We start from the raw sequence: 72089 nt of genomic DNA, 5'->3' as shown, positions 1-72089 counted from the left end.
AAGAACTCCTAGAAGTAAATTGTGCTTCCCCTTGTTGTGTCAATATGGTGATAAATGTTCCAAAGTGGTAAGACCATAGTGAAAATCTGATCCCCATTCTTTCTCTTCTGGGGTGCACTCACTTTTAGGACCTCCACCTTGAAAGAGGGACTTACTGAAGTCTTCAAGAAAGGTTGCAGTTCAAAAGGCACAGCCCACCCACGCCCACCAACAAAGTAGTATTTAGTGACAAGTGTGCAAAAACAAAGTGAAATCAATACAATTTGTTTTAAAAAGTGAGCATGTGGTTGAAAAAGAGATATACCCATACCAAGCAAACCTTGTAAGAACAAAAAGACATCACAGGAAGAAAGAGGGACAGAGGTATTGGGCCTCATGGTGCTTGTAGGACTCTTTCTTTTCGAAAGCACCTAGTCAACTTTATAGTGCTTACAAACTAAAGGCATATGTGTCTGATAATAATGTGAAGGCATCATTTAAATAGACGATTCTGGTTGATGATTTAGATGAATGAACCTTTAATTTTGTATTTTTATTTTGCTGTAACTGTCTTCTCCCACTTGTGACATGTAGCTCCTTTTTCTGCCAAGTCGATTCAATGGCACAAAAAACTCATCCATCGCTTTACTTACATCTCTCCCCTCTGTCAGTCTCTTCACTGACTGTCTGTACACATTTCAAATCCTGGCTCTTACTTTCAAAGCTCTTCATAGTGGTTTTAGTTACACCTCCTCACTCCCCCTCTTCAACTCTTGTTTCTGTAAGTCTGTTTACCCATTATACAGTGCTGTGAAATATGATGCCACTGTATTAACCCCTTAACGACCTTTGGAGTTTTTTATTCAAAAAATCAAATAAGCTTAGAAAGTGATCAACGATCGCTTTCTTCGCTTAAACGGTGTTACTGTAATGCCTCGATGTCGAGGCATTCAGCAAGGCCGAGATCGGCATCGGGGGCCATATCTGGCCCCTCCCCGGGGAGTCAACAGCCGCCATACATTGGACGCCCGTTTTAAAAGCGTTTAGGAGGCGATCAACGACCCTCTAGAGAACTCTGGCTCCACTTGCAGGTTGAATACAGGTACTGCACTCAACCATGCAAGTCAATGGAGCCCAGCTTTCTAATCACAATGTGATTAGTAAAATATTCAAAAAATAATAAAAAAAATAATGTGCTAACATTTAAAAATAATTATGCAGTGATGTCACTAGATGAACCATCCAGTACCAGCAAAATGTGTAAAAAAATATAAAAAAAATAAAGTTTATTATTTTGAGCAAGTGCTAAAATTTCTCAAAAATCTCAACAAAGAGTTAAAATAAAGGCACTTCAAATACCCAAGGGGTGTCTAATATAAAAAAAAAATGGCCGATGGGGTAAATTGGAGTGGCCGAGCTCAAAGAGCTAAAAAATTACTATTACAAAGTTTGACAAAGTGTAGTTGTATAATTGGTGCATGGAAAGGGTTAAAATAACAGCATTTGGAATACCCTGGGGTGTCTAGTTTTCAAAAATATATGGTTTGACGGGGTTAAATTGAGTTAACCGGCTTCAAAGATATTCCAAAGAGGAGATGGAGGCAGAATGACCAAATGACCACCTGAATTACGTATGCCCCAAAAGTAGCCTTTTACCAGCCAAACAATCTGACAAACCCATGCATGTGGGGTATCGCTGTACTCAGGAGATGTTCCTGAACACACATTGGGGTGTTTGTTTGACAGTGACATATACCAGAACCTGTATATCTATAACTAAAGTACAATTTGTGTGAAAAAAAAAATAAAAAAAAATTACTATTACAAAGTTTGACAAAGTGTGGTTGTATAACTGTTGCATGGAAAGGGTTAAAATAACAGCATTTGAAATACCCTGGGGTGTCTAGTTTTCAAAAATAGATGGTTTGACGGGGTTAAATTGAGTTAACCGGCTTCAAAGATGTTCCAAAGAGGAGATGGAGGCAGACTGACCAGATTTGTTAAAGGTTTGGAAATCATAAAACGCTGCTTGTACTTACAAAAAACAGCAAAAAAACATAAAAACATTGGGTATTTCTAAACTCAGGACAAGTAGTAGAATCTATTTAGCTAGTTTTTTTTACTTGCTTTTTTAGGTGAGTAAAAGATTTTTCAAATAAAAGTCATAAAATGTGTTTTTTTTCAATTTTTCACCATGTTTTTTTTATTTTTTTTATAGTAAATAAGATGATACGATCAAAATAATGGTATCTGAAGAAAGCCCATCTTGTCCTGAAAAAACAATATATAACTTATGTGGGTACACTAAATGGGTGAGGAGAAAATTACAGCTGAACACAAGCACCACAAAAGTATTAAAACAGCCTCAGTCCCACAGGGTACAAAAAGAAAAAACGAGCCCGGTCCTTAAGGGGTTAAACAATAAATAATAACAATGTACCCCTGCCCCACCTACACTTATTGTTTACTCCTCCTCTTAGCTTTCTCTCCCTTCCTCACTTAATCCATGGGGGGAAACTTTAGGGGCTACAGAGAGCAGTGGCTCTCACATTGATTTTCCATGTGGCAGGATCATACCTCTTGTTTAGACTCCAGAGTAAAAAAAGGTCAGGGGTACAAATGGGTAGGCACCAACATTGCTCATGGTGGACATCGACTGCTGCCTGTGCTGTCTGTTAATGATGTTCTATGGACCTTCACAAACCTTCCCACGGACACTGGTGTCCTTGTACGGACACTGGTGTCCTTGTACGGACACTGCCTATCCCTGGGTACAAATGGTCACCTGAAACATCTGATCTCCCATTGCAACTAGAAGTTCATTCAACCCCCAGAGTAATGCCTCCAGGACAGTGTCAGTATCTCTATCTTCTGTCTGTGTACCTATGTTGAGTGCCATAATCTCGTTAATAGCATTTCCAATACTATTTTGCATTCTGAGGGAAATACTTAATTACCCTGTTTTTTCATGTATTGTCAATATAGGAGGCCCTGTTAAATCTTGAAAGTTAATTATTAAAGTTGTTTCTGTGACCTCTGTCCCCTCAAGCTAATTACCACTATAAATATGCCGAGCTGGCCTCCTTTAGCATCACTGGCTTTCCTGCAGCCATGCCGAGCAAAACTGTTCTTCCCACAGAGCATGAAGCTCTACCAGGGCGGTCTGAAGCTCTTCAGGTAGCAGGTAATTACCAAACTCGCTCTTTTTCTTGAGTCATAATTTATAATATATCTCAAACAAATGATTCATTATGTTGTGTGATGGAAGATTGTGCAATTACCTTACAAACAGCAATTTCATTACCTTCATTTTACCAACGTCATCTTTACACCCAGGATAAAGTTCACTGAGCTGAGCAAGCAAAAACCCATTGACCCTGCAAGAGTTATTATTATTTTTATCTGCAGCAAAACATACTGTGAATGGGAATTCAGTTCTGGAACCATTCCCAGCGGGCACGGAGCTGGCATTATTTGGTGAGCGTGAACCCAAGTTAAGATGGGAATGAAAATTGTTTTTCCTTTAATAGATCCAATATAAACCTTTTACACAGTAATGCTTACTCTAAATTGGTTCATACCTTACAAAACATGGGATCTGTTTGTGGATCCACAGTCATATTAAAATACAGAGCCATTTGTGGGGTACAGATTGCCCTTTTCTCTCTGTATTCGCTCCCCTTCAGCCTTACAGGACAATGGCTCTTCTGGGTGAAAGTCATGGAAGATGTGGGCTTAGTTTGTAATGGTTTATATTGGCATTTTTGGATTATAATTCCATGCTCTGTCTGTGAATTCTGACACAGTCTTAATGGCATTTTACTATGTATGTCTATATTATATCTTTTTGTAATATGATGTTTTTCTCCTGTTATGTCTGTCTGGGATGTTCTGCTTTATGTGATTTTTAGCCTTGTGTATAATTATAGTAAATAGAAAATGTAATAAAAATTGATCTTAAAATATACAGAGCCGCTGTAGTGCTTCTTAAAGGTAAAAATACATCTCCTGGCTTTGCTTTTCTGCACCACTCCAGGGGCAATACATAACCTAGTATAAAGGGAACCACAAAAAACATGGGATGTGCTCTTGTCACCCCTCTAGGGGCCATCTCCAGAAACTCAATACAACCACCTTGTTGAAAAATCCTGACTTGTATTTATTAATTTGCAGGTATGGGCTGTTTCTGGGGTGTAGAGCGACTGTTTTGGAAACAGAATGGTGTCTTCTCCACTCAGGTGGGATATGCAGGAGGTTACACTCCCAATCCCACTTATAAAGAAGTATGTACAGGTAAAAACTGTCCCCAGCTGAAATTCATTTTTTTAAGGATCTGCCTCTTCTACACTGCAACGTTGCTTCTTTCCTCTGTAACTACAGGGGTCGCAACGGGGCCCATCTCTCTAGGGGCCTGGACGACCCCTGTGACCACTTATTTCAGTCTCCTCGAGCCAGTTCAAAAATGAAACTGAGGTGAAACCGAGGCTGCTTGCACAATGCGTGAGCACAGGACCGAAAGCTGCAGGACAGGTAAAGGGGGTATGTATATGAGCATACATAAGGAGTGCATGTGAGAATTAATGCCTATGTAAAAGTGCATGTGAGCATGAATGTGTATGTGTGTGAGATGGAGTGTGCGTTAGAATGAGTGTAAAAGTGTGTGTAAGTGACTATGAATAAGTGTATGTGTGTTAGCAGTTTGTGTGTGTGTATACATATGTGCCAGAGTGTATATTTGAAAGGGGCAAGTTGCAAAGAAGGCACAGGCAACTGTTTGGGGACAATGATGGCACATATAAGCTGTTTGGGGCACTGGGAAGCTGGGGGCCAAGATGGCACATGTAGGCTGTTTCGGGGGTTATGATGACACTGATAAGCGGCTTTGGGCAAAGGTGGTACTCACAAGCTGTTTAGGGGCAAGGGAGACACTGTCGTACATGTTGCTTGGTGAACCTGGAGGGCCCCGGGGGACAGTATTTCGCACCATGGCCCTGTGGTTTCTACAGTAGCTGTGCCCCTGTCTGTACATACACTGCAAGGACAACACTGCTTCATGAAACTGTTCTTACTGTGAAGATCACAGTGAGGCCAGAGATACGTGGTCATTTTGGATAGTGATGCCTAATCTTGAAAAACAGATTTCAAGTAGATATAAAGTCACATAGAAAAGCTTCTTTAAAACAATTCCTTTATAGATTTATTTGGCTACATAACATTCAATTTGTAGAGGGCCATCAGATTCCATGCCGCTATTACAATAGGAGGATGGCAAAAATTAACAATAACATTAAAACTGATAATATACATTAACACACATTAAGACATAGGGGCACAGATGGAGGTGTGGGCCTTGTTCTTGCGAGCTTACAATATATTACCTAGTGTCTTCTATTGCACTCAATGCCCTGGACTATGATTTGCACAGGGTAGGAAAACTGAGTTGAAATAAACAACTTTAGGACCACAGGCAATATACACCTGACATTGGATTGAAGACCTTAAAATGAAGCCTTGCAGCCGGAAAAGTGCTAGGTGAATTATTATTATTATTTATTGTTTTATATAGTGCCATATAAGTGCTGTACAATGGGTAAACATGACATAACAAGTAGTAACACTTGAACTTACAGAAACAAGAGGTAAGGAGGTAAATGAATGCAAGTGGAATTGTCAGAATGGCTACTAATTCACATACCTGGGGACTTCTTTACTTTAGCTACCCGGAGCCTTCCCTTGCGAGATGCGGCCAGGACTGTCCACTGACGTCAGCGGGTGGTCCCGTGATGTCGGTGGGAAACACCCCCATTTAAAGGGAAAATGGGCGACTCGGAGGATTCAGGTCTTGACCCGGAGAAGCGGTGCTTTACCAAGAGATCTCCGGGTCAAACCCGGAGAGTTCCCAGGTATGCTAATTCAGCGATACGGAATATGATGGCGCTATATAAAACAATAAATAATAATTCATCTATTTATGATGATGTGAAATGACCCTGTTTCGCTGTGGTCCAAAATAAATTGACAGAAATGGCACTTAATGTTTGAGGCTGTATGAATAATAAATTATGGAAATGCAGTTTTAAGAATAACAGAGTGCACAATTGGGCCCTTTGTAGCTGGCACTAAAGGCAAAAGCTGCTAATGATTTTTCTAATTATTATTACTAGAAAGGCAGAACAATTTACATTATTGGATGATTTTTGTGCTAAATTGGTACCTTTTATTTAATTGATCCATCACTTAACCTCATATAATTGAGTACCAATCTCATAGACATGTGCAGTAGTGTCAAGAAAGCTATTTAGATCCAAACACCACACATTAATGCAAGTTAATGCCCCTTGCAGGGGTGTCCTCAGAATTCTTTCACATCATGGCGTGGGTAACCATAATTATTGGAAATTGTGACAAATATATATATATATATATATATATATATATAAATACACACACACCTTATTACATGGCTCATTGACATGTGAACAATCCATTGGCAATGTAGCATATCACCCAGTGTGATACTTGTAGAGAAGGGTGCATAGCAAAATATTAGAGCGCACTGACATTAGTGCAAGGCCACACAGGTCTCTACTTATCTTCATTACTTCTGTACTTGGTTCCTATGCATTTGTCTTACCTTGACACTGCATAAAGGCAGTGTTCTGTCTCAGCATCTTACTAAGAATTTGAGGCCCACCTCAACTGTTTCTACTCTTTCTCCAATCACAGGTCTTACTGCACATGCTGAAGTTGTCCGGATTGTGTTCGACCCAAAAGTGATAAGTTATGTAACATTACTGAAGTTATTTTGGGAGAACCATGACCCAACAGAAGGTGAGCATTGATCCCATGAGTTCCTCCTATGACAGAAGCCAACCTTGGCCATGAGTGAATAGTTAGAACAGTGAGGCCCCGTGTCTCACCCATCTTCACTTCACTTTTTTGGACAACAACAACCTACCAGAGGCTGACACTGCATAACAAGAGTATAGTTCAACAAAATACTACAGGGTGGCATATTACTAGTTACCGGTGGAACATCATTTTTGCAGGATATACCAGTTTAAACCTTCTCTGGATGTAGTAGGGGGTACCAAAATTACAACCACTTACGCGAAAGACTACAAGCACAATTCCTTACCCAGATAAGGGAAGCATCAGAGTGCCAGTGTAAGAGCTATGCCACAGGGAAAATCTTTAGATAAGTACCAGGGAGCAATATCCCCTACCACTGGGAGAACCTGTGTGCGTGATAACAACTTACAATGGTCATGACTCAAAATCACTAGTAATGAGCTAAAACAACTTTCTTCACTCTGTAGTTTATGCATTTCTAATAGAATTGAAAGTTCTGAAATATGCCAGTGAATATCAAGACGTGGATTACCTTTATAGGCATTGTTAATTTCTGCATTGACAGGAATGAAGCAGGGACATGATGTTGGTTCTCAGTATCGTTCTGTCATATACACCTATGGTGACCAGCAGATGGAAGCAGCTCTGTTTTCAAGAGATGCATTTCAAAAGGTAGGTTGTTCTTTATTTTCTGCATCTTGGAAGTCCATCTCTTTTCTTCAGACGATACATTTTATTTATAGAGGACCTATGATCCTCTTAAGAGTTGAAAGTTCTCTATATTTAAAATATAGTTAACATATTGGATGCCTAAGAACTCTATTATTTCCTTTGAAACATATAAAGACAGGAGTCAAGTATCCTATAAGCAATAATAGGTCTGTGTGTGATTTGTGTCTTTTCCAGTTGCTAGAAAGACTAGCAGATATAGGCCCAGTTTGCTGCATGACCAGTAGGGGGTGGGCTTGGCTAGCAATCCCATCAGAGCACATCTACTGTCTTAATCTACAGGCAGTCCACACACAACACTGAGTTACTTTAGAGGAAAGATGATCTTGATTCAGATTTTTCAGTGGAGTTTAATTGCTTTAAAAGTGAAAGTACAGCCTAATGGCAGCCAAGACTACATTTGTACTCTAAGTGTACTAGATAGAAAGTCATCTTTATGGTGGTCATACCCGGCTGAAACTTTTTATGGTCACCAACATTTTTCAGCTTTAGCTTTATTTGAATAGTGTGTCGCTACATTGATTTGATATTTCTGTTATATAATGTTCTAATGATGCAATGCCTTGGGTTGTTTTTTGTGTGTGTATTTAATATATTTTATCCTTTTATATTTTCAAAATCAACAACCTATACTGCATTCGAGTATCTTTTTGTAGAATACTATGTACAATGGAGATCACTGACATCACAAAGATCCTCTTAAATCTATGATTCTCAATCTTGTTCCAACCACCGACCACTAGAAACAGATTGTTCCAAGTGATACCTCCAATATCAGAAGACGCCAACCGTATAATCTGAGCAATGCTATATTGTCCTAATTATTGTTATTTTAATGGGGTTTTTTTGGAGGGAGGGTGCTTTCATGTTCTACGCTTGGTTGTGGAGATTATTTGAAACCAGGCCCGGACTGGCCATCGGGCCAGGCCGCAGCAGGGCCGAATTGACTTAGGGGCTGATGGAGCTGCAGCTCCAGGCCCCTACCTTAAAATAGGCCCAGTCAGGCCGCATTAACGCAGTGCCCCTTAAGCCCGCCGCAACTGCGACCGGGTCCGCCACTCTAAGGGGCCGGGAAGCCCCCACCAGGGCCGGCCTTACGGGTGTGCGGCCGCATAGGGTTTAAGTTAGAGGCCGCATAGGCCCAGTCAGTCCGGTCCTGACTGGTCCTATTTTAAGGTAGGGGCCTGGAACTGCAGCTCCATCAGCCCCTACGTCAATCCGGCCCTGCCGCGGCCCCGGTCGCAGTTGCTACTTGCTCCGGCAACAAGGTAAGTAGGGTGAGGGAGGGGGGTGCAGTGAGAAGGGGCAGAGGGGGGTTAGATAGTGAGAAAGGGGGAGAGGGGATAGATAGTGAGAGGGGGTACATATTGAGAAGTGGGGAAGGGTACATAGTGAAAAGGGGGAACATAGTGAGAAGGGGCAGATAAGATGGGTAGAGGGGGTAGTGTGAATGCGTATGAGAATGAATGAATAAATGTGTGGATGAATTGTGTAAATGCGTATGACAATTAATGAATTCATGTGTGGATGAATTGCTTGAATGATTTGTGAGACTGCATTAATGAATGTGTTAATGATTTGTGTGAATGAGTAAATGCAAAGATGGTACATGAAGGGTGGGCTTTAACAAAAAATAAATAAATAAAAATGGGCTGCTCAGACTTAAATGCCCGGGCCTATTTTTTGTCCCAGTCCGGGCCTGCTTGAAACTATTTATTTCCCTGCATCCTCTGATGGGGAACTGATTGATCACCTTTGTAGCGCCTCATTTTGGAGCACCACATATGAATGAATGTAAATATATTTGCTAAACTATGATCAGTTCATCTGTATTGTTTAATGTTACCACTTGGTTTCCTCCGACCCCACTAAGAACAGTTTCAATGTCTATTTAGATGTAATATTAGCTGTTTTATTCGTGATCTGTTTGTATTGCAAAACTTAAAATAATTACATATTATATTAATACAGGAACTCAGCAGCTCTAACCGTGGCACTGTCACCACAGAAATCAGACCTGCTCCAGTCTTCTACTATGCAGAGGACTATCACCAACAATATTTACACAAAAACCCAGATGGATATTGCGGTCTCAAGGGAACTGGAATAACTTGTCCCATAGGGAAGTGATTGTTCGTCGAATATTCTCTCTGAGTAACGTGCCACCAGCTTCATTTTAATTTAGTCTGGAAACTCTGTGAAGAATGTGCATCTACTCCTCATGCATGCATACCCATTGCACCTAACCTTTATTATGCCGTAACTATAAAGTGTGGCAAATAAATACATTCATAACTAAATGGAACTTGATAATGGTGTATTTTTCCTTGCATCATTTTAGTATTGAGCAACAGGTGTTGCGCATGATTTATTTATGGGAAATCTCTGGGTGATATATTCCCTTGGCTGATCGGCACATTATGAGGGCGGGTTAAATAAAAGTTCTGGAATCTGTATAGAGGGTGGCCACCTGAGTGCAGATAGCTGATGACATGTTCAGTGTTCTAGATCCAGGAAGCACACATGCTGTGTGAGGACTTATCTCTGACACCCACACACTTCCTGCTGCACACCTGTAGAGTGGCTGTGCAGGTGTCTTCAAGTTTTGGTGATCTGTGTGGGAGTTTCAGCTCTGACGGGGGAACTATGTTGTGCAACCACTAAACAACGAATGCTATTGAGGTGTTATCAGTGCGAACACAAGAATGTGAAGATGCACATTCAGCGTATTAATGCTGGATCTAGAGAAGAACATACACAGATCCTGCAGTGTTTTGTTAGTGGTACAAACTCATCTCTTACTATTGTAGACCTTTGATGATGTTTGCCAAGTATGGAACAGTAATAAAGTGAATTATCACTGGTGCTATGGTAAAATGAATGCACCTTACACGCATCACAAACCTGTTAACATTGACATGCCATCACTAGTGTATGTGGTATTTGGAGGAACCGTGTGCACTGGTTCGTACTAACAGTATGATCATATAATGTGTCGGGTGTCTGCATTCACTCAAAGCAGAGTAACTTACCATGGTGAGCTGTGTACATAGATATTGCACACTGTATTCCAGCTGCTGAGTGCACACATCTTTTAATGCATTCATGAGAAACATGGGTAATGTTGTAATCACATTATGAATGTTCAAAGACACATATATAAATGTTCTGTATTGCAGACCAGCACATGTAAAATGGTACCCTATAGTATATATTAAGGGACTGAATTACTTAGTGTATACTCAATGTAATCACACTAATAGTGAGAATGAACTAATGATGCCTTATAGTATCCATATAGTCTAAACAAATGCAACTTCTTCCTCTTATTCGATATTTTATTCTCAAGTACTTGTGCAAGAAGAAAAAAAAAGAATACACTTGACAAGTTCACCAGACAACAGACAAAAAGCTATGGAACGCATTTATCATACCAACACTTTCATACATCGAGTGTCTCACACCAACGTTTGGAAATCATCAGTCGTACCTTTTTTTTGGTATGTGCATTATGTATGTTCTTTGTCATTCCTTATGGGGAACATATGAGAACACACTATTTCCCATCTGGTTCATTTATTTGAGATCTGTTTGTGTAGAAGATAAAGACATTAATTCTTATGAATCTGGACACACAAGACTACTAGCATTTCCTGTTCTTGTGTGATGCCGGGTGTGTCTTATTGACACAAAGCAGGTGACAGGTGTGAAGTGCAATATCAATATATTTGCCAACAAAGCAACATACCCAGCAAATATATACAAACAAAAGTATATAGCCAAACGAAAAGATAAACAACATGAACCTCCACTCGTGCTGTAACACGCTACTGTTCAGACCTACAAGCACACACATGAAAAGACCCAAAAATTCACACATGTGTATAAATTCACAAATACAATAACATGTTCACACATTTATGGACACTTAGAAAACAGTCTGTCTCCATATGTCTGTGGGAATGTGCATTCCAGATGAAGCCCAGAGACAGACTGGAGACAGGAGCCGGAGGATGAGGATGTATGTGAGGAGGGGGGAATTACTGGAAAAAATAAATGGTGTGCGTATGTGAATGAATGGGCATGAACACACAAGAACACTAACATATGTATTTGAATACAGCGTGGTTCTCGGTTCTTTGAGTCTATTGCTAACAAGCAATTTAGTTAATAATGCCCAAAAATATTTATATGTCCAAAATACACACTTTATATGTTTGTCCGAAACGACAAACTTAAGTAGCCTGTTTTGAGGCTCCCAAAAATTAATAAGAACCCAAAATCTAGGTTCCCCACGCAAAAAGTGATGAGGTGGCCCCATCCATCTGTTTCTTAGCCCCCTAAACATTGACTATGCTGAAAAAAATCTTGTATATATCTGGTACACAGTTCTAGCATTGGGCCTACTTTGGACACAGAATACGAGGGGGGTCTATGTGAAGCCATTTATCAGGGCCCTTATGATAGTTCCAAATGAGCATGAACATCCCACGTAGAAAGACAAGTATCATTTCAAAGCGTAACCGGCAGCTCATCAGGCTTTTTCTCTCTTCTTTTTTTTGTCGCCACTGGATAGGGACCATGAAGGAACTACTAGGTGGTATCAGTGAAGATATGTTGTATGATTAGAAAGGGGTTTCATAGTACTAGAGAGATGTCACTAGCAATCCACCGCGCCCCCCCCTTTCCTCCTTCCAGGAAGAATTGGGCGGGATCAGGACGCAGACTCTCTCCCTGGCGTCTGCTGTGTCCGGCTCAGACACCATGGCGTCTCACTGCCCTGTTCCCACTAAGAACATTATAAAGGATTTTCCAGAATACAGAAGCACTCAGCCATGCAACAAATTGGAAGGGGGGGGGGGGGGACTCACACAGTTGAAAACTAAAACACATTAAAAAACTATCTCAATAGGGTTTCCATGTTGCCTGGATCAAGAGAACAGCAGCAGGCCCTTTAAAAAAAAATTGTATTTATTTAGTGCGTTCATTTAATTCAACAGTTTGAAATACCAGTAGTTTAGGCTATGTTTAAGGCTTACGTGCTTGCGCTATTTAAGGCACTATTTGAGTGCCTGCAGGACTGGGTAGAGAAACGCACAATATTTTAAGGAACATTCGTAATGGTTTTTAATGGGGTAGAAGTAATATTTGTTTTTTGCCCATATCCCTCTCTCCTGTTGCCTCCTTCCTCTCCCCACCTCACAGGATGCGGTGTTATCCGCAGATGGAAAAATCAAAGCCCAAGATGAGAGATAGCTGTGTGCCTGCCTCTGACACTGCGAGCTAAAAATGTATGAAATGAGATAAAAACAGTGCTTTTAAGGCACAAAATGTGTTTGTGGTGTCAGTGGTGTGGGTGGGAGAGGAAATTGCAGATAATGGGTTAAGAATGGTATACCATTCCTACCCTGCAATGTAAACTTGCGAAAGGAATCGAATATATATATATATAATAATTATCCTTTATTTATTAAACTTTAACATAAAACACAGCCTTGTGGAATATAAAATACAATATTAATACTATGTATATTACTGTATATATACACATACATACATTGATACTACTATATTTATTTAGTAATACCATTACCATAAGTCTAACATTACTTTATAAAGTCCTGCCAGTAATCACTGTTTACTTTTCGATTAGCACAATATCACACCAAACAAAATCAAAATACTTTCTGCCTATCTCAGCAATATATAATCATATGATTGCAACTGGATAAGCCAAAGACAAAGGTGGCACTTGGTTAATGGAATTTAAGTAGTACTTGTTTTAAGGAATAGATTCCCTTTCTTGTCTTAGTTGCTTCCCCATTGAGTCAACATTTTCAAATGACTGTTTAGGTTTTCTGGTAGCATTGTAATAATATAGATCGGTCAGACGTCCTATGCATTGAGATCTATTCCCTAATGGCTGTGCTTGCCACAGAAGAGGTTTGAAAAGCCAACTTGGTTTTTCTGCATGGGAGCAAAAAAAAACCCAAGAGACCCACTGAGTCCCATAGGACAATGTATTTCTATGAGTTGCCCACATGTAGAAAACCTACTGGAACTGGAGCTCCATAAGTTGAGCGCCTGCGTTTAGTCTACTTAGTCAACAGCAAGTTTGCTGAGTTATCCCTAAAATTACAGATTAGTGGAAGCCAACCCACACTCAAGTGGTGAATCAATTCTGTTTGATAGAATTTGTTGGCAAGTGTTGTTCACCTGTATCAAATGATGGCTAAAAACCAAAGAATGGTTGGTAGTCACTAACAGTTGCATAGGTTTGACTTCTGAAGTGGTGGATATCTTCTGCTAGTTGTGGCAAGTTTTCCTACAACTCCGAGAAGAGTCCAATTTATTGGGGATGGGATAACTCAGTATAGCGGAAAGCTGTCCAGTAATCAGTGAATCCACCAAATGCTCACATCTGGATAGATCCTGCATGCCTTTGAGTTTCATTTGAGTTCAACAGAGGTTAAGCTTCAGAGTTCACTAAACTCGTTATTGAATAAACTACTTTATATACCACTCACCAGTGTTCTGTCTCAGAATTACAAGGTTAAAGGGGGACTGACATCATACTTGTACACATGCTTTTGTTACTTGTTCTATGGTTGTCAGGAATATGTATGTTATATTTGTTGCAATTAGTTGCATAAAGGGTAATAGTAATCATTTCTTCCTCGTGTACCCAAAAACCTTTGCTATATAGGATACTAGTTCTGGAAGCCTTTTAGAGATCGACTGTTACACATGCGACATGCCGCAACGTAATAATGTAAATATGTATCAAATTTACATATGCAAGCCACCTATTGTCTCAATATATAGAAAAAAAATGTACTGCGTGTAGGCCCCAATGAGAAACCCAGAAACTAAAGACTAAGGACAAAACTTCATATAGGTTTTCCTACTCTTAAGTACTCTCCTACTTACCGCACAATGCTATATGTACCCTACTGATAATTTAAATATTCCACTTACAAAAAAAGAAGAGTGGTGTTCTCCTTTATTCTACTGCTCAGACTGTCTCTCAGTATGTGTGAAGATGACTATATGTAAGAGTTTTATCGGTAGAGACTCTCTGACCCACAGAGCTTGCATCCCTTAAAGAAGCTACACCGATATAGCAAATGTGTGATCTGATGTGTCTGACCTGCGCCAGCTGTGGTCCCCCATGGCCTCTTACAAATGCAGTGTGAACTGGTGTCATTGTCATGCAGATTGTCCTATTATCACCTCATTTACAGACAATTTTGAAACTGCCCCTTCAGACAATGTATGGTGACACAAAGACACAGGCCATACAGGCTGTTGCTCATGGAATAATATGGTGAGTAATATGGAAGAATTAAACCCCCACCGGACAGTGACACACCAAGCAAAGGCCCCTAGGACATGGAAACAACCCCTTTCTAAAAACTGTGACCGAACACGACTATAGTTCTTGGCATGACAGTGGCACTTAAGTTATCTTCTGTGTCCCTATGTCCCCAGATGGTGACCAGCTGCCCATCTTGGGGCGTGAGAAAGATCACTCAACTCACAAAGTTTCTCTACAGGATGCATGGTGCTCCATGTCCCTCAAGGTGACATCAGATAGCAGGAAACAGCTGTCACCAAACAGCAGCCTGAGAAGCTGACCCCAAGTGATGCTCAGTATCTGTGTACAGTGCAGCTTGCTCTTTTTTTCATTCAAGGATCTGAGTTTCTCTAGTGTTTTAGGACCATTTACAGCAGAGGACTTCCAGATAACCTTACCTGAGAACAGGTGGATCAAATAAGAGGTTTGGTCTGTGACCTACCTATGATCAGGCAGGGTTTTCCGGAATCACCTGTTAATGGTTAATAGGTATCCTTATCACCTGTTAATGGCCTTTGCACTGGAAAGGAAAACAATTATCTACCCACAAGGATAGAAGCTTGTGATGTATACACATACTCCATAGCAACTTATAGTATACACAGCATCAATGTAGTATGTTGCACGCTCGTGGCTCAAGCAAAGATATTTAATATAAGGATAACTTAATAAATTCATATCGTTCTCAGCTTACTTATATGTTTGTATGTCTCATCATTTATTAGACAGAGGAGCATGTTTAATGCATAGATACTCTATAACACTATAGAGCACTGCCTGCGTGTACAGACAGCTTCTATGTCTATGCCATGGAGCATACAGGGGCATAGTGGTATTAATACTGCAGGTTCTTTAGTTTGTAAGATTGTTTGAGCAGGGACCGACAAGCCATTATGTTATAGATATATATATATATATATATATATATATATCTGAACTGTTATGTTATATATATATACTACTTGTTAAGTGCTGTTTACCCATTGTACAGCGCTGCGGAATATGACGGCGCTATATAAAACAATGAATAATTCAACTTGTTGACTACCAGTGGGTACTTTCCACTCCATTCACGATCCATCTAAGCACACCGTGCTGATATCGGGAAGCATATTCAAAACCGAGTGCCCAGATACTCAACACTATTCTACTCTGCCGCCTTTTCATTGTCGGGGCATAGATACTCAATAGCATCATTGAGTGGTAACATGTTAGCTCTCAGTGTACAGATACTCCGTCCCACTCTCACAAACCTTTCAATGCCCTGTATAAAGATCTCTTTGTGGGGTCTGAAGCAAGCTGGGGGGCGGGGTCCCAGTGCAGCTGCAGCCGAGGAGGGAGGGGGGGTGTCAGGGCAGCAGACAGACTGACGCCGGCCTCTGCATTGTTCACTGTCCCTCCCAGCACCTGGGCTCAGCAGGGAGGGGAGAGCCATGAGCTGGGAGGAAGAAGCTTACTAGCATTAACTCTTCACGGCTCTCCCATTACTGAGCGTTAAGCTTAGCATTTGTACTGTAATGATGTAGAGATACTTTATTGCCGGCCGCGGCCTGTTTAGCTAGCGCAACTCAAAAGTATCACAATAACTTTATTAATCACTGAAACAAAACACTAATCACTCTTTACGCTTGACCTTTTCAATGCCAGCTCTGTGGTAAGGAGAGCGTTACATTTAGAGATGCACACACCTTGTATTCCAATAACTTTATCAATCACTGAAACTTAGCAATAATCACTCTACGCTTAACCTTTTCAATGCCAGCTAGCTCTGTGGTAAGGAGAGCGTTACATTTAGAGATATACACACCTTATCTCTACAACCTGTCTATCACTACAAGGTTGTTCAGTCAGCCCAATCAGTACTTCTTTTATGCCACTTATTTAGCATTCAGTAACTCAGTGCACACTAAAGAATCCTAATATGTCCCCATATGAGACATATGGCTGCATTGAAATCTCTTCTAGATTGTAAGCTCTTGGAGCAAGGCCCTCCTTACCTCTTGTTTCTGTAAGTAAAATTGTTATTTACCACTTATGTCATGTTTACCTGTTGTAGAGCACTGCCGAATATGGTGGTGCTATTTAAAACAATAAGCCTATTCCTTCATGTTTTACAGCATTATACATATCTTCTAAAGTCACAAATACCATATAAACTATAATTTTATACTTAAGGCCGGCGATGATGCCTAAACCACATTGGGCATCCATATCTCATACCTTTTACTGCTGCCACTATGGTAAAAGTACTTGGCAGGGGGGCAATCAAATCATTAGAGAACGCCAAGAGAAGTGTTTTATAGGTGTTCAAAATTAAGAGATATGTATGGTACCTCCTGTACATGTCTATTTATAGGCTCACTTGTGACACAGTTGCACCCTACATGGATGTTTCTTTATTATTTGGTGGATCTGTAATATTTTTTTCTGTTAAAACAATGATGTCATGTAATGATGCCTATGAAATTCATGCAGGCTGGAGGGGGGTCACACAGAAGTCTTTGTGACTAGCATTCAGCCCCAAGGCTTCCAGCTGGACAATCCTGCAGTAATATATATCATGTGTCTATTGTCGGATCAGTGATACCTTTATAGTCAGCAGAAGCCTGTAAAAAAAAAAAGAAGAAAAAAAAAAAGGAGTCATCAAGTTCCAGAGGAGCATCGACAGGTCAAGTTTTAAGACAATAAGAATCACATCACTTTACTTATTTTTGCAAAGAGATAAGTCCATTTATAAGTCCTGGAACCTTTGCTCATCTTAATAGCCTACTAAGTAATGTGAATCTCTGTTAAGTATTTATAGCCATATTAAAAAAACCTCAAGATCTATGCTCCGTGTGGTATCTCGCATGCAGGAAATTGCAATAAGATTTAATTGATTGGTTAATTATCTGATCAGACGTTCCCAAATAGTGGTATGTGTAGGCCCTGGGGGACACTTCTTGATGGGTACAGACGTTGCTTTTGGGGGTCATTGGTTTAAAAAGGTTTGTGAAATTGTAGTTCTATTAAATCATTGTTATTATTTATTGCGTTATATAGCGCCATCATATTCTGCAGCGCTGTACAAAGTGTAAATATGATATAACAATTAGTGAATAACAAATAGACTTATATAAACAAAAAGGGGTGTCATTGATTTCCAACTCCATGCATCAATATGATTAACATACGCTTTTAATTAGGCATGTTCAAGAAACAAGATTGTTACCCCCTGGGGCTTTATGTTGATTTTTTAAATTAACGTCTATATAAAAATGCCTGCAGTGGACAAATATATTTGAAGTCATGACACTCTAAACTGATCCGTGGCAAACGCAGGAGTATTATAGTACAAACCTTGCTCTACGGTGTATGGTAATGTAGAACAGAGCAGAGTAATTCATTAGGGGAGAAAGTGATTCTGGTGCAAAGTTTGAAAAAGTTCTCTTTATCACCATAACAACCAACGGTTCCGCTGACTGGACCTTTGCGTTGGTTGTTATGGTGATAAACACATATACAAAATTGGATATGGCGGAATACAGAGATTATACATAAACCAGAAATTATTCTAAAGAAACACAACTCTTTGAATACAAACTCCTTAGAGATTGAATTACATTATTGAATCGTCACAAAATATCACTCTATAGCGCATACAACACAATTTATGGTCACGTTTACATTTCTGGAAGAATTGTTGTCATACCTATTAACTTTCTAGAAGAGGCCCTTCAAAATAGCAAATTCTAAAGATTCTTTATGATCTCTCTCTAAATGTGCTAGTTAATCATTTGACTGTCATTTGAGGCCTGAGGCACTACAGATGATCTTGTGGCATTGAATTGGTTAAAAGGTGGATCACAGTAACCCTTTCCTGCCATGGCTTCATAGTATCTTGAACAGAGTCATCTCTATTTAAAGTGCGACTTTGCCATCCTCCAGTAAGAAAAAGCCACAGAACCCAGCGTCGGGCTTAAATGCTCTTACAAGCAAACATCACCACCTCAGCACCATCTTGCTACGGTGGAGAATGCCCAAGTTGCGCCTTTGCGGGATCCTGAAACACCTTGGGCTTCAAGCTGCCTTGACCTTAAGGCCGGAGGACAAAGTTTTTCCCATTTTAGATACTTACTCGTTCTCTTAGCCAATAGGCTAACAAGTTATCAGGATAGAAGATATGCATCAGGATCTTTACAGTCCAAAGACATGGAGATTTCTATAGCCATCACTACCTGTCAAGCCAAATGGATTTTTATATATATATATATATATATTGGAAACTTAATATTCTTTTTTTGCAGATGTTGTTGAAAGAGAGCTACCAAGCCCTGTTGTGAAGCTGTAATGTTTGTGTAAAATATATTTGTATACTTGAATGAAAAGATGCGACATTATACATCAGAATCCACATGTATGTTCAGGTATTTCATGTGATTGGTGGAAACTGGAACATGTTAAGACATACTACTCTCAGGTTAAAACATTCCTTGCTCTTTGAGCATGTTGTATGGCAAATGGTGGTGTAATTTATGTTTGTATGTTTTTTACCTAAGGGGGGATTTTTCATGTAAGCTACCAATGTGTATATAAAGCAGGATAAGGAATTAATACACAGCTGTATTGACATTCTATCAACTTAAGTTGTATATGCAGCTGAGTATGTATGCAAAGGTGTGTACACTAACTAGCTGCAACCGCTTTCAACGAGGAAGAAGGCTTCAATTGCCTGGGAACTGTTAGCACTGTTGCCCCTTTAAGCCTAGTTACACAGCTGCAGCTGTTTGACAGAAGCCCAACCCCGATCTCGCTTCTTGTTGTCTGTTCTGCAGTGGAACGGTTGCCAGGGGAGACGCGTCCCTGGGAAGGAGGGGGAGCAGCCGTGTGACGTCACGGACTGGCGCCAGGCTGTCTGTGAAGGGAATGAAGGGGGGTTGAAGTGCAGTCTGAATATACAATCATGGACACATATGGAGATGTATATACAGAATACATTGTTATCAAACTATTTGTCTCAGCATATGTACGCTAATATAATATCCTTACGCCTGAACGGATTTCTGGTTATTTTCCGTAGCCAATTAGTAACTACTATATAAAGGCAAGTAGTAAATAACATTCCATCACACACCGATATTATCATATAGTGTATGCATTATATATGAGCCTCCATTATCTTTACATAATACCCAAAAACCTAGCTTTCTAATCTTGACACATAAATACAAACATAATACGAGTTAGGGAATACACTTAAACCCATCATCTATACTAATTAGTCAAAACACTTAACTTTATCATCGATCGATCATCTATCGATCGATCGATCTCTCTCTAGTCTTCAGTTAGTTAAATGTGTATATTGTGTGATATAGATTCAGATCTAGACACGTATTTAACCCTGAATCTGTTTTGCTCATTCAGTTCCCATCCTTTTCCCCTCCCAGCTCTCAGGATAATATTCCTGACGCCAGAAAGTCTGGAGGTCAGAGAGGGAGAGGAAAGGGGGGGGGGGGGTTGGTAAAGAATAATGAATTTTACACTATAGAACACAGATTAAAAGCAGGAGAGGTGGTGAAAACAACAAGATACACACTAACAGATACAAATAAATGCACACATAGCTAAATATTATGATTTACATGGAGTTTTATGTATATATATATATATATATATAATGGGTAATAGACATGTGGGGTTTCATATATATATATATATATATATATATATATATATATATATATATATATATATATATAAATCAAGTCATTTCATTTGTATGGCATTATAAGCAATCTCATAATTTCTGTACTTCAGTTTCTTATGACTTTAAACGAGTTTCTCTGCACCACAGTGATCGTTTTGGTTGTTTATTTGCAATGCGTATATTTTCCACGTACATCCCACTTTGGCATCTATTTACGATGAAATAAACGTATTTTTAGAAGACGCTAATTACTCTGCACACTATTTACATTCTCACGTGCTATGGTTGCCCTAAATGAGCATTGCATTAAATGGTGCCAGGGGATCAATCTCCTCCCACCTCCCTGTTCCTCTCACTGTGACATTAATGATACTGTCTCCAGCCCCCAGGATAAGCTGTTTGAAAGTGTTCAACCAGCTGTTATCTCAATATTATGAACCGGTGGGGTGAAGAGGGAGGGGGAGAGGAGGAGGGCTTGGGTGTTAGGGGGAGGGAGTGATGGACTGTGGCTATAAATAGGAAAGTGAGTCGGTAGTAGTGACAGGCACACACAAGAGCTTAGCGGTTGAAAGCGCATCGAGAACCTTGTTTGGAGTTCCAGAGCCTTTCGCGATAACAAGATCTGTCCGCATTTTGGAAACTTTCTGCTTCGCTTAGGATCCAGCAGCGAGTCCTCTGAACCCACGTGGTCACTGAAGATCCACACACTTTGTTGATACCAGCAACCATGAAAGCCATCAGCCCAGTGAGATCCATGGCCAGCTGTTACCAGGCTGTCTGCTGCTTGTCTGAGCAGAGTCTGGCCATCGCAAGAGGCAGTAGCCACAAAGGTCCAGGAATGGACGAACCTGTAGGTCTTCTGTATGACATGAACGACTGCTACTCCAAACTACGAGAGCTGGTGCCGGGGATCCCCCAGGGGAGCAAACTAAGCCAAGTAGAGATCCTCCAGCATGTCATCGACTACATTTTCGATCTGCAAATAGTCTTGGGTGAAGAACCAGAACATAGCGTGGGCAACAGCATCCTGAGCCTACAGGTAGGCATCAGCCACATTCTTTAATAACTCTCAGCCAAGCAACTTTGTGAAGTCGTAACCCTGATCCTATATTTAGATTACAATAGTTTTATATTGTCGACCAGCAGAAATTAACGACACCTTCTCTTCCTTTGCAGAAATCTGAATTCTCAGAACTAGCAAACAAAGGGGACGCCAGCGTCTGTCACTGAAAAAAGCTGTCAAATCTAATTCACAGGTAAGAACGCGTTTACAATCTTTTTGTACCCTTTGGGCTCCTGTCACTGTAGGCTAGAGTTTTAAAACATTGTTCTCGGTAGAGAAAAAAAATCACACGTAGATTAGGAAAATGTCTCCAGTTTTTTTTTTTTTTTTTTATATTGTTGTTAATGTTTCTGTAGATTGCAAGTGGGGAAATTAAGTAGTTGGGCAGAAGGAAGCTGGCTTTCACTTCACACTATTAGCAGAGCCAAGATGTTATCAACCCTTGAGGGCAATAGCTGACTTCCTCCCAGGCGCCACTCAGTCTGGGCCCTCCTCCCTTGGTGTGACTCATATTGATCCATTGCATATTTCTTCTTCTGCAGGTGCGTGGAAACGTTGGAGAAGAGAGAAAAAAAATGCTACTTTTCCATGATGCAGACTCAATCAACACACAAGATATTTTAACCCTACAAGATCCAGAAAACAACAACAAAAAAAGACTAATTTCAAAATACAAGGAGATTTAATTTTACCCCTCACATTTGTTCAGTTGAGGGGAGGCTTCCATATAGTCATATATGTTCATATCTATTACATATGTGTAATCCTGTGGTTTTTTTTTTTTTTTTTTGGTTTTTTTTCACGTTCTATAATGTTTGAAAGATTTTGATTTCATTCTTTTCATTATTTCCCTTTTCAATAACTTTTAGACCCCACAATTCTAAATGAATGGCAGAATTACTATTTTGACATTCCTCCTTTAACATTGTGGACCAAAACTAAAAACTTGTTAACTATTTCATGCCTATTACCAAATGTCTGCAGTTAGGTTGAACAAGTTCTGAATTAACCCTCTGAGCCCCAGTGGGCTGAGACTGCATCAAAGAGCATTTCCCTCTGGCTCTTTTTATTTTTTTATTTTTTTTTTATAGCTGTATGTATATATATATATATCTATTTTTGTACACAACATTTTTAAAGAGGGTGACGTTCTATATTTTTTATGGGCATAAAGAGCCTAGTGTCTGTGGTACTATCCTCAGAGTAATCCCTTCTCTCTAAAATAGAGAAAATTAGTATTGGAACTACATAGTTTCTGCATTTTTCATAAGTTTGAGACTTTTTATAAAAGTTTAATATGATGTTTATGTGTAAATAATAAAAACCTATTTTTAAATAATTTGGTTGATTCTATAAATTATGTTTTATATAATGATGCTGCGGTCGTTCTCTTGTAATCAATGAGTATGAGCGATAAACGCATGATTTTGCTTACGCCTGTTTGATGAAATAAAAAAAGAAAATGAAACTTGTTATCCAAGGAAGGAGTGGGAGCCGTAATGGTTGAAATACACACATATTGATTGAGTATGTAAAATGCATGTGTGTACACGCAGCCTTGTCCACATGTGCACAAGACTACATCACTAGTTTGTTATTTCTATATCACCAATTTACACAGCGCTTAATACAATACATATATACAAGGGGTATGGAAAGAAGAATTGACAGACTAAGAGAAACTGATACATTAGGTGGAGAGAGGCCTGCTTGCAAGCTTACAATCATGAGATTGCTTACTCTCATGACACTGGAAGAAGTAGTCATAATTAAAATCTTCTCTAATGCCTTGCGTAGATAACTAGTCGTGCTTGTGGTACCTGTTACCACATGTACACAAGGTGTTTATTCAGGTGGGGATTTCCACTTACCGTGCGTTTTTAATAATTATCACGCTGTTAAATAGTATTTTTAATCAAATCATTCTAGTTGGTTATCCGTTCAGAGGGATAATTGCAGAATGTGTATATATATATATATATATATATTGAGAAAACCTACCTCTCCTAGCATTAATAGCAAATTAATACTAATTTTTTTTAATCATTTAAAGAATATGTTTTCTAACCCATTTCTTACAGTTAATTAGATTGTTGACTCCCCATAGAGAGCGTCAATCTAAGAAGCATTGGCTGTGCATACGGAATTAGGCAGTCGTGAGATTTTGCTGTATGTGCGGTAACAGAAGACCGTGCTTGGCATAAGAGCTTACTATTCATCGTCAACAAGTAAATCTTCGTTACCTCCTGTATTTCGCTTCTTTCCATCCACGTCCACCAGATCGGCTGATATATATATTATTTTAATGACAAAATCTCCGCTCTTCGCGCATTAAAAAAAGTGCTGTTTTTACTCCACTATATGGTTAATTATGGAGAGAGTAAATATGGCGTTTTAGGGAATTTCTGCTATCTGCATTTAATCTGGACTCCCATCACATTCCAGGCATTTTTTAAGGCAGAAACTGTTTATTCTGTATATAGTTCACACACACACACACACACACATATATATATATATTTATTAAAATGATTTATGATAAAGTCTTCTCACCCAATGGGGAATCAATGAAATGTACAGTTTGGGTTTTCGAGTATGAAGATATCGTGACTCAAGAAATGTTCCTTTCTTCTTCTGTAACTTATTTCAGTGAGTCAAATGTTACAAACTCCGGTCCAAAACAAACATACAGTGGGCTCCTCAAACATATGCAAGTTCTATATCACATACAGATTCCCATATACATGCTAAGGGGATTTCAGGTCACATCTTTCCACCATATATGGTTTTGCTGATCCAAGCATATGCTCGCTGCCCGGATTCCGGGACCCTGTATTTCCATATTAATATCTGATGCTTTGTATGTAACTCGTTAAAAAGCCCCTCTTGTGTGCTCTGGTATTTCGAGCCTTAAGGGGTTAAGTGTATGTTTTGGCTTCTCTAGGTTAAAGGGGGCTTGTGATCCTATTACTCGGAATACAGCAGTTGCAGGTTCTTTTTTTTGGGGGGGGGGGGATAATAGGATTCCCTGGCTCTTTGTGAAGAGGGGGTAAAGGAGAAAGCAGCACGGGAGGGGGGTCTGTGCAGCTGTAATCAGCTGTGATTAGTAGAGGGAGGCAGGGGGGGATGTGTTAGGAATTCCTCACCTGGCATTGTCATTGTTTCGGCACCCGCAGGTGTCTCCTGGCGCCAGCCTGTCTGACTGCCGGCCGCGGCCCCCTCCCTTTCCCCCGTTCATCTGTCTCCATTTGCATCCATTCAGTGCTTCTTACACTCCCTCACTTCCTAAATACAACCCCCACCCGTGTGCTCTACTACTTCACAGGACAAACGACTGCACCCATCCGAGTGTGTGTGTGTGTGTGTGTGTGTGTGTGTGTGCGCGGATTACAATCCCATGCGGACACATGTGGCTATGTACATTCATTGTATGCTATGGAAAGATAAGGGCGCCTCTGAGGCATTGCTAAATATGGAGAAATCAGCAGCATTCCTTTGGTTTTTCATGGGATTCGCTCCACATTTAGAACTTTCCCCCAGAACTCCTCTTTTATGTGCCTCCCATCGCATTAAAGAATGCTTTATTGTGTACATAGCATATAATTACACTTTTTTCGAGAAACCCAATGTATTTCATCACATGCAGATGTTTCCTAACAAGCTCCACTTCCTCTCTCTCTCTCTCTCTCTCTCCTTCCATTTCTTTTCTCCCCTCTTTCTCTCTCTCTTATATGTAGCCTCCCATTGAATGGAAATAATGTCTATTGTAAAAGGACAGTAGTCTAATCCTAAAGATGCCTGGAGGGTGACATATCAATTTGGGTGACAAAAATGTCCCAGGACAATTAATAAAAACCCATGTTTTCCCTCATAGAAGAGGTATGAGGTAAATATGTATTTATATATATATATATATATATATATATATATATATATATATATATATATATACCATTGTGTTGTTCGAGTCTCATGTCTCCAAGAGTCACGTGCTTCTATTTCTATGTGCCCATATACCCAAATACAGAACATCAGCTAGTTATAGCTAAATATAAGCATAGATACATCTTCCTGTATAGCTTGTATAGGATGTAGGTGACAGATACCGGTCCCATATTTGAGTCCCATGGCTCGAACCATGCCTTCTAGTGTGGACGTCAGGCCAGAACCAGACAAATGCCAGGCAGATGAGTCCATGATAATGGCTGCTCAGACAGTACCAGGGTCCATTTTTATGTCCCATTCTGTTTCTGCAGAATTTCATGGGGGATGAGAAGTATCAAGATGTATCGGGCTACAAAAAGTGTGCAGTGATATAATTTACATATTGGCTCCATCATCTACATGCTAATGCTACCAGATGGAGTCAAGAAGAACTCTGGCTCCATGTTAAATTGTAACATGGACCGAAGGCAAGCAATAATTGGAATAAGAATACCACGCTTCTGAGATATTTTTATTTTATTGTTAGAGTCACAATTTTCATGCATATTTAAGAACACTCCTGAAGAAGTCGGTACAAATATTCTTCATCTTTAAAAAAAGTACCTTCATTTCCATCCCTACGTTCCGTGTGTAATTTATACAGCCAAAAAAGTGATATATTACATGTATCTCAGTTGGGTGTTTTTCTGGATTTCTGACTCACTACTTCAACCCTCCTCAATAAAAAATCCTCTATATAGCGCCATCATATTCTATAGAGCTGTCCTTCCCTAGCCTGAAAATAATTATTCTAGTGCTACTTTAATCTGCCCCTTTGGTAATCACCTTCATGACGTAGATTAAATCCATCTTTACTTCGGTCTCTCTACCGCAAGCATGAAGTAAGCGTAAATTAGTGTGAAGTACTTCCATCAATTAAGACCATTACAATGCATGCGCAATTCGACTTGGAACTCTGTATGCAGATACACAGATACTCTATGAATGCAAAAGTCAATTCATCTTCGCTATTATTCATTTATTAATGTAATAATAATGGGAAATTTGGTAATGTTATTGTTTGACACAACATTTACAGCCATTTAATTTTTAAACAGCTGACCTTGACCCAGTAGTTGGAGAATGACAGTAGGAGTGGATTTGTGCTTTAATAAATTGAGAGGTTAACAGAGGTCTCACTGAAATTTGGAGAAGTTAGAGTATTTATTGTCAGGGTTTGGCAAACTAATTACCAGGACACTGTTGTCCATTACAAGTCTTGCAGAAGTCTTTGGAGCCTGTGGAGAATTTATTTAAATGTCTACCACAAACCTGTTGCTGCCTCCTGCTTTGACACTAATGAATTACTGTTGTGAGGATAGATAGATAGATAGATAGATAGATAGATAGATAGATAGATAGACAGGTAGATACATTGGCCTCCCTTGTAGCCCTCAGAGACTAATATCCATGAGGTAGACACTAAAACATCACTCCACTTCTCAGCCTTTTGGCTAACATCTAGTGACTACCTTTAAGAGAGGGAAATGTTGGTTCTCTCGCATTAAGGTTGTTTGCATTATGAAACCTGAGGGATGCAATGGAGCCCCCATGTTTGGTCCGCCAGGGCGCTCGGTACATTTTGTTCCCCTTACGAGAATGGACTGTAATGTATTTCCTACTTCTCACCTAAACAGCCCTGGCCTATGGCTGGTGGTGGAGGGGTCATTTTTTTTACTTATCAACCATGGGCTGAGGCCAGAAGGGCTTGCATTTGTTTGTTTTATTGATATGGATTTTTGCAAGTCATATAGTTTACGGAAAATGGCACGGTGGAGCACATGAGGGGGCAAACATCATGTGTGGGGGGTCATAGCCCCCCGGGTGTCTAGAGATGCCGCTGGGTTGAAGTTATTTTGTATAAGCTTGTTACTTTCGCTCTGCCTTTAGGGTAGAGAATGCGAGAAAGAAGTCCTCTGCTAATTTTTTGTTAGTGCACCAGACCCTTACAAAAGAATTGCTATACAATACCGCCATCTGGTGGTTATATATTAGTGGTGCAAAAATTGAGTATAAATAACTAGCTTTCAAGAACTTTTGCTCTGGATCCAGTATGGTAATACTGTAATTCTTAAACAGAGCATGATATCCCTAATCACTTCTGCTGCTATTTGTCTGTATTGCAGCATCTGTCTCAACAGCTGAAAACAGCTTCTGTGGTGTCTTTAAAGGAACAGTCATGACCTGAAAAATATATTTTTCTTTTTCACACATGCTGTGATGCCAATGCATTTTACTTATATCTCATTAAACTCTTCCTCAGCTGCCTCCACTGAGACCAGAGGACGTGTAAGGAGGAAGCATACACTTTCGCCTCTTGTGTAATATACTCGCAACTACGTATTTCTAGATAACAAGCTGGTTTGAGCAGGGCCCTCCTCACCGTTTGCTCCTGTAAATCTGTACTATGAATGAGGATGCACTATTTGTTATGGGTGTTTACGCATTACAACAGTGTTGCGGAATATGACGGCTCAGTAGAAACCTCAATGTATCCAATCGTATGCATGCTTTCAAAACACTGAAAGTGATTCATATACATCCAACGGGAACTTTACTGCAGGATGCATGCTCATATGTTTCATCCTTTCAGCAGAGGTAGCTGAAGTTAGTTAAATGAGTCAGAGCAACTGAATGCATGCACTGATTTGCTTACAATAGAAGCCATTGGACTCCATGCAATAGACTTCCTTATGCATATAACTGGGGCGGACTTAAGGCTAGAGGATGTAATATTATGTCCCTGCAAAACTATCCTTTTAAGGCCAAGGATGTAATATCACGTCCTTCGCTATTTATTCTTTTTACTTGCTTGGTCACTCTTTGTATAGCTATTCAGTTTTTTTACTTCTAAAGAGTGTTTTTTTTATATATAAAAAAACATTTCTGTACTAAATCATGCTATCTCTAACCCTGCTTGTCCTGACTTTTTTTTATAGAATTTGTGGGGTTAAACTAAATGAGAGGAGGAAGGATCAAGCTTGTCAGCAGTAATTCAGTGTAGGGTACTACTCAGTCAGTAGCCAAGATGTATGCAGTATTCCTGTGCATCCATAACATATTCTTGATTATTATAAATATTATTATTAATTGTTTTATATAACACCATCAGATTCGACAGCGCTGTACAATGGGTAAAAAGGACATAACAAGTAATATATAACATAACAATTTGATTTACAGAAACAACAGGTGAGTAGTGCCCTGCTCAAATCTTACAATCTAGAGGGAATAAAAGCGCCACTGTTAGGGATGAACCAGCCACGCAAGTGTATGTATTGTGAGAGATGTACTAAGGAATATGGGAGGAAGGATGTTAACGTGTAAGTTCGTAGGCATCCTTAAAGAAGTGGGTCTTGAGGGATTTTGTGAAGTACCAGGGGAAAGGCAAGGCATGGGGAAATGTGGATAAACCGGGAGAGGATCTTCTTAAGGATTGGGGTAGCACTTGAGAAATCTTGCAAGAGTGCATGAGAACAAGAAATCAGAGGAGAGAGCAAACATCGGTCATTGGATGAGCAGAGAGGTAGGTTAGGAGCATAAGTGAGAGAGCAGGATAGCAAGTGGCAGTCAGAGAGGGGGAAAGGGGAATTGGAGAAGACAGTGAGAGAGCACACACTAAAAAAAACATGGTCCAGAGTGTGACTATCATTATGAGTAGGGGAGTTAGTGTGCTGTGTGGGATCAAACAGAAACACATTTTGAAAACACAGGACCCAACGTGGTGTCTACTGGGATCTTGACATCTCCAAGGATGAAAGAAGGGGCATCAGAGGAGCAGAAGTAGAGACATCATGATGAGCAGTAATGTGTAAAGAGATGGAATTAAATAGACAGACACCATGGACCTCAGATGAGGAGAAAGAAAGTGCAAGTTGGGGAGAGCAGGAACCCTACCACACCACCCTTCCTGTCATCAGTTTTAGGAGTGTGAGTGATGTGAAGGTGGTTGATGAAGATAAAAAGTGCCTGGGATGTGAGAAAGAGAGCATAAAGTAATGAGAGAGAAAAACAGATACATAGCCTTGCAAAAGTATTCACCCTCTTGGCATTTTTCTATTTTGTTCCATTACAACCTAGAAATAAAATGGCTTTTTATTTGAATTTTGTTACGCCGGATCAGGCACCACAAGTGATGGACCCACGATGCAGAAATGGCGAGAATATCCGATAGACAAGCCGGGATCAAGACAGGCAGCACAGGAGCGTGGTCAATACAATAGCCGGGGTCGGGGCAGGCAGCACAGGATCAAGGTCAAAGAACAAAGCCGAGGTCGGGACGGGCAGCGCAGGATCGAGGTCAAATAACAAAGCCGAGGTCTGGTACACGTGGAGATCAATCAATACGCAAGAGCACCCAGAGAACATTAACATGGACTCGTTGAACGTACGGGCAAGGAAACAAGGAACCAGGAAGGTTTAAATAGAGCCAATGGCGGGAGAGCAGGTAAGATGACGTCATCGCGACCGGCGCAATTAGCGTCGCCGCGATGGCAACAACAAAACATAACTTCCTGCCTGTGTTACCTCCGTGAAAGACGCGGAGGAGCCACACAGGCAGGGGAGGTAAAACAACCTCCGTGGACATGCAGCGGCGATCAAACACTTGATCGCCGCCGGCATGCCCGCGGCGGTAAACTACGAGGTCCTCTCTGCCTGTGTTGCCGCCGTGAGCGACGCGGCAGTGCCACACAGGCAGAAGAGGTACTGGTTGGGTGCCGCGAGCATGTAGCGGCGGATCGTGTCTCCGATCGCTGCTGATATGCTGCGGCAGCCCGAACAGAACTGTCCGTGACCGGGAGGCCTGCCTGCTCTATACGCACGCCCCCTCGTGTGCGTGTAGAGCGCACGTCAGTACACGAGGGGGACGTGCGCGAGGAACGCCGTGGGACCCCGGCCGGACAGGTAGGTGTAACAAATTTAATGTAATGGACATATACAAAATAGTCCAAATTAGTGAAGTGAAATGAAGAAAATAACTGTTGTGTGCATATGTATTCACCCCCTTTGCGACAAAGCCCCTAAATAACATCTGGTGCATCCAAATACCCCCAAACAGATAGATGGAGAAGTACATATCAGGGTTGGGTTAGGAAAAAATATCCAAAACTTTGAACATCTCAAGGAGCACCATTAAATCCATCATTAACAACTAGAAAGAATATGGCACCACAAACCTGCCAATTGTGCAACTTAAAGTGTACAGCTTAAAGTGGTCCTATCTGTCCATAAGACCACTTTAAGCTGTACACTGCAAAGAGCTGGGCTTTATGAAAGAGTGGCCAGAAAAAAAAGCTTGAAAAAAATAATTAGGAAATGTGTTTTCTGTTTGCCAAAAGGCATGTGGGAGACTCCCCAAACATATGGAAGAGGGTACTCTGGTTAGATTAGACTAAAATTGAAGAAAACACTATGTCTCATCAGCCCGAGAACTCCATAGCCACAGTGAAGCATGGTGGTAGCAGCATCATGCTGTGGGGATGTTTTTCATTGGCAGGGTCAGGGTGAAGGAATGATGGATGGAGGAATACAGGGAAATACTTAAGAGAAACCTGTGTCAATTTTCCAGAGATTTGAGACTGGGACGGAGGTTCACCTTCCAGCAGGACAATGACCCTAGGCATACTGCTAAAGCAACACTTGAGTGGTTTAAGGGGAAACATTTAAATGTCTTGGAATGGACTGGGTAAAGTGCAGACATCTATCCAAATCTGTGGTATGACTTAAAGGTGGCTTTACAAAGTATTGACTGGGGGGGGGGGGGGGGTTGGTAGCTAGGAAAACAAAATAGGAAAATGCCAAGGGGGTGAATAATACTTTTGCAAGGCACTGTATAATGTGGTGGTGCTGGTGGCTGGAAAGAGATAAAAGTTCTATTGACAATAGAGGCAACTGAGAAGATTGACAAGAGGATTGTGGACATGGTATTTGGAGAAAGGTGGTGATAGTAGTGAAACAAACAGAATAAACCAGTATGGTAGCAGTTAATGACGAATCAGAGAAGTTTGGATTGGGAGGTGCTTACAAGTTTTTTGTTCTTGTAATTTCTTGCTGCCTCATTGGTGAACTCCATTGGTAAACTCCTAATTATTGGCACTTAAACTGGCACTAAGATGGAAAGTGACACACAGATGGAAAGTGGCCTGTGCCTCCAAAGTCAGTTCTGATATAAGGGATGGCTGCTTGTTAGTTATGAATTAATTGATAAATTAGCCAAATAAAATCACATGGGAGAGATGGGAGGATAGTTTATAGGGTACAAGTAATATAGACAAATCAAAGGAAAAACAAACGAATAATGCTGATGCAAAAAGTGGAATACCTACATAATTAATTAATAAAGAAGAACAGCCATCAATGATGAACATTACAAATAGATGGACATGCAAAAAGTGGAATACCTAATTAATTAATTAAACAGAACAGCCAGCAATAATGCAGATTTCTAACATGGGTAAATTAAAGAAGTGGAATACCCGAAGATAAGAGAAGAGATATGACTAATTAGTTCCTAATGGTTACTTTGGGTTGAGTATCAGCAGGATATGCATTGGAATGAATCCCTTGGTAAGTATTGGCATTTAGGGAACTGGCACTTATATGGAAAATAGCCTGCATCCCCAAGAGGGTTGTGCCTCCAAAGTCAGTTAATATATAGAAATGATGTTAAAAGTATTGTCCGGGTAACAGCCTCAAGACTATAAATGCTCAGACATATCTGGGCAAGTAGCAGGGTAAAAGGGTGAGATACCCATATTATCCAAAATATCTTGGTATGTTTCAGTTGGAGTCTGCTAGGGATTGTTGACCCATTCATAAAGGTCAATCTAAAACCTAATATTCATTACCTTTGCACCTGTATGATTGGGAGAGTGTTTCAAGGTTGGCATCAGGCGGCCATATGCAATAAATATAAAGCCGGGCGGCCTGTGCCAACCACCATAGGTTCACTCATTGTTCGCCCTTATTTACATTGAAATACTGTAGGTGGTAGATGCCGCTCTCATAGGTAGGCTCTTTTCCCATTGGCTGCTTTCTCTCTGCACCAGGGGGCATTGTGTTAACCTTTCCCTTGCCGATTATTGGTTCTGGTGTGAAGATTAGTTTTTACCGGTTAGTTTGTCTTAATGCTTAATTTAACTCCTCTTCTGTTTGTTGTTTCATTTCCCTCTAATGTGTACCAAATAAAAAGTCTGTGTTTTCTTCTAATAAATAAAAAAATCTCCCTTAAGCAAGTTTTATTTAGTTCTTGATGGAATACACAACTTCAAAAGAGGTTATAAAATGACTTCTATACAGCAGCTGAGCTCTTCAGGTACCCTGGAATAGACATGACAGCAGCTAGGGTTTAATACTTGCAACCCTTGTTCTTATTACACAAGGTTACCCTCTCCAACTTCCACACATATTGGTATACAAGTATAGTCTGGTAACACTTAACGTTATGTGTAAAATTCTCACCAGGGGAACTCTGGATAAGATGTTCTTGTGAACTTGCTGTTAAGTAGGGATCCATCTGCATACTTTGTTTTGTTCGGTCTTAGAAAGGAACTGCGGTATTCAGAGTAATTACTGCCATTCTGTGAGTTTATACTTCCCACATACTACAGGGTAGCACTAGTACATGGACTAGTCAGCAACATGTAAAGCGTATATGTATCCTGGAAAAATGGATGAATGTGATCAACTTAGATAGAGATTGAGGCAACACAGGGATGGAGATGAAGAAGAGGCAGATAAGAGTGTGGAGGAGAGGAGAAGAGCGAATGGTAGTCAGATAAGCCACACTGCAGAATTTTAGAAGAATCTTAATATGCATTAAGCCGTAAAGTGCTAGTATATATTCAAGCACAGAAAGAATCTGGTTATTTTAGAAATTATGTCTAATGTATTTTATATCCCCACTTTGTGGGCAAATTTGGAATTACAAGTATAAAGCTGATGACCCAAAACACATAGAGGGCAAGTGGGCAAATTGTTCTCTTACCTCCAAATCCCCCTTCCAACGTTAATATTCTTTTTCCACAGTAGTCTTTAAACAGTTGTTGTTCCACTTAGAGAATTAATTAATAGTATTGCCTACAGTGTTAAGCAAACAAATTCTTGCATTTGTGTCATTTTATTCTTCTGCCTGAAGGTTTAATCCCATGAAAGCAACAAAAAACATCTAGGACGGTTTTTTTTCTTTTTTTACATTACAATAGTGGTACCTTCAAAAATTATAAATGAGGCCAGAATCCTAAGAAAATAAATAATTATTACTGGGCAGTGTTTGCTTCTAATGCTACATACAGTTGCAACAAATGTTAAATAGATGGATCAACACCTTAAATCTGTGCAAAAATATGACCTAGAAGGTGCTAAGTGAATGACATACAACAACTTAAAAAAATCAAATTTAATTAGTGTTGGGTCATTTGCATTCATGTAAGCTATATAAACATAAGACATTTTCTGCAGCAAGCTGCAGTTTTAAAACGCTTAAAACATTTAATTCTTTTGGAATCCTATATAGTCTTTGTTTCACAAGGAGAACTGTTTCTCGTACCAATACAAACCATCCCCCCCCCCTGCTCCTTTAAGCACATGATCTAAGGATGTCAATGTAGACCTTTTTTTCTTTCATTCAGGGTGTCTGCAGCCAGGTTTCCTTGGAAACCTGTTCTCTTTGCCTAGTTGAAAACTATCACTGTCCAACAGAATTGCTTATAGCTTAGTTGCAAGTAAGATGTATAGTTAAAAAGGTATAAAAAAATATGTCATTTTACGATTATTGCTAACAATAAATATCTAAAAAATAATTAAATTAAGCAATCATGGGATTCAACTTTCAATGTCTCCAGAAACACCATCTGGCCCAGTGAGCTACAGGAAGCAGGAAGCGTTGTTTAACTGTTCACTGCAAACTTTCAAACCGTTCTTCAATCTCAGAACTTTCTCCTACAACTTTGTTCTCCGTAAGTCACTGTCACATTATCAGTTATTCTCTGGAAGTAAGAAGCTCTAATCACCCACTGACTGCATGAAACTGTCCACTGGACTGTCAAACTTGTTATTCGGAGGGAGAACCGTGGTGGAACCCAGAGAGAAGACGTCTCCAAGGCAACAACGGGCAAAATAAATGTCTTTGTTTCAGGATTCCTTCTTTAGATGATTATAGTTCCGGTCACACTCTGGTTTAGTGAATCCTTCAACTTTACTGTGAAATGTCTTGTTTTTTGGGAGAATTAGAAGCACCAGAATTGGGAGGATGTGGAAAGAAAATCGTACAGACCTAGAAGAACAATTTGAAAAGGGATTAACAGCCACCATCTAGTACTCATCCACTAGACAGTAATCATCCAGTACTCTGGTTAGGTCTGGTGTTTTTTTCTGCTTTTTTTTTTTTTAATTACCGTTCTTGCTGAACATTCTCTTTTTTTTTTTTAATTTATTTCGAATGTCCCCTGACCCCAGTCTTACCTGTATAGCTGCAGTGATTGTCCAAGCTCCAGCAATAGGAAGGGTGCCACAGTGTAACTCATCGCTACCTGTGTACACAGCCAGGTCCCAAAACCATACACCGCCCTGCTTAATGCTGTTGCTTGAAACCATGGTCGTATATTGCTCCTCACCTGGGACAGGATCATAAAGGGTTACCAACATAAAAGTTATCCTTCCCTCACACGCCTGCTGTAATGGAAATAAAACCTGTATGGCACCCCCAACCACCCCCCAACCTTTCCTCTCCCAGTTTACTAAAACAGGTTTCATCCTCTTTACTACATCAGAAGTCTATTTTCCACCTAATGAGCCATAAAATGTCTGCCTAATTTCTCTCCAAGTATCACGAAAGCAGGATGTGTGTATCAAGTTGACTGTCTTCATGAAAGACATTTTCAGAACAGGTCAGCTAACTTTTTTTCCTGTTGCTTGGGAGGTGTTTTTTTTAAGTGATGTTTCATGCAGGTCATTGTTTGGAAGTCACTAAGGCTGAAGAGTTAGGGGGAGAGGACACAAAGGACATACTATATTGTGAAAGCAATGTTTATGCCCATGTCTCTTGCTTATGTGACTAAGCAAAAATAGAATAATGAACATTGTCCATTGCTTCTGCCAACAAGCCTGTTTCACTCCCTCTAACTGCTTATTCTAAGCCCGGCTCACCCTGCGAGCAGCTAAAGTAATGGGAACAGCTGTGAGGAAAGTGAGGTAGTATCCTGGATGTACTCCATGCCAGACTGCCGACAATGCGAAAGTGGTCAGTAGTGGGTTATATGGGCTTCGGTCATAGCAAACCCTATGAAAGAAAGATGTGTTAAAAGGGCATTTCAGGAAAGAAACACAACATGGTAGCACCATACCGAATAGAGGTGTTTTCAATCTGCTTTGGTCACACACCCCAGACATTCCTATGGGATATTGAAAGGTTAAATCTGCTCTACAGTTGGGTATAAATTATGGCCTGATTTTCCATAAGGAGGACTCTAGAGGTCACATAGGAGGACCATCTGTTGGTATTTTACCGCATCCATTGGCAATTATTTTTGGTTTCCTTTTGCTCATACACCTTTTCCCTGAATACAAAGCCTTCAGAAATGTTACTTTCTCTGCCTAGGGTTGTCAGAAACTTAAATATGTGGCATAGCACAATCATTAGGTAAAGCAAATGGTCATCTGAAAAATGAACAAACATATATTGACACATAAGACAAAGTGTATTCCATTTCAAGTACCGTGAACATGTCCCCGTAATTTATACTTAACTCTTTTAACCAGACTGCAGTTTGTATGTTCCAATTGTCAATAAATGTCTTGAAACTGGAAGCTGTCTGTAAAAGCGAGTAAGGAGAAAAAAAGTGTTAAAAATTAAGGAATATTTCCATTTCATGTTTAAATATGGATACCTCACCTCAATTTTCATTATATCAAGATTGGACAAGCGGTCCCATTTTTCTGTTCCATCTTCAGAAAACCCATTAAATCCAAAGCCAGCAGCATTGTTTATGGCATCTGCTGCTCACAAAAAGAGAATCAACATATAAATATGTATTTTACTGTCAAAACCCATACTATATAATTATAAGAGATATTTATAATTTCTTTTTGCCTTTAACACTGATCCCCAAGTATCCCCAATATTTTTTACATGGGTACCTGTCAGGAACTGATGTATCTACTTGTGAAGAACTGCTAGCACCCTACTCTTCCTGAGACATTGAAAGACCAATACTGGAAAAGCTCAGTCCCAGAGCATCACTACTTTCCTTGCAGGCTACTTTGAAAATCATTATCATGTAAAACTAATTTCCTTCCTCTTCAGTGTCACATTTATCAGTATTCTGATGATCACATTTATTTATTTTTTACAAATTGCTAGTGCAGAAGTTCTAGGGAGCTCAGACTCAATAGTCTTGGTACTTGAGTTCCAAGATTCTATGTCTGAGCAATTGATCAAGAAGACTAATCTGTAGCTCTCCTATTATTGCTTTGGAGATTTAACTCATCCAGTTTTTCAAAATTTTAATTATTATACTAACAGTGAATAACACAATTCAAATTTTAAGGATTTTGTTTATGATTCTTTTTAAAACTTTTTCCATTCTGTAGAAAACTTTAGTCAACAGTTCATGAAATCTCACCTAGAGTCCAGGCAAAATAGTACTTGGGTCTCCTGGAAAATGCAGCCAGATACAGATAGAAATAGTGATCAATCAGAGAGTGGTGTGGGTCATCTGATAGTATGAAGCGTTTTGACAGCATTAGATGAGCTGCCAGGAGGAAAGAGCAGAGACACAATTTCTTGCACACTGCAGCCTGATGGAACGACAAAGACGACTCAGAGTAAAAAAACAATGTAATATTATGCTCTCCTTCTGTTAATGTACGTTGGTAAGTTGTGCAATCAATATAGCAACCAATGGAATGTTCCTGTTGCAGAGGTCCCAAGTTTAAAAAATGGGCTTCAGGGAGATTTGTAAGGGGTCTGGTGGTGAAGAACCTAGAAGCTGGAAAGACTTAAACGCTGTCAAAAATGGCAAAGGACACGGTTGTGTCCAAATTTGCATATAACAGAAATACTACGTTTCTATGCTACAATATGGTTATGTGTATGTTTTGCCTGATTATGTGTATTTTTAAAATTTGTTTGTTTGTTACTTCATAAAATAATATTCCTTGTGTTTTAAAACTGTTAGAAATGCACTGCTCCAATTTTGTTAATTCGCACGAAAGTACAAAAGCGAGAAAGGTACCCCCAAAGAAGTGAACAAAATTGGACAGAGAGCTCTGAATTTTTGTTTGCATTTATTTGCCTTTTCACTCTCACGCTGTCTCTTGTACATCCTTACTCACTCTCTCAATTTCTCCCTACCTTCTCCGCTGACCAATTGGGTGTCCATGTCTCCTTTTTTTTACAGCTCCGCTTCTTCTCTTGTCTCTTCTTGTTCCTCTGTCTTTATCTGCACTTCCCTGGTATCAGCTGGCGTTAACCAGGCTTCCTGGAAAGTTTCTTCAAAAGGGCGGAGCCTCTGTGCCCACCCTCTCCCCTGATTGCAGGAAGGGGAAGAGGCTATCCCCGTGGCGCACACCGTGGCGTCACCGTTTTGTGGAAGTACTCAAAGACGCCAGAATAATGCAGACAGATTCCCTGAGAAAAACAAGTACAGAAAAGTTTTTTGCTTTCCGCTGTCTACAATATTCTGGCCTCCTGGGGTACTTCTTCAAAAGGCCGGACCCAACGCACGCTCCATGGGGCCTCTCTCATGTTCCAACAATTGGGAGAGAGGATGTGCACGGAGGCTCTGAACCTTTGAGAGGCCTGGTTAACTGAGCTGATACAGGGTAGAAGCGGGCGAAGAAAGAAGACAGAAGAACAAGAAGAGACAAGAGAAGAAGTGGAGCTGTGAAAATGTGGACACAGACGGCAGAGAGACATTTAAAGAGATCGTGCATCAGGGATATTCTTGCATGCATCTCTGGGAGACTTTGGACCTCTGCTGTTGATTTGCTCCACTTTTATCATTTTATCTCTATATAAATAAACCCAATGTCTTTAAAATTAACTTTTTTTAAAAATTAGAATGTAGACCTGATAGTATTTTGGCACAAGCAAATCTGAAATGTAAATTTGGTCCTCTACGCATATGTTAGTTTAAAAATAATCATATCATTTTTGGCAATTATTTGCCATAGAATAATATATAGTTGACAAAAAAACGTAAAATATGTGCTTTCTTCAATCTTTTAAACTGCACAATTGGCATGAGCTGGTTTAGACTGCAACGTGTGGTGCTATATCGGCAGAAGGAACTATATGCTGCATACATTAGGTTATATTGGACTATGCTAGCTTCCTGGATTACAATACATGTTGCACAAAACAGATGTCGGATATTTGAGCAATACATGTGTTTTCCTGTAGCAAGTTTCTGTTGCAAAAAGGAAAATAAAAAAGGTTAACAAGAAAAACACAAGTAGGGAAGTGTAAGCTGATAATGTACAGTGTGCGTAAAGGTTTTATTGGACACATGCGAAATGTCACTCACAGAGTGCAATACATAACACGCAAATACATTTGGAATACTGTTTCACATGTATTTTAGATAGCACAGGCACATACAGTATGTCAAGATGACGTAAATGCTTATATGCCTTTGAATTGTTGCACACTTCTATTCTGAAAGAATCAGTGCTGGTCATATTAAATCACTAAAACTGAAAATAAGACTTAATTATTTTGAATTGCTTCTTCTATACATAGCATGCTTAATACAGAATAATACGTTTTAAACTTGTATACACCAACAGGTGGATAGATTGTAGCCTGCTTCAAGATTCAAAGCAATGGCAAGTCTTGGGTTGGTGCACATTACTAGGGTGATCACTCAGATGCCTTTAACTTAATTATTTAACAAGTTAGAAATATTTTCAATATAAAATTGAATAAGCATTAGGAAAAAGAACTCAAGGACAATATTACGAAATGATAACAATGCTAAGCACAGCAGCTGAAATTACCACAGCGATGAATAAACAAAACAAAAAAACAACATAACTCATACATAGTTTGTAGTATATCAATAAGTTAAATAATGTTATTCTTTCTGTGTACATAGCAATCTTGTTACAAACAGGTAAATGTTGGGCAACCACCATAACAACAAATGGTATGCTCCTGCTGATTGCGCTGTTTTCATGACCAGAATTGTTCTTATACAGAACCACTATTGTCTAATATTATTTGTTTATTGTAACCTCCAGGGCAATATAAACCAGTCTCCCGAATACTGACATTATAATATTGATGCTGTCATTTCAGTTGTTTTTTTACATAAATATATACACTATATGGACAAATATTGGAATTCCTGACCATTACACCAACAGGGGCTTTTATGATATCACATTCTAAATACATACACATTATATATATACTATAACAGCTTCCACTCTTCTGTGAAGGCTTTCCAGAAGCTTTTGTAGTGTTTTGCCCATTCATCCAGTATAGCATTTGTGAGATCAGCAAAAACTCAAAATCTTGTGAAAGCCTTTCCAGAAGAGTGGACGCTGTTATAGCTGCAAAGGGAGGACCACAACTTCATAATAATGTATTTAGATTGCAATGTCATAAAAGTCCCTGTTGGTGTAATGGTCAGGTGTCCCAATACTTTTGTCCATATAGTCAGTGGCATAACTACAGGGGTCGCAGCAGTTACACCTTCAATGGGTCCTGTCTCTCTAGGGGGGCCGGGGCGGCCCCTGTAACCACTTGTTCCTGTCTTCTCGTATCAGTTTAAAATTGTTCAGAAAGGGCCCTTCTGACCTGGACCAGTTGGGGGCAAGGGGCAAGGAAGGCACAGAAAAGATGTTTGGGGGCAATGATGGCACAGACAAGCTGTTTAAGGGGTATGACAAACTGGGGGAAAGATGGCACAGGCAGGCTGTTTGGGTCAATGGTGTCTCCCACAAGCTGTTTAGGGCAAAGGTGGCACTGTGAAACATGTTGCTTGGTGAAGTTGGGGTCCCAGGGCAATTTACACAACAGGGCCCTGTGGTTTGTAGTTTTACCCCTTCATATAGTGTGTATATACTACTAATATTGGAACCCATGGTAAATGTGAGCAAAGAAGGGTGTGAAAAATTGTCTTTATTGTTTAACCCTTTGATCTTTTCTTCAACAAATACACAAAAACACTCTGCTCTCATGGATATCAAACCATTGAAGACACAAAACATAAAAAAAAATAAAAAATGTTAAACATACGTGTGGTGCAATTATTGGCACCCTTATGAATTCATAGGAGAAAAAATATATTTAAAATATATCACCATTGGTATTTTACATTTTTTTTAGTACACCTTTGTGACTAGGAACAGGAAATTGTTCAACCATGCCTTCCTGTTTCACGGGGTATAAATATTATGTAACATATAGGCCAAATTCCCTTAGTCATTCATCACAATGGGTAAGACAAAGGAATACAGCTGTGATGTGTGGTAAAAGATTGTTGAGCTTCACAAAATGGAAAATGGGTATAAGAAAAAAGCAAACCCATTGAAAATGCCCATTTCCTCCATCAGGAAAATAATTAAGAGGTTCCAGCCAACTGGAAATCTTATGAATCCACCTTGAAGAGGAAGTGTTTCTATACTGTCTCAACTCACTGTGAAGAGGATGTTTTGAGTGGCAAAAAATGTCCAAGGATCACAGCAGGAGAATTGCAGAGGTTAGTTTCTTCTGGGTCAGAAAGTCTCCAAAATGACAATCCAACATCATCTACATCACCAGAAGTTGTTTGGAAGCGTTTCAAGAAAAAGCTTCTACTCTCATCCAAAAACAAACTCAACTACTGGAACCCAACTAGATCGGGTTCTATGGTCAGATGAAACCAAAATAGAACTTTTTGGCAATAAGCACCAGAGGTGGGTTTGGTGCACACAGAGAGGTAGCCATATGGAAACGTACCTCATGGTGGTGGCTCTTTAATGCTTTGAGGCTGTTTTTCTACCAGAGGACCTGGGCATTTTGTTTTGATATCCATGAGTGCAGAGTACTTTTTGTGTATTTTTTAAGAAAAGGTCATATTTATCAAGGGTGCCAATATATATATATATATATATATATATATATATATATATATATATATATATAATTTCCCCCCCCCCCCAACCTTCTTTTTTTGTACCAGGATATAACACACAGGTGAGTAGATAGATTGCCAACTCCCTCACACTAGATATCAGGAACTCCCAGTTCACCTCCCACTGGTATGCAGGGTAGATTAGGAAGAATGGTCCCAGAAAATGACATTTGAGCCTTTCTTTAGCAGTGAATGTCACTGTCCTCAGGAATTCATTTTCTGTAAACAGCAATAGGCTATCCTAAAGGGCCCAGGTTTGTGAACATGGCCAGGTGTCTAATAAAATAAAAGTATGCTACATACCCCTGGGTTCTTCCATTTTTCAGCCCCTTGAATGAATATCTGATAATCATTAAATGAGCAAACAGGACCAGCCAAGAGACCCAGGAATCCCAAAGTATAACTGAAGTAGGTGAGAATCGGTGGGTATGACCTGGAGGCAGAGAAATAAGAGTATTAGAGCCTAGGAAAGAAAGAGGAAAGGGGCAAGAAGAGGAAAATAAACTTACCTGATAGCAAGATGTCTTTGTGAGGGGCTAAGGGATTGATCTGTCCGGACAGTACCTGTAACACAATATATCATTAATTTTCAAACCTGACTGTTATTGCATATTACAACAGCATTCTGCATCTCACACAGTAATTGCAAGGGGGTATGCATAATCGGCATAATTTGTAATTCAGCACTAAATTAGACTACCTACACCACATCTACCTCAAGGTTTCCAGAAAGTTTTTTTGCCAAAGAAGAATATATTCTGTCTAATGAACTTGCAGGATTTTTTCGGGATGTACAGAAGCAATCAGGTGCAACAGTAGGAATGAGAACTCATAAGTGCTGCTTATCACGTATCACTTTGATCCATTTTGCCCCACCATCTCCCCTGGAAAAAGTATATAGATACCATGCCAAGTAGTTTAAATTAATTCTCTGAATGGGTAACGTGGATTATTTTTTTTTTTTATATTTGTGGGTTTATTAAATATACTGACCTGCATAACTGAGGATTTATCAGAAGTAAACACCTTTTTGTCCACTGTCTTTCCTTTCACTGCATAACCACTAATTCACCTTTTTGAATTCCACATACAATAGTTTTACATAGATGAAGATGAAAGACATCCTCCTTATCAACTATTTTGGCACTGTTTCCTTTTCATATTATTCATAATAGTAGTTGAATGGAACAAAAGGAACTCTCATTATCACATACTTAATTGCATTTACTGTGGAACATCACAGAATAATTTATTGTCCTATTTGAGTGGATGTTTGCATAAAATGGTATGCTTTATATGCCACATTCTGCAATAAAGCCTTTCATTTTCCATATTCCAACTCTCTATGGCCCCATAGCTGAGCTGCTTTACCATCATGAAATTCGAAGGCCACTCTGCTGATTTTCTGGGTCAACATCATGAGAGGCCTACAGGAGAGAATGAGAAACAAATTTATATAAGTTACTGAATTTAAAAGGACAGCAAAGTCTCATAACAAATAAGCCAGTGATGATAAACAAATAGGTGGCTCAACTAAATGAAAATCTAAATATATGAGAATAAGCCCAACTGGAGGACAAAGCCAGAGACTAGAATTTCAGTCCATAAGAATGAAAAATCACAAAGACTATACTGAAGCTGTGTGTAAGGCCCTTATTTATTCAAAGTTGCTTTCATACCTTATAAAAACCTAGGAGCAGACATCTCAAGGCTTCAAGTATATCTTGCTAAATTCCTCATATAGTCCAATGACATCCACAAGCCTTGGTGTCCATCTGTGGACCTTTTGTCAATCCTCGGGCTTAATTAGATTGAAAGTGGACTTAATAGTCAACTTTTGTTATTGAAAAAAACTTTATAGGGATAATTTCAACTGCCAAACAGTAGTATTCTAGAACATTCCCATATTATACAATATTAACATTATATATTAAGATAACAAAGTTAAGCAACAGAGGTGCTTGCATTTTAACATTTACTAGCTATTCAAAAAATGGATTACATTATTTACAGTCACTGTAAGTTTATTTTATACACAGATCTCCTTACACAGTGAAGTCCAATTCATCCTCTGCAGGGTATACAAATCTTCTGATGTGGAATATTGTCAGGTATCCCATAGTCAGCAGCAGAGTGTACCTGTGAAGACAAGCACTGAGTACCAACTCTGGTCACAGTAATGCATTAAACCAGTAATGGGCTAATTTGTTATACTCACACATGAACTCTCCTTGGATCAGCAAAGAGAAGTAGAAGATATCCAAGGACCACCTCTCCAAGTAAAAATAATGCAAGCCTGGAACAAGGAGACATAACAGCTAAGAGAGATAAGACATTGGGATGGAGTTAAAAGAGCGAACTGGGTCCAATAAGAGTTGTAGAATGCAGTTTCCCAGGCCATACACACACTCTCCGCAATAGTTTTGTTGCTAGAGGAAAATGTCAACATTAGCCTTTACTAGAAAACTATTTCTGTCAATGTTTTAGAATTCTGAAATCTCCTTTCATATTACAACTGTCATGAATTACATTAGATGTTGAGTGCATCTCTAGGGCTTGTGGCTCAATTCACTAACTTTCACCCAACTTGCCTGCTGAAAAGAAATGCCACCAGGGTCGGTGGAAACATTACTGAAGATTAAGAATTTCCAACATCCACTGATTTATCTCGCGTGTTTCAGGGTGCCAAGTAAACCTGGTTAGATAGTTGGGTTTGACAATACCAGAGGTGTTAGAGGTGTCAGTAACTATCACAACTTGGGATAACTAGGGACCACTCTTGGCTGAGTGATTAAGCCTAAGCAAAATATTATCAGTCTAAACATATGACATTTTGCGTCAGAAACAATAGTCTGACAACCTTATTTTGCAGTTTCTAAACTTGGGATAGTAGGGAAAGGTTGTTGCACCTATGACCTGGAAATAAGATGAATGATATTCCACAAATTAATAAATAGAATATGTGTATAAATTTTGGGGAGTGACAATTTAATTGCAAAATATTGTTTTATGGATTTATGACCCCTAATTACTAAAAAAAAGAGAAAAGTGTTCTTCATTGCTTCTTACCATCCAAAGCAGTAGAGTGACAAACAGATGCCAAGGAGCAAGGCCATGGTGTGTCTGAGGTTTGAGCCACATGTTGAAGGCGGCAGATACCAGCGGAAAAGGAAAGCTAAGACCAGTGCTGACAACTGTCCTGTGAGGAAGATACGCTGGGGAGGAAGATGTTAATTAGCAGCGAGACTGTCTAAATGATTGAACTAATCTGAGTCTGTGTCTTAACATCTGACCGTGAGTCTGACCAAACAGTCTTAAAAACTGTCTGTAGATCCAGTTTACAAAGCTCTTAGTAGTCACATTCCTGATACGTGCTATTTCCATTTTAAAAACTAAAAGGTTGTGTTTCAATCTGCTTAAAAACGCCACTGGGACCAGTACTAGTCCACAAATATCTCTGTTGCTTTGAGTCTACTACAACATGTATTGTGTAGAGCAAAAGGTTTCAGACAAACTCTATATACATAATCAGTGACCGATGTAGCTTGAGGGAGAATTCATGCATGATCATGCAAGTGCATCTATATACTTCTTGAAAGAAAGTGAGGATAGCCTTTGCTATCTTTTTTAAGGACCAGTGCCCAAAATTGTGCCGCGCATTTAAGTTGAGGTCTTACCATTGACTTGTAAAGAGGCAAGATGGTATCCTCCTCCCGTGAATCAATAAATTGTTTTATACATATTGATATCTTATTCGCCCTTTGCAACTGCTGACTGGCATTGTGCACTGTTGCTGTTGTCTCTAATTATTCCTAAATCCGTCTCATTAGTAGTTTTTCACAGGGAGATACCATTTAAATTATATGTTGCATTGTTATACTTTTCCTATAATGCATAACTTTACATTTGTATGTATTGGACCTCATTTGCCACTTGCCAGCTCAGTCCACTACTCTGTCTAAATCCTTTCTGCAGAGAAGTAACATTAAGCTTAGACTTTATTAACCTACCTAATTTTGTATCATCAGCAAACACTGAGACATGGCTCTTAATGCAATATGGGAGATTATTTATAAACAAATTAAAAAGAAGAGGCCCCAGGACAGAACCCTGAGGATCTCCACTTAATACTTTGGTCCAGTTTGAGAGTTTGCATTCTATCTTGTTGCCAATTTGCAATCCAAGTACATACATTTGCCCCTAAGCTTATTTATGACAATTTGTACAGCAAGCTTTTTTGTGGAACCGTAAAATATGATTTCACAAAGTCTAAAAAGATCACATCTACTGCCGCACCTAGATTTATAGTTTTACTGACTTGTTCATAGAATGCTATTAAGTTGGTTTGACAAGACCGGTCTTTCACAAAACCATGTTGACTTTTAGTAATTATATTTTGATTCAATATGTATTATTGAATGTACACCCTTAGCAACGCTTTAAATCATTTTCTCACTACAGATTTTAAGGTCACTGGCCTGTAGTTGCCTGGCTGAGATTTTGGTCCCTTTTTAAATATGGGCACCATATCTGCCGTGTTCCAGTGTATTGGCACCATGCCTGAACTGAAAGAATCCCTAAAGATAAGAAATAATGATCGGGCCAGAATTGGGCTTAGCTCCTTAAGTACTCTTGGGTGTATACCATGGGGCCTTGTCTACCTTAAGAGTGTTTAATTGCTTAAGCACTTTTTCTTTTTTTTTTTAAAAGACCATCATTTTCTGCCTTTAGCTTTTTTCCCATTTACATAGTTTGGGATTTGTTTTACTCTTCTTAGCAATCAGTTTCTCATTTTCCAATGTAGCCATTTTTAATCACCTTTTTCAGGTTTGTACTTTATAAATGATGTTGCTGATCCCTCGTTTTTATAATGTTTGAATGCCAAGTTCTTGTTTTATGATACTAGTAAGCCACATTGGTTTTACTTTGCGTCTTTTATATTTGTTTCCCGACGGTATACATTGATATGTGTAATTTTGTAATGTGTGGCTAAAGGTATTCCACTTGACTTCTGTGTTTTGCCCAAAAAACAATCCATCCCAGTCTATGTGTGCCCTTAGCCTGTTAAAGTTAGCCCTTCTTGGTGGAGTTATGACCAATTTGCATTTTTTAATTAATCTCAAAAGAAACCATGTTAAGGTCACTATTTCACAAGTGTTCTCTCACTAGGATGTTTGAGATAATCCCTTTATTTTTAGTTATTAGCAGATTCAGACAGGCATCCATTCTGGTTGGGTTTATACGAATTGTATAAAAAAGTTTCCCATCATTGCTAATGTTTGGAGGCTTATAGCATATACATATATATAAGAGATACAACTATTCAACCCCCACTTAATACTTTGTAGAGTCACCTTTGCAGCAATTACAGCTGCAAGTCTTTTGGGGTACGTCTCTATAAGCTTGACACATCTAGCCACTGGGATTTTTGCCCATTCTTCAAGGCAATACTGCTCCAGCGACTTCACGTTGGATGGGTTCTGCTGGTGTACAGCAATCTTTAAGTCATACCACAGATTCTCAATTAGATTGAGGTCTGGGGTTTGACTGGGCCATTGCAACGTCATTTAAATGTTTCCCCTTAAACCACCTGAGTGTTGCTTTAGCAGTATGTTTTGGGTCATTGTAGTTTCAATGTCAATGAGGATGGTGTTCTTGGGGTGATGAGAGGTATGCTTAATTTTAGTCTCATCTGACCAGAGTACCTTTTCCATATGTTTGGGGAGTCCCCCACATTCCTTTTGGTGATCAGCAAAGGTGATTTTTCTTTAAGCAATGGCTTCTGGTCACTCTTCCAAAAAAGCCCAGCTCTGCAGAGTGTATGTCTTGTGGTCCCATGGACAGATACTCGAATCTCTGCTGTGGAGTTTTGCACCACTTTTCTTAAAAGTTCCACAAAATGAAAAGTTTTTTTCTTCATTTTCCTTCACCAATTTGGACTATTTTGTATATGTCCATTACATGAAATCCCAATAAAAAAAATAATTTTAATTCCCAGATGTAATGCAACAAAAAAAGGAAAAATGTCAAGGGGGTGAATAATTTTGCAAGGCACTGTGTGGCCATTTTTAACATCTATGCTAAACTCCACACATAGTCATGCACACCTTCCTTAACACTGGGCTTTAAGTCCATCCCTAGAGCCAGCAGTCAACTGCAAATTCTGCCCCTTGCTTCCAAGGCTCCCTTTCTTACACCACCATCTCTGCTACGCAATGATTTTCCCAAACTCCCACTGTTTCCCTGATGTAGCACATGATACTGCTAATATTTTAGAGAATATAGCCCTAGAGGTCCTTTGCTTAGGCTAGTCACCCAAAGCCAATACCCGCAATCTGTTAACCCAGTCTGCAACATGACGAACCTGAGCAACCGGGAGAAAACATACAATAATGATTGTAAACATAAATAAGTGTAACAATAAACACAGCATCCTCTGGAATCTCTGTGGATTGTGCCAAACATTATCATATAGATTCCTATAAAAAAGACAGATCTGTAATTGATATGATCAATTCCTCTGCTTATGATACACAAGCACTCTATGTGACCAGAACAAAGTTGAAATAAGATCTTGAGCAACTAGGTCCGTGCACAGGATCTAAATCCCTTCAATAGTAATATAATTATAAGGTATGTTTACTATAACCTCATTTGAGCGGGACCCTCCTCACCTTTTAATCCTCCTAATTGCTATGCTATGCCCTACTTGTTATGTCCTTTTTACCCAATGCACAGCTCTGCTGGATACGATGGTGTTATATAGCCTTACAACATGACTTCTGCTTCTCACTAAAGCTTACCTTTTACCCCGTGTAACAAAGTTTTAGTTCTGTACAATACAATGTACCACACTGTTAATTTTAGAGATGAACAAAAGAAATCCAAACAATGTTTGGAGTTGAGCTACAGGCTGCTGAGAAGAATAGGTGATATTTTTGAGGTGGTATTTGTTTTGTGACAGATTTTTCATAGATGTCAGAACGATACAGACAATCCTTTGGTTAGATATGTATGATCTCATTAGTGCTCATGTTTGAGATTGTTTGAAATATTTCCTGTTCTTAATTGGGTGTATTATTTTTATACTTTAACTTAATGTGGCAAATTACTTAACATATTGTATGATCTACTGTATTTATGCACACATTTGCTAATGTCATTGCATGCATTAATCTGTATGTGTATATATGTAGTTGTACCTATTCTACACCTTTCAAAATGTGAATATAATGCCAATGTATATATATACTGTATATAGTCATATTTTGAATGGTGTACAATAGGTACAACTACTTTAGTTAAGGAAGTCCCTTTCCCGTATAGCTTACCATCTAAGTAGTCTATGATGTGAGTCTATATACTGTATTTAGATTGTGAGGTTACGAGCGAGGTCCTCTTTACCTAATCTATTGGTTTGTCTCAGTCTGTCAACTCTAGTTTTGTCATACGCTTTGAAAGTGGCCAATGTAAATGAAAGATGATAATAGTAATAATATTAATAACAATAATAGTACACATACATATAAAACACACAGACACATGCTATGCTCTTTCAGCTCTACCCTCTCACTTGCTATTCCTCCCTGGTGTCCTTTCTTCCAAAATACCCTCATTCTTCCTTGGTGTCTAAGATCTTGACATGAAGCTTTTCTCCCTGTTCTCTTCCAGCTCTGATATCTCAGGCCACAGACTTGACCTCTGCTGCAATTAAGTACCCTTGCCCAACCAGTCTGCCTTCCTACTACACCACATATTAAAATGCAAGCATACAAGTGAAGCACTACCCTCTCCTTTTCTACCAGTTTGTTTTTTGATTGTTCAGATTAATCATAATTTGCATTACCTCTTCTTTACAATAGCTGTACAACGTTTATTAGTGCTGTAGAAATAAAATAAGTAAATATACTGGAGTTTACTCAACACCGAGTTATGGCGAGTTGTGGTCACATAAAAAGAACTGTATTGCTGTATTAAATGTACATTGTAAAGGGCTGAACCCAGAAGGTGTCTCCTGTGAGAAGTTCTAAGTTGCTATATATTTTTCATAGATGATGTGCTGAGATGGAATTCTTCATCTCCCACAGCTCACCCACAGTTCACTTCTCTATGAATAAACTTCATTCAAACTATCTGAAGGACCAGAGAAAAAAGCACATGCATGCATATTTTAGTATAAATATACACTAATATACAGCTCAAACTTTCCTCTAGTTCGGTCACCTGTTAGGAAAATGAATGCTATGCAGGTAACAGCATATAGAGAAATGTATTTTGATTTTCTGGCTAGTAATTTAACAAGCTGGATTGTACGCATTTGTGATAATATAGACTAGGCTAGATGGCGTATGCATTTCCATAGATTCATATACACATATAAGATTGTACATAATCATATTAATTACACATCTTAATGTGTGTATATGAATGTGGTCACATTACTTCATACTGACTCTCATCTCATCTGTCATACATAAATGATTGAGGCCTATAGAACTATTTATGCCTATCGTACCTTTTTAAACACACATATACAAATCTATACATTCGTGTATATATTGGTACACACCTGTTCTGCAGGTAGATGTGTGACCATGTGCAGGAGAGCTTCCAGAGGTTCATCCTTGCTGTCCCCTGTGTGGCCCATGGGTTTCACCTCTCCTTTCTCTGACTGTGACGGACACTTGTACACACTGGGACTCGACTGACACTTTACCTAAAGAAATAATCGCCCCGACACACCACACCCGTAACATACACTAAAGAGAAACAATCCGAGATGTTCTGCAAGACTTTCTGAATGAAGGGAGGAACTCGGACAGTTTAAGGAGGGGCAAGGAAAAAAAACCCAACAGTGATTGGGGTGGTTATTTCAACGGTATGCAGATACGGTGTGGGGACTGGGGCCCACATTCTTTGCAGGCTTAGGGATATCAGAGATGACATAAAAAAGCACACCCTCTTTATTTAACATGATTAATGTGATATGGGTTCTGGACTTCCCTGGGACCGCCTTATTAACATTTTAAACTCTATTTCAGTTCCAGTGGCAGAGACACAGTGCAGCTTTGACTTCCTGTTGCTACAGCCACAGAAACAGCACACAGAGTGTGTGCCGAAAAACATGTAAACTTGGCAGCCCAATAACCCTAGCATAAACAATGTATCTTTTTATTGTTAAGAACTTCGAGTGATGGGGGGAAGGGGTTCCGCCGATCTCTGTGATATATAGAAAAGGGTGGGGTGATTGGTAAAACTACAGGGTGACAATTTGGAAAGCAAGAACTCTTTTTTTTTTCTTTTTCTTTAGTTCGCGGAGCCTGATTTTCAAGCTGATATAAAGGCATGCAGGACAGCTTTGCAGTTACCACTCCTTATATATCAACAGCCTAACTACATAGAGGAGAAAAAGAAATGATACATGCACACACACACTTACAAGCACCAATAAATGACTCATAACATAACAATATGTGTTGCAGGGATACAATACAATTCAGAATATCATAACAAAAGGCAACTTAGCAACACATGATAGAAATAAGAAATAACCGGAACATATACAACATACACAATACTTTATGGCAAAACCATGGCAATATAACATGCACATATATGAATGCCATTACGGCACACACAGAACATATATAAATAAATATGTGATAAACAGTACAGTTAAAATAACATCGCCATAATGTATCATATCTTTCTGGCAAGTGTGTTACCAATCAGAGATTTTAAAGATTTAACATGTATCCTAACTCGCTGAGCAAGTTTGCTGTGGTGGTGAACGGGTTATGTCGAGTGACTCAGAAGGGGTGTGGGACAGCGGGGCGTTGGTCAAACCTTGCTTGTCACGTCTCTATATCAGAGGCCTGAAGAGAAATTAACCCTTTAATATTCATGAGTGGAATCAACTACCTAATTAAGGTTCAGAGGCATTGATGGGGGGAAAAAAAGGTTAAATACCTTAATTAAATGAATGCATTCAGTGCTTTTGGTGTACACAGGGTGATTTAAAGTCATTGGCTGGGGAGTTGCTATAAGGTGATCCCAGTTCCCAGCCCCATCCATCACGTGAGGGTTCCAAGGTCTTCCCGTGCTACACCAGCGGCAGTTGTGTGTAGTACCACTACGACACACTATGACATGCTGACAGGACAAAGAGTCATAAAGTATATCTAAGTACTGCCAATCACTACTTGTCAAGGGAAAGGGGAAAACGTCAGAACAGATTATTATACTGCAGGGGAAAGAGCAGATGCACGGTTTGTGTAGCTATCTAAAGCACTTATGCACAATTAAAGGTATTTACATACAATTCAAAGGTAAGCTCATTTGAGCAGGGCCCTCCTCACCTGTTGTCTCTGTTAGTCAATTTGTTATGTTACATGCTACTTGTTATGTTCTGTCTACCCATTGTACAGCGCTACGGAATTTGATGGCGCTATATAAAACAATAATAATAATTATAAAGGAGACGATCAAAATCACCTCATGTATCATTCTTTTCATGCACACGTTTTATTTTCTGCTCAGAATCACCATTAATTTCCCAGCTATTAATAATTCAACTCCGCAAAAGTCTTTGCAATGCCGCACAACATACAAATGGGCAGGGCATTGATAGAAGATATTAGGAATCACTGTTTGAGTACACTTAACTGTAGAGGACTGCATTGCGATGCGGGTCCTGCAGGTGGTGTTGTGGACGGGAGCGGGCGGTCAGACACTGTACCTGCGGGTCCCGGTAATGCCGCACAGTCCCGCAGTCCTGGCGGAACAAGAGAAGAGACGCTGTGGGGGAGCAACTCGAAGGCAGCCTTGTGGGACTGCGCGGGAAATCTGCAGTTCAGGTAAGGAGGTGGGCGTGATTGGCCACATTTGTGGCGGGAGCGGGTGGGATTGACCACAAATGTGGCGGGAGCGGGCAGGATTGGTCACACATGTGGTGGGAGTGGAACACACACATTGCAGGAGTGGCCGGCATGGACGGGTTATTTTCAGTTACTGTGTTGGATATGTTTGAATTCTATAATGTTGTTGCTGTGTATATTTGTATATTAGTATTTATTGTTATTTATACTTCTGTTGTTTGGTTGTTTATTGTGTGTGTTTATGTTAATTTATGCTTTATGTTAATTTATGCCAACACAGTGTTGTTGTGGATGTTTTGTTTATAAAGTGCGCTGTGGCCAAATTCAGTCTCCGTGTCCTTATTTGGTGGGTCTAGGTGGTAGTTGTGTGTCAGAGCATGGTACACACTACCTACATACAAGTAATTATAGGTTTAAGATTGTTCTTGATGGGACATAAAGAGGATGACAGGTGTCTCAAATGTGGTGGTGGTGGAGCTAATTTGCTTCATTGGGATTGTGAAAAATTGCGAGGGTTTTGGGAGGAGATCTGGAGGGTCTGTAATTGTTTGGATTTACCGTTGCACACTGTTCTCAAGCTTTGTGGCTCCTGTCTGCCCTACCACTTGTCCTGCTTGATACTCCCTAGTAATGGTACAGACTACTTTTGTTGTGAGACTTGGCTGATATCTTGTGTATTGGACATTGGTGAAATGTATACCTCAGCCTTGTCATGTTTTCCACATCGTTTCAATAAAAACTATTTGAGAAAAAAAAGTAATTATAGGTTTTTGTTAATCTGACACAAATAAGTAAACAGCCGTTTTTTTTTTTTTAACCCTTTGATGACAATTGCCGGTCCCGTCACCGAAAATCAAGTCGTTAATGACAATTGACATGCCAGGACCGGCACGTCTTTAAACGGGTGCAGAAAGCGATCTACTTTCGCTTTCTGCACCCAAACGGCGTTGCTGTAATGCCTCGACCTCGAGGCAATCAGCAACGCCACAATCGGCACTCGGGGCCATCTCTGGCCCGTCCCCGGGGCGTCAACATCCGCCATACACTGTATGGCGGCGGACGCCCGTTTTAAAAGCGTTTAGGAGGCGATCAACGATCACCTCCTAAACTTAAATGGTGTCGCTGGAATGCCTCGATCAGGAGGCATCCAGCGACACCAAACACTTACCTCTGGATGGACTGCCTGGGAAAAAAAACAATAAAGACGAAAAAGTTCGCTAGATGGTCTCCAGACCCTCTAGAGAACTCTGGCTCCACTTGCAGGTTGAATACAGGTACTGCATTCAACCATGCAAGTCAATGGAGCCCAGCTTTCTAATCACAGTGTGATTAGTAAAAATAAATTAAAATGTAAAAATAATTTCCCACTGATGTCACTATCAGGGGAACCTTCAAGTTGAAAAAAAATAATAAAATAAAAAAATAATAAAATATATATATAAAAAATATATTTTTGTGAGCAAGTCCTAAAATTAGCATATTAGCTTAAAACTATTCTCGCATGGAAAGAGTTAAAATACTGGCATATTAAATGCCCATGGGGTGTCTACTTTAAAAAAATGTATGATTTGATGGGGTAAAATGAATTGGCCGGGTTCAACAATGTCCCAAATAACACGGGGGGAAGGATGGCCACACATCTAATTTCCAATTAGAAAAATGCACACGTACCAAATGTGGCCTTTTAGTTCCCCCATAAAATGACAAACCCATGCATATGGGGTATCACTGTACTCAGGAGATGTTGCTGAACACATATTGGGGTGTAGTGTGACAGCGGCATAAACCAGGAGCTGTAAATTCATACATAAAGTAGGTGTGTGTGGGAAAAATACACACAAAAAAATACTACTGCAAACTTTGAAAAAAATCTGGTGGCAAAATGTGTGCATTTAAAGAGTTAAAATACCAGCATTTAAAATACCCTGGGGTGTCTAGTTTTCAAAAATATATGGTTTTGTTGGGCACACTGAAATGGCCCGGCTCAAAGATGTACCAAATAGGGCATGGGCAGTGGATCCCCAAATGCCAAAGTTCAACATTGAAAAATGCGCATGCCCAAATGTGGCCCTTTTGCCCCCAAACAGCCAGGCAAAATCATTCATGTGAGGTATCGCTGTACTCAGGAGATGTTGCTGAACACATATTGGGGTGTTTTGTGATAGTGACATATATGAGAACCTTTTAATTCATACCTGAAGTAAAATGTGTGTGACAAAACAAATGCAAAAAAATGACTACCATAAAGTTTGACAAAGACTGGTGGTAGATATGGTGCATGGAAAGAGTTAAAATACTAGCATTTGAAATACCCTGGGGTGTCTAGTTTTCAAAAATATATGGCTTTATTGGGCATACTGAAATGGCCCGGCTCAAAGATGTACCAAATAGGACATGGGCAGTTGATCGCCAAACGCCAAAGTTCAACATTGAAAATGCGCATGCCCCAAATGTGGCCCTTTTGCCCCAAAACAGCCAGGCAAAATCATTCATGTGAGGTATCGCTGTACTCAGGAGATGTTGCTTAACACATATTGTTTTGTGATTGTGACATATACCAGAACCTGTTTATCCATACCTGAAGTAAAATGTGTGTGAAAAAACAAATGCAAAAAAAATTACTACCATAAAGTTTGACAAAGGCTGATGGTAGAATTAGTGCTTGGAAAGGGTTAAAATACTAGCATTTGGAATACCCTGGGCTGTCTAGTTTTCAAAAATATATGATTTGATGGGGTAAATTGCGTCCTGAACCGTCAAAAAATTAAATAAGCTTAGAAAGTGATCAACGATCACTACCTTCGCTCCCCGGGGCGTCAACAGCCGCCATACAATGTACGCCCATTTTAAAAGCTGGAATGCCTCGATCAGGAGGCATCCAGCGACACCAAACACTTACCTCTGGATTGGCTGTGACTGCTCCGGAGAGCGGTCACAGCCGCAGCTGCCGGTGATCTTCGCCACCAGCAAGATGGCGGCGGCCCGGGAAAAAAACAATAAAGATGAAAGAGTTCGCTAGATGGTCTCCAGACCCTCTAGAGAACTCTGGCTCCACTTGCAGGTTGAATACAGGTACTGCACTCAACCATGCAAGTCAATCGAGCCCAGCTTTCTAATCACAATGTGATTAGTAAAATATTCAAAAAATAATAAAAAAAAATGTGCTAACATTTAAAAATAATTATGCAGTGATGTCACTAGATAAACCATCCAGTACCAGCAAAATGTGTAAAAAAAATATAAAAAAAAGTATTAAAAAAAAATAATAAAAAAAATAAATAAAGTTTATTATTTTGAGCAAGTGCAAAAATTTCTCAAAAATCTCAACAAAGAGTTAAAATAAAAGCACTTCAAATACCCAAGGGGTGTCTAATATAAAAAAAAATGGCTGATGGGGTAAATTGGAGTGGCCGAGCTCAAAGATAGGGCATAGGTACAGACTGACCAAAATGGAGAAAAAAAGCGCACTTCCCAAATGTGGCATTTTAAATCTCAAACAACACGACAAACCCATGCATGTCGGGTATCACTGCACTCAGGAGATGTTCCTGAACACACATTGGGGTGTTGTTTGACAGTGACATATACCAGAACCTGTATATCTATAACTAAAGTACAATTTATGTGAAAAAAATAAATAAAACAAATTACTATTACAAAGTTTGACAAAGTGTAGTTGTATAATTGGTGCATGGAAAGGGTTAAAATAACAGCAATTTGAATACCCTGGGGTGTCTAGTTTTCAAAAATATATGGTTTGACGGGGTTAAATTGAGTTAACCGGCTTCAAAGATGTTCCAAAGAGGAGATGGAGGCAGACTGACCAGGTTTTTTAAAAAAGGTTTGGAAATCATAAAACGCTGCTTGTACTTACAAAAAACAGCAAAAAAACATAAAAACATTGGGTATTTCTAAACTCAGGACAAGTAGTAGAATCTATTTAGCTAGTTTTTTTACTTGCTTTTTTAGGTGAGTAAAAGATTTTTCAAATAAAAGTCATAAAATTTGTTTTTTTTCAATTTTTCATCATGGTTTTTTTATTTTTTTTATAGTAAATAAGATGATACGATCAAAATAATAAAGCCCATCTTGTCCTGAAAAAAACAATATATAACTTATGTGGGTACACTAAATGGGTGAGGAGAAAATTACAGCTGAACACAAGCACCACAAAAGTATTAAAACAGCCTCGGTCCCACAGGGTACAAAAAGAAAAAACGAGCCCGGTCCCTAAGGGGTTAATAGTAAATAATATGATACAATCAAAACAATGTCATCTAAAGAAAGCCCTTCTTGTCCTGAAAAAAACAATATCTAATGTGTGTGGGTTCAGTAAACGGGGAAGAAGAAAATTACAGCTAAACACGAGCAGCGCAGAAATGTTAAAACTGCCATTGTCACGAAGGGTACAAAAAGTAAAATCAGCCTTTGTCACGAAGGGGTTAAACTATTGTATTTGGGAAAAAACATTCTCATGTCAAATAAAACCCTTTTTACCTAGAGCATAATATTTGTGTACCTTGGTAAGTATTATGTCGCAGCACAGGGCTGTACATACTTTCAGAATTATTGTAATAGCAATGCACAATAACATTTCCAGAAACAGCAGTTGAAAACAACATGGGAGAATGGGGTTGTATTGTGACAGGCAGTGACATATCCTGGTCAAGTCCCCCTGGATTTGTACAGATGGCGGATCCCTCGGCATAATGGGCTGGGTACAAGGGAGATTGTAGATATCACCAAACCGTCCTATTTATGCTATGGAGGCAGGTGAGGTCAAAATCTGGTGCTCCATTTCCGAAAGGGGCACATCGCCTTTTATTGAACCTGAGATGCTAACTGCGGACTCGACTGGGACGCGCCCCACAGGTAAAGACATCACTGGGACAGGGGTGTGGGCCAGGATGGTTGAGGGGCTAGTCCTGTAAATCACATAACCTTGCAACTTCATCCACCTGTGCATCTTTGGAGGGGGAAGTGCGGAGGGATGCCAGTCCTCTCGATGTGGGCATCGGGTGCCAACATGTGTCTCTTGATTTTTGCTCTCTGTGGGCTCAAGTAGGTAGGCAGCACACTGGAGAGCCATATAAATAGCTTCCGACTTCTCACCCTGGCACTCAAGTATACTGTAGCTACCAATGTGCATCTCCTGAGTGTACATTTGCTACTTTTGTTCCATGTCCTGGTTTGACCTCTGCCTGTCTCTTGACCTTTGGAACCATGACCTGGCTTTCCACTGTTTACTATTGTCTCTGTGGACTATATTCTGCATATTGGACTCCTATTGGCAGCATTTTCGTTACAGACACTTACAAGTCCCTTAGCAGGCTGTATGTGAGCCTGCAGCAGTCTTGGACCAGGCAGTTTATGAGAAACCATAAAACATCCTTTACACAGCATATTAAGTGCCAAGCCTCAAACGGCACCCCTTCTGTATCTTCATGGAAAATGTAGTGTGGTAGGACAGGAACTTTCTCTCCATAGACTCTTTGACGTCAAGCTCCAGGGCTCCCAGCAAAGGCAAAGGCAATGCAAGTGATGTAAATAGCCAATTATTTTTCAAGTGTGCTTGTATCATAAAACAGACTGAGTGAAAAGCTCTTGGACCTCTTTCGCATAGTAGTACTATTGGTGTGGGAACATTTTTGAAGGTGCTCCCACTGTGTGTGTAAATTATGGCTTGTGGAATTCCAAAAAAAATGTTTTTTTTGCTTTGAGGTTTCTTAATAATGAGGAAAAATACACATTAGGGACAGAAGTTTTGATTATGGGATTGTTTCCAGAAAATATGGATTACCATACACGTAAAATGTTTTCTCCAGAGCTGCATTGAAATTGGTGCCCCAAAGTAATTTTCCCACTAAGATCCATAAACTCCATTTACCACATATAGTGGGAATATGAAGACCTAATCCCAAAGAGGTCTGAATTGTCCAGGCCTTTAAAGACTCCTACTATTTGATTTGTAACTGTTTCTTCCCCATCTTGACTTATATACGTGTTACAGACTTGTTACATAATAAAGCTCAGAGAAAAGGCTTAATCATTCTGATTCTGATGGCCATAAAACTTTGCATAGCCAGAAATTGGAAAAATTCAGATTGGAGATCTATATGAGTATTATAAAGAAATCTTAGACTGTAAGATTAGAGATATTGCTCATAGGACCCTTACTACACCAACTAATCCAAACTGGCCTAGCTCTTTTCTTTCCAATTTTATTTATGTTTTACTTGCTGCTTATTGGTGATGTGCAAATTTACCTATATACACAAAAATGTATGGCTAACGTATACTTTACACACATTTTCTACTTAGATTTCTATGTCATTTTCTGTATATGATGTGAAATTTAATCAAAAAGTTGAAAAGCTTAAAAAATATTTTGCCCTGCATGATGCATTTTTTACGTTAATGGAGTCACCTGCTGCTACAGTGCAACACATTGAATGCATTGTTTGTTACTGTGACAGAACCCTCCATCACTGGGGTCCCTGGAGAGGCCTGAGAGCCAGCCTCCTCCCTATCGACTATGGGCCCAGGCCTTGTAGAGACTTCTGTGTGTGGATACAGGGGTTCAGTTTCTGCTGATGTTCCCCATGTTTTAGCACTCAGTGTCTCAAAACTGTAATGCCAGCTGGACATCCTGTGGTAGGAAGAAGGCTGATTGTCTTGTTAATTGTATAGGTGTGAAGTGTTTCCCCTGTTTTTGTGTGAGTTAGCCCTTGTCTTAAGACCCCCTGTAGGTATGACTAGGTGTCACAGTTGCATACCTAATTATCAATTACATAACAGGTAGCTGTTAATCCTGTGAGCTCCTGTTATCCCTGTGTCCTGGCCATTGTCTGTCTCAAGCCAATTATATGTCTATCGTCATTCCACGTCTACGTCCCCAGTTAATGTAATTATTTATGTCTCGTGTCATCCTGTCCTTCCCCCAGATATTGTGTTGCAGGATTTGATCTAATTACTTCCTTCCTGACATGGTAATTAGATCATGTGATATTTGTCTTGCCCCTTTTATACTTGTGTATATATAACTCTGTATTTGTCTTTAATAAAGGAGTCCTGTTTTCACCTCAACATGAGTGTTGCCTGATGTTTGGGGTGGGCTGTAGCCTCGCTGTGTAGCTAAGCTTCGGATGGCCACAGTGCCAATGCAGCTACGGTGCAGCGACGTCCCCCCTTCTATCTACAACGCTGGTTCTGCCCGGCGCTGAAGGGGTTACTTGTTGGTGTCCTGTCAGGAGGAAGTAACGATTGGCGGGAGTACCCAGTCGGGGTACAGGTCGGTCCCGTCACAATTACCAGTGGCGTCTCCAGCTTTCATATTTAGGGGGGGCACATGGGGGGCCAGGGACCAAAGTAGGGGGGCCGATTATAAAACGGTACATATACACTATATATATATATATATATATACACTATATATATAAAAATGCACGTTAGACGTACTTAGTTATTTTTCATTCTTTATTATTAGCCCGTGCTGACGATATATTTATATATAAATATTAGACCCTGCTGCCGATGTATACAAAATATTACACCCTGCTTCCGATATATATTAATATTAACCCCTGCTGCGGATATATACTTATATTATACCCTGCTGCCGATATACATAAAAATTATATCCTGCTGCCGATATATATTAATATTGGACCCTGCTGCCAATATATATTAATATTAGCCCCTACTGCCGATATATACTGTATTTGCTCGATTATAAGACGACCCCCCAAAATCTAAATATTAATTTAGGAAAAAAACAAAAACCTGAATATAAGACTACCCTATAGGAAAAAAAGTTTTACTAGTAAATATTAATTCATGTAAACTATTTTTTCATATTTAATAAAAGCTATGATTGAGAAAAATATATATTTTTTATTTCCTTTTATTTGCCAACCTGCCCCCCCCCAGTTATGCACATCTGCCCCCAGGGTTGCCACTCTGCCCCCAGAAATGCCTTATACCCCTATTTGCCACTCTGCCCCATGATGTGCCTTTTAACCCTCTATATGCCATTCTGCCTCCAGAGATGTCTTATACCCTCCTATATGCCACTCTGTCCCATGATATGCCTTTTAACCCCCTATATGCAAGAGTGGCATATAGGGGGTTAAAAGGCATATCATGGGACAGAGTGGCATATAGCAGGGTGTAAGACATCTCTGGAGGTATATATATATATATATATATAACTGCTAACAGCAATCACACTCCTATCAAGCCAAGGCAGACAGTACATGCTGGAACCTGGGGATGATAGGAGTGTGAGTACACACACACTCATTCACAAACATTTAAATAATCATTCATTCCATTAATCACACATACCTGCTCAAAAACCCTCCCCCACCCCCTTACCTGAACTGCAGATCTCTCACTCGAAGACTTCTGCAGGGGCCCGGCTGTGCGAGCAACTTCTCTGGCCCCGCCCCCAGAGGAAGGAGTGGGGAGGCAGAGTTATGTGACACTCTGCTAGCTTCCTGTTCTCCTGCTGCTAGTAGACGAGCACCGGTAAGCAGCCTGGCCCCAGCGGACATTTTTTTGAGGTCTGATTAGAAGACGACCTCGATTATAAGACGAGGGGTATTTTTCAGAGCATTTGCAAATACGGTATTAGTCCCTGCAGCCAATATATTCAAATATAAGCCCCTGCAGCCAATATATATTAATATTAGCCCCTGCTGCCGATATATATATATATAAATATTAGACCATGCTGCCAGTATGAATATAAATACTAGACCCTGCTGCCAAAAAATATTAATATTAGCCCCTGCTGCCAATATATGTTAATATTAGCCCCTGCTGCCAATATATGTATAAATATTAGCCCCTGCTGCCGATATATATTAATATTAGCCCCTGCTGCTGATATATATTAATATTAGACCCTGCTGCCAATATATGTCTCTACTGAAACAGCTCTAACAAAAGTCTCCAATGACTTGCTCTCTGCCAAAGCTAAAGGTCACTACTCTATTCTAATTCTACTGGATCTCTCTGCTGCTTTCGATACTGTTGATCACCACCTTCTTCTTGACTCACTTGCTTCTATGGGCATTCGAGATACAGCTCTCTCCTGGATCTCCTCATATCTGTCTAACCGTTCCTTCTCTGTCAACTTCTCAGGCAACACATCTTCGCCCCTTCCACTTTCGGTTGGTGTCCCCCAAGGTTCAGTCCTTGGCCCTCTGCTGTTCTCTCTTTATACTTCCTCTCTTGGCAAACTAATCAACTCATTTGGCCTCCAGTATCATCTATATGCAGATGATACCCAAATCTACCTGTCTCCTCCTGATCTCTCTCCATCTCTCATGTCCCGGATCACCAGCTGCTTGTCTACTATTTCTTCATGGATGTCACAACACTACCTGAAACTTAATCTTTCTAAAACGGAACTCATTATCTTCCCTCCCTCCATCTCCACTCCACTACCTGAATTCTCTATCACCATTAACAACACAACAATCTCTCCTACTAACCAGGCCCGATGCCTTGGGGTCATCCTTGACTCAAACCTCTCCTTCATCCCTCACATTCAGTCCCTCGCCAGATCCTGCCGCCTGCACCTAAAAAACATCTCTCGTATCCGCCCATTCCTCACCCAAGAATCCACAAAAACTCTGGTTCATTCACTTATCATTTCCTGTCTTGACTACTGCAACACTCTTCTGGTTGGCATTCCACTGTCTCGACTCTCTCCACTACAGTCTATCCTTAATGCCGCTGCTAGGCTCATCTTCCTTGCACGTCGCTCCTCTTCTGCTTCCCCCCTCTGTGAAACCCTCCACTGGCTTCCGATTACCTTTAGAATTAAATTTAAGATCCTGGTACTGACATATAAGGCCATCCACAATACCGCTCCTCCGTACATTTCTGACCTCATTAGCAAATGCTCTCCTACTCGATCCCTACGTTCCTCCCATGGGCTAAGGCTCTCCTCCTCACTCATCACCTCTTCCTTTTCCCGTCTACAAGATTTCACTCGAGCTGCCCCATATCTCTGGAATCTGCTCCCAAGGAACCTTCAGAATTCACCCTCCCTCCCGACATTCAAGAAACATCTAAAAACCCACTTCTTCAGAGAAGCATACCATCTTAGCTGCTAGAACATCCTTGTCATTGATACCCCCACAATACCTCTCACCCTTTCTCTATGCCTTATGTTTATCACCCCATTTTCCCTCTAGATTGTAAGCTTGCGAGCAGGGCTCTCTCCACCAAATGTATCGGTTTGTCTTAGTCTGTCAATTCTTGTCTTGTCATATCCCTTGAATTTATGTATTGTATTAAGCGCTGCGTAAACTGTTGGCGCTATATAAATAAAAGATAATAATAATAATAATAATAATAATAATATGTTAATATTAGCCCCTGCTGCTAATATATGTATAAATATTACCCCCCTGCTGCCGATATATATTAATATTAGCCCCTGCTGCTGATATATATTAATATTAGACCCTGCTGCCGAAATATATTAATATTGGTGCCATCATTGTCCCAAATAGCCCAGCATGAGTCAACATTGTCCCCAAACAGCTGAGCGTACGTCATTTTTGTCCCATAAACACGTTACCTGTGCCATCTTTGTCACCAGTGCTTAAACACCCTGCTTATACCATCTTTGCTTTTTTGACAAATCAATAATACACCTATGATTCACAAACACTTTTACAGTCACTTACTAATTCACTTTCATTCACACAATCATTTATTCTTTCACACAAATTATTTACACATATTCATTAATGCATCTACACATTAATCCATTCATTCTCTCTCTCATTCTGACTCTTTATTTCAATATTCTTGCCACCCTCCTTTCTCCCTATGTACCCCCTCTCCCTCCCTATGTACCCCCTCTCACTCCTTATCTACCCCCTCCTTACTTTCTACCCTCTCCCCCCTTTAAAGTTCACTTACCTTGTAGAAGTCCAGCAGTGGGATCACAAGGCTTCTGTCTCCCTGTTCGGCACCGTGACCAATGCAGAGGCCTTGCGGAGAAGAGTGAAAGGCACCGAACGGTTGCTGAAAACGTATTCATCAGCGATTGCTCGGCTCCTCTCTCCTCCGCTATTACAAAAAAAAAAAAAAGCATTTCAATTGGGGGGCACACGGGGGGCACAGCATGATGTAGGGGGGCCATGGCCCCCTCTGGCCCCCCTTCTGACGCCACTGCATCTATCCATTAGCATCTCTCTCCCCTTTTGGATGCTCAAGACATTGCTAACCAACAAAATAGAGAGAATCAAGAGCAACATCCTGTAGCCAGCGGAGCAGCGCAGCTTAGCTGAGCAGGCCTTGACAGAGCTAGGAAGAGAGCTTTATTATGTTACTAGGTCTGAGGTTGGTTACAGGGTTTAGTAGGTGGGGTCTTTTTGAGTACTATAAATGGGTGGACATTTTAGGTAATGGTCACATTTAATTTGAGCTTCTTACCTGCTTTTGTCCCACCCTCCCTCCCTGAATTTTGGTTTTGCTCTGGCTTCCCTTTGTCACAGCAGCGGGGCTGGATTGGTAAGGTGGGGAGTAGAATTGGGATGTTTTGGTTGGTTATGGTTGATTGGTTGGTGTTGTTGTTTGGTATGGTAGGTTTAGAGCTGGTCTGTGGCTCAGAACCTGGGGGTGTAGGGGTGTCCCGGTATGCCTCTACTGTTGGTTTTGTAAGGTTATTGGCACCTTACAGGTATGGTGATGTTTATTGTTGTATCAGTTATCTGGGGAATGGAAAATTGTGCCCCCCAGCTATTTTTTTACAGAGGTTATTTTATTTACACTGCCCTTACACACACATTTACACATACACGCTGCCTTTACACACAACTTCCCATTAACACGCTTATACGCATACACTGCCCTTACACACAACTGTCCATAAACATACACATACACTGCCCTTACACACTGCCTTCACAGACACCTGCCCATAAGCTCATATATACACATACACTGCCCTTACACAACCCCACCTTTACACACACACACCAGCTTGCAAACATACAAATACCTATAATGCTCTTACACACACACACACTGCCAATACACATACACTGCCCATACACACCAGCTTACAAACACACACATATATATACACATGCACTGCCCTTACACACTGCCTTTATACACACCTGCCCATTAACACGCATATACACATACACTGCCCTTACACACATGTGCCCATAAACACGCATATACACACACAGCCCTTACACACACGTGCCCATAAACACACATATATACACAAACACTGCCCTTACACACACTGCCCACACACACACGCTAGCTTACTAACACACACACATATACACAGCCATTACACCCCTTTCTCCCCATCTCTTACTTTTCTTATCTTTCTTATCTTCATCATCCTCCATCATCTTCTAGCCTCCATCCTGTCATGGGAGTGCGAGGTCTGTGACCCCTGGCTTCTGCTTTAGTGCTCCCTCATAACTATGCATCGGCTATTGATGCAGAGCACCAGGGTGACGTCATATACTGGCGCTCTGCAAAATTTCCCGGTGCGTAGTGATTAGGGAGCAGGAAGCTGAGGTCATTGTGATCGCCCTAACCAGCCCTGCTCATTGGGCGGGCACTGCCCACGGGGGCACCTGATGAGCAGGACTGGTTGGGGACAGCACAATCGTGCAGCTGCCTCAGCAATTCCTATGAATACCGGCCCAGGGGAGGCAGCCTCTTTGCTCGCCCATTCCCTGATAGAAACGCTACTGTTTTTGTAGGGACTTCGCAGTGAATCATATTGCTGGCAGCGATGTGATTCACTATACGGAATCCCTAGAACTCTGGGCCCCTGGGCAACTGTCCAGTGTGCCCAATGCGTTTTAATGGCAATGTTAATATTGGTCTGGGTAGGGAGATCCGTGATCTCCCCAACCAGTCCTGGAGGCTGCAGCTGCTGATTGGGCGGCCCTGGGTCATTGTCTATGTGTTATTGACATGTGGGTGAATATGTAAGGGGTTACATTGTTAGAGCATATATATTATATATATAATTCTGTGGTTGTAATAAAGCTGTGGACAATATTTTTCCAACACAATGGTGGGGTCTCATTTATTGGGTTGATGGTTGGGGGGTTTATCTTGTTCCTTTTAGCCCACTTTGGATGATGCACCTGTCATATCCCTTGATTCTGCTTACATTGTCTATCTACCCTCTCAGGTCCTGTCATCCATAAAAAGTTTCCGATGCCCTTGACCACTTGCTGTTGGGGGTGTGTAGCAAAATGCTAAGGAAAGCAAAGAAAAACTTTTTTAAAGATGATAGAAATAGGATCACTTATATGTAAAGAAGCAAGCAATGCTACACAAATAAGAAATGCAGGAATAGATCAGTCTTGTGAGGACATAATGCAGGGATGACTAAGTATCCAGCAGTAATAATGGAATGCGCTCAGCAGTTGGCAGGAAGCAAAGGAAAAACACGCAGGGGAACAAGAACACTTTGTGTAGAGAACTCTGGCATGGGACAAACATTAGGGCGGTTTGCAGCCAGTTTAGCACAAAGTGTACAGCAAATCCAAGTGAACACAGAAAGTTATATTATTATATTACTATTAAAGTATCTATTATACAATTCAGTGAATAAATGCTGGAACTTAAACAATTCCATGCAGCGTTCATTCAACATGGGCAGCAGATAGGAGAAACCATTTCAAAGATCTGGGATGTAGCTACTAAGCTACAAGGAGGACAGCTCTGGCAGTAGAGGTAATAGTCTGGCAAGGAGCTGAATGGTACAAAGTGATGCTCAGGACATGGCTCATTATCCTCAGGCAACACAAAACAGCAAATGGAGTTGCAAGAACACATGAACAGAAGGGTAAAGTAGCAGAAAAAGTCAAGCGCTGAGTGACCACAGGGGCAGTGTCAACAATGTCAAAGTATCCACATGACCACAAGCTCAAGGTGCACTGGCAAGGTAACACCATACAAGAGCACAGGTGAGTCAGAGAAGCCACTTTAAGTAGGCGTAGAGAGAGCACATAAACTGGGAATGATGAGAATTGAGAGCTACAGGTGTTTTCACAGGTGTGAATACTAACACGTGCCCACTTGAACCTATTGCTTCACAATATTAGGCCTAACTCATTAACCTCCCTCTTGCAACTGGCATGTTCCCAGTGCTCTCATCTATCGCATCTTGAAGAACCGTTTCATAGATCCTACATCCCCAACTACAGTATCTCACAATATTTTATTATATCTTTTTTAGGGCTGCAACAAACGATTATTTTTATAATCGATTAGTTGGCCGATTATTTTTCAATTAATCGGATAAAAAAATAAATGTAAATTTGTATTTAAAATAATTTAATAAACAAACAGGATGTTAAAAACAAATAGAATAAAAAAACTTTGACAAAAATTGCATTTCTTGTTTTTATTTTTGAACCTAACCCCCCCCTCCAGTTATGCACATTTGAACCCAGGCTTGCCATACTGCCTCCCAGATATGCCACATAGCCACATGCCTCCAAGATATGCCACTCCGCCCTCCCCACATAAGCTTTATATACCCTATATGCCTTATATCCCCTGATATGCCTTATACCTCCCAGATATGCTAGTGCCCTCATAGATTCACAGAACATATTTTTATATGACAAAACTGAAGAAATGACACTCTGCTACAATGTAAAGTAGTGTACAGTCTGTATAACAGTGTAAATTTGCTGCCCCCTCAAAATAATTCAACACACAGCAAATAATGTCTAAACCTTGGCAACAAAAGTGAGTACACCCCTAAGTGAAAATGTCCAAATTTGGCCAAAAGTGTCAATATTTTCTGTGGCCACCATTATTTCCAGCACTGCCTTAACCCTCTTGGGCATGGAGTTCATCAGAGCTTAACATCAGTGGAGTCCTCTTCTACTCCTCCATGACGACATCACGGAGCTGGTGGATGTTAGAGACCTTGCGCTCCCCCAACCTTCCATTTGAGGATGCCCCACAGATGCTCAATAGGGTTTAGGTCTGAAGACATGCTTGGCCAGTCCATCACCCACCACCATGCTTGACTGTAGTTTATCTTGGTCTCATTGGAACACAGGACATGGTTCCAGTAATCCATGTCCTTAGTCTGCTTGTCTTCAGCAAACTGTTTGCAGGCTTTCTTGTGCATAATCTTTAGAAGAGGCTTCCTTCTGGGATGACAGCCATGCAGATCAATTTGATGCAGCATGCGGCCTATGGTCTGGGCACAGGCTGACCCCCCACCCCTTCAACCTCTGCAGCAACCTCTATTTCCCAAAGAAAACCTCTGGATATGACGCTGAGCATATGCACTCAACTTCTTTGGTCGATCATGACGAGGCCTGTCGCGAGTGGAACCTGTCCTGTGAAACCGCTGTATGGTCTTGCCCACCGTTCTGCAGCTCAGTTTCAGGGTCTTGGCATTGTGTGTGTTGAGTTATTTTGAGGGGACAGCAAATTTACACTGTTATACAGGCTGTACACTCACTACTTTACATTGTAATAGAGTGTCATTTCTTCAGTGTTGTCACATGAAAAGATATAATAAAATATTTACAAAAATGTGAGATACTGTATGTTCTATCTACCTTCTTCCTCTGGTGTCAAGACTACTGGAACAATTATTTTAGATTCTAACCAACTTGCTTAACTCTCTTTACTTGACCCTTTGCAATCTGGTTTCAGTCCCCAACAAACACTTGGGGATCTCCTCACCCCTATGATGTATGCTAGCTCAAAAAGCTTGACACGGTTGGTAACCCCATTCTCCTACAAACCCTTTCCTATCTGTGACATAGCTTCCTCCTGGCTCACTGTAGTGTAAACGTCTCTGGTACTTTTTTTGGTCCAGTTATTGTAGTACTTTAGTATTTAGGGTTCAGTTCTGGGCAGTGTTCCCTCTAAGCTGTGCGCTTGTGCGTGCGCACATAGCTTTCAGTGGGAGCGCACACGTACAAAAATTGTGCGCACAACCAGTAGCGTACCGAAGGGGGGCGGTCCGCTACTGGTTGTGCGCACGGCACCCCTCCAGAGACGGACAGTAATGTCCGCCGCTAGAGGAGCAAGCTTGGTTGGGGATATAAAGGATCTCCCTCTAACCGTCTTTAAAAAAAGTCTGTTAATGCAGACCTCCGATCCTGCTCCCTTTCGATGCGCGCAGCAACTGATGCTGTGCGTCGGGATTTGATGTCGTATCCCGGCGCACAGCACTGAAGCCACGCCCACCGCCTCCACTGCAAAGGAAGGAGAGGACACAGAAGAGGAAGAATGAAGAGGAGGAAAAGTGACAGGTAGGAAAACATTCTGTGAGAGTGAATGGGTGTTATGCTGTAGTTTAAACTGAATGTTTGTGAATGAGTGTGTGTGTGATAGCATGGATGTGTAAGTGTGTGGGGTGGGATAGCATGGCATAGGGAGGCTGTAATCATATTCCTATCATGCTCAGGTTCCAGCATGTACTGTCTGCATTGGCTTGATAGGAGTGTGATTGCTGTTAGCAGTTATATATAGATATATATACCTCCAGAAATGCATTTAAAAAAAATTAGTGACAGAGGCAGAGTTAGTGATTAGAGGCAGAGTGGCATATAGAGGGTTAAAAGGCACATCATGGGGCAGAGTGGCAAGTAGGGGTATAAGGCATTTCTGGGGGCAGAGTGGCAACCCTGGGGCAGATGTGAATAACTGGGGGGGCAGGTTGGCAAATAAAAGGAAAATTTTTGCACAAGATACATTTTCTGCGCACACACCTAAGAAAAATTAGAGGGAACATTGGTTCTGGGGTCTCTGTTTTCCTCTGTGTAGACCTCATCTCAGGGGCGTACCTAGAGTATTTGGCACCTGGGGCCGATCCTGTATGTGGCACCCCCCCACACACTTTAAAACTGCGTAGCTTCTACCGTTATATACCGGCGCAGACACTGAAGGTGGTACAGCATTACTGTTATCATTATATACTGAGGCAGACATTGACGGTGGTACAGCATAACACTTATCACTATATACTGAGGCAGAAATTGACGGTGGTACAGCATAACACCTATCACTATATACTGAGGCAGACATTGACGGTTGTACAGCATAACACCTACCACTATATACTGAGGCAGACAATGACGGTGGTACAGCATAACACCTATCACTATATACTGAGGCAGAAATTGACGGTGGTACAGTGTAATCCCTATCACTATACATTGAGCCAGACATTGACAATAGTGCAGCATAACTCCTATCACTATATACTAAGCCAAACATTGATGTGGTGTAGGCCCACCACTTCATTAGTAGTAGGGATGCACTGAAACGAATTCTGGACTGAAACCGAAAATGCAGCATTTACCTGGCCGAAACCGAATATGACCCCCCCCACACACCATAAAAAAAAAACTAACACTTTTATTTAAAGTAAGTAACACACCAAAATAGGACAAAACAATTAAATAACAATATTAATATATATATATATATATATATGATTGTTAACAGCAATCACATTCCTATCATGCCCAAGCATACCCAGATTCCAGGATGTACTCGCACACTTGGCATGATAGGAGTATGATTGCCCTATCTAACCCTTCTCACTCCCTTCTCCCTATCTACCCCTCCTAACTATCTACGCTCTCCCTCTTTGAAGTTCACTTACCTTTCAGTAGTCCTGCGGTGGGGGTGCAAGGCCTCTGTCTTCCAGCTCTGCCACTGTATGGAACAGTATAGAGTGATGGGAGTTATGATGTACTTTAGAACATAATTATATAATGAAAAATACATTGGAAATGGTACAGCATAACACCCATCACTCTCACACACTTACCAAGCCACACTTACCAATCCACATTTACCAATCCACACATACACTAATCCACACATACACTAATTCACACATATACTTATCCACACATATACTAATCCACACATATACCAATCCACACATACCAATCCACTCTCACTGTCACTCTCACTGTCACTCTCACTGAATGCTTTCCTACCTTTCCTCTTTTCTTCTTACAGCTCCTTTTCCTCCTCTTCTTCAGTTCTTCTGTCTTCTTCCGGTTCAGAGGGCACGGACGGCGGTGGGAACGGCTTCAGTGTTGTGCGCCGGGATCTGACAACAATCCCCGGCGCACAGCAGCCATTGCTGCGCGGATCGCAAGGGAGCGGTATCGGAGGTCTTTAACAGACCTCCGGCTCCCTTGAGTGATTTTAAGCCGGGTTCAAGGGAGATCTCCCATATCGCTCCCTTGCGAGCCTGCTCCCGCAGCGGCGGACGTTACTGTCCGTCTCTGGAGGGGTGCTGGCAAGTTGGCACCCCCCTTATGAGCGGCACCCGGTGCGGACCGCCCCCCCCGCCCCCCGCTAGGTACGCTACTGCCTCATCTCTTTGTAAACTACTACTATCCTTAAAAATTAAGCTCCAAACCCTTATCACAGAGCCAGATCTCTCTTGCTACTACCTTGTTCTAACTCTCCAACAAATATTCTATCTTTAAATGCTAAAAACCCACTTCTTCTGAGATGCATACAATCTATCCCCCAAACACGATACAACCTGCATTCAGGGCCGGCCCGACAATGGAGCCGAGTGGGGCAACCGCTCCAGGCGGCACTTTTGAAGGGGCGGCACTTTGCCGCCCCAAGCCCTTTTTTTTTTTTTTAAAGCGAAAGAGAGAGAAAGGGGCCCCTCTCTCCTCTACGGCGAGTCTCCCTGTTCGGTCTCGGTGCCGGCTTGTAATGCTGAGTGCCGGAAGATTACCTCATTTCCGGCGCTCAGCATTACAAGCCGGCACCGAGACCGAACAGGGAGACTCGCCGCAGGACTGCTGAAAGGTAAGTACAAGGAGGGGGGGTAAGGGTAGATAATGGGGGGGTGGGGCGGCAGGGACGGAGGGAGAGAAAGGGTAGATAAGGGGGGGGGCGACATTTTGCCTTGGGCCGGCCCTGCCTGCATTCTGTAAAGAAACCACCCGTTTCCCTTGGAGATCTCCAAACCACTGACTGCTAATTTTGAGTGCTGGGATCTGGACAGGTTTTTCCCTGTGGGAAATATTTATAGTTTGGTGACAATCTTATAAACAGATTTTTAAGTATGCATGCACTTTATTGCATAGGATAGTTGTGAGGCCCGGTTAATTTTTGTGGTGCCCTCATTTCAAATGCATGGAGGGATTCTGCAGACTCCCCACCCCTATGTTTAATGTAAGAGATATGAAAATATATATTAAAAAAAAAGAAACAGAAAAATCAAAAAAAGAAAGATGAAATACATTTTAAAAAATAAGTGTATACACATCCAAGCCTACACATTGCTTAATCCAGTTTCAAACTGTTGGTGTAAGATGTTTTGTTGCGCCCTTGTGGCTAAAATTCTAATTGCAGATTATGTAATTAGGTAATATTGTACCTTAAACCCTTAATGATGAAGGCA

At 40.4% G+C, this 72089-nt stretch overlaps 3 protein-coding genes across 3 annotated transcripts; 2 read left to right on the top strand and 1 right to left on the bottom strand.

The window, feature by feature from the left end:
• Positions 1 to 3090: 3090 nt before the first annotated feature.
• On the top strand, positions 3091 to 9690 carry LOC149287975 (mitochondrial peptide methionine sulfoxide reductase-like). Its single transcript, XM_089492347.1, has 6 exons — positions 3091 to 3163; positions 3388 to 3456; positions 4153 to 4272; positions 6706 to 6810; positions 7397 to 7503; positions 9532 to 9690. Exons 1-6 carry the CDS (start codon positions 3091 to 3093, stop codon positions 9688 to 9690), a joined length of 633 nt encoding a protein of 210 aa, XP_089348473.1.
• Positions 9691 to 21333: 11643 nt separating this feature from the next.
• On the top strand, positions 21334 to 21836 carry LOC149287974 (DNA-binding protein inhibitor ID-3-A). The gene is made up of 2 exons (XM_089492370.1): positions 21334 to 21645; positions 21783 to 21836. Exons 1-2 carry the CDS (start codon positions 21334 to 21336, stop codon positions 21834 to 21836), a joined length of 366 nt encoding a protein of 121 aa, XP_089348496.1.
• A 12949-nt stretch (positions 21837 to 34785) lies between these two features.
• Positions 34786 to 65049, bottom strand: LOC149287973 (membrane-bound glycerophospholipid O-acyltransferase 2-like). The gene is made up of 12 exons (XM_089492304.1): positions 65013 to 65049; positions 63596 to 63745; positions 44844 to 44973; positions 43146 to 43201; positions 42284 to 42338; positions 42078 to 42207; positions 39002 to 39062; positions 37275 to 37403; positions 36540 to 36648; positions 35800 to 35932; positions 35116 to 35267; positions 34786 to 34927 (listed from the first exon to the last, which is right to left on the bottom strand). The coding sequence occupies exons 1-12, from the start codon at positions 65047 to 65049 to the stop codon at positions 34786 to 34788; spliced, it is 1284 nt and encodes a 427-aa protein (XP_089348430.1).
• Positions 65050 to 72089: the final 7040 nt, after the last annotated feature.

Source organism: Sceloporus occidentalis, unplaced genomic scaffold (genome assembly GCF_023333645.1).
Source record: "Sceloporus occidentalis isolate IW3139 unplaced genomic scaffold, rSceOcc1.0.p SCAF_55, whole genome shotgun sequence".
In the NCBI taxonomy this organism is placed as follows: Eukaryota; Metazoa; Chordata; class Lepidosauria; order Squamata; family Phrynosomatidae; genus Sceloporus; species Sceloporus occidentalis.
Note: the sequence above shows the minus strand (reverse complement) of the source record. Positions and strands in the feature narration are given on the sequence as shown.

Bases quoted from the DNA above. Each gene is read 5' to 3' on its own strand.
- LOC149287975 (XM_089492347.1), top strand. From the start codon at position 3,091: ATGCCGAGCAAAACTGTTCTTCCCACAGAGCATGAAGCTCTACCAGGG. The intron at 4,273-6,705 runs GTAAAAACTGTC...CTCCAATCACAG, and splicing joins TTATAAAGAAGTATGTACAG to GTCTTACTGCACATGCTGAA. The intron at 7,504-9,531 runs GTAGGTTGTTCT...ATATTAATACAG, and splicing joins CAAGAGATGCATTTCAAAAG to GAACTCAGCAGCTCTAACCG.
- LOC149287974 (XM_089492370.1), top strand. From the start codon at position 21,334: ATGAAAGCCATCAGCCCAGTGAGATCCATGGCCAGCTGTTACCAGGCT. The intron at 21,646-21,782 runs GTAGGCATCAGC...CTTCCTTTGCAG, and splicing joins ACAGCATCCTGAGCCTACAG to AAATCTGAATTCTCAGAACT.
- LOC149287973 (XM_089492304.1), bottom strand. From the start codon at position 65,049: ATGATGGAGGATGATGAAGATAAGAAAGATAAGAAAA. The intron at 36,649-37,274 runs GTGAGATTTCAT...TTTTGTGAGCAG, and splicing joins CTATTTTGCCTGGACTCTAG to CAGATGCCATAAACAATGCT. The intron at 35,933-36,539 runs GTATCCATATTT...TTTCTTTCATAG, and splicing joins ATAATGAAAATTGAGGTGAG to GGTTTGCTATGACCGAAGCC.